General features: G+C 52.3%; 2 protein-coding genes and 1 long non-coding RNA gene across 3 annotated transcripts; all 3 read left to right on the forward strand.

Annotated features, from left to right (window-relative positions):
- The first annotated feature begins 719 nt into the window (after positions 1-719).
- LOC142271879 (uncharacterized) lies at positions 720-1,607 on the forward strand. The gene is made up of 2 exons (XR_012736855.1): positions 720-807; positions 997-1,607. It is a non-coding gene; the product is annotated as an uncharacterized LOC142271879 (long non-coding RNA).
- A 10,627-nt stretch (positions 1,608-12,234) lies between these two features.
- LOC142271880 (fatty acyl-CoA hydrolase precursor, medium chain-like) lies at positions 12,235-52,299 on the forward strand. Its single transcript, XM_075332486.1, has 13 exons — positions 12,235-12,341; positions 34,319-34,520; positions 38,478-38,616; positions 38,836-38,969; positions 39,063-39,216; positions 39,356-39,469; positions 39,869-39,964; positions 42,593-42,733; positions 42,832-42,909; positions 43,175-43,322; positions 43,448-43,597; positions 51,205-51,277; positions 51,737-52,299. Exons 1-13 carry the CDS (start codon positions 12,278-12,280, stop codon positions 51,900-51,902), a joined length of 1,659 nt encoding a protein of 552 aa, XP_075188601.1. The 5' UTR covers positions 12,235-12,277; the 3' UTR covers positions 51,903-52,299.
- Positions 52,300-59,866: 7,567 nt separating this feature from the next.
- Positions 59,867-66,703, forward strand: LOC142271878 (cocaine esterase-like; the record flags this gene model as incomplete). Its single annotated transcript, XM_075332485.1, is given in 8 exon segments — positions 59,867-59,951; positions 64,933-65,134; positions 65,215-65,353; positions 65,573-65,706; positions 65,804-65,957; positions 66,096-66,180; positions 66,183-66,208; positions 66,608-66,703. Coding segments are annotated over 8 exon segments (900 nt in total), but the record flags the coding sequence as incomplete, so codon positions are not given.
- Between the last annotated feature and the right edge of the window lie 3,355 nt (positions 66,704-70,058).

Below are 70,058 nucleotides of genomic sequence, written 5' to 3' on the forward strand. Positions count from 1 at the left end.
GGTCGGTGATTGATTCTGCTTTTCTTGTTTCCGCTTCTGTTCTCGGTCGGTGACTGATTCTGCTTTTCTTGTTTCCGCTTCTGTTCTCGGTCGGTGACTGATTCTGCTTTTCTTGTTTCCGCTTCTGTTCTCGGTCGGTGACTGATTCTGCTTTTCTTGTTTCCGCTTCTGTTCTCGGTCGGTGACTGATTCTGCTTTTCTTGTTTCCGCTTCTGTTCTCGGTCGGTGACTGATTCTGCTTTTCTTGTTTCCGCTTCTGTTCTCGGTCGGTGACTGATTCTGCTTTTCTTGTTTCCGCTTCTGTTCTCGGTCGGTGACTGATTCTGCTTTTCTTTTCCGCTTCTGTTCTCGGTCGGTGACTGATTCTGCTTTTCTTGTTTCCGCTTCTGTTCTCGGTCGGTGACTGATTCTGCTTTTCTTGTTTCCGCTTCTGTTCTCGGTCGGTGACTGATTCTGCTTTTCTTGTTTCCGCTTCTGTTCTCGGTCGGTGACTGATTCTGCTTTTCTTTTCCGCTTCTGTTCTCGGTCGGTGACTGATTCTGCTTTTCTTGTTTCCGCTTCTGTTCTCGGTCGGTGACTGATTCTGCTTTTCTTGTTTCCGCTTCTGTTCTCGGTCGGTGACTGATTCTGCTTTTCTTTTCCGCTTCTGTTCTCGGTCGGTGACTGATTCTGCTTTTCTTGTTTCCGCTTCTGTTCTCGGTCGGTGACTGATTCTGCTTTTCTATTCCTCTCAGGAGCGGCCACCGAAGAAGAGAAGGATCTGAGCAAAGTGGTGATGAAATATTGGGCCAACTTTGCCCGCAGCGGGTAAGACGTGAGCGGTGTATATTCCAGGAGAGGGGTGCGGAGGGGGGGCACTGTGCTGGTGGAAGGGTCCACTTCAGTCCTCACTCCCCCCCCCCCCCCTCCTCCCAGCCCATGTGACCCCATCGCTGCCCGTCCTCCAGTTCTGCGCTGAGGTTGATGTTTTCCCTCTTTCTCCCTCGCTGTCCCCAGTGACCCCAATGGGCCGGGCCTGGCGCACTGGCCGCAGTATGATGAGGAGGAAGATTACATGGAGATCAACCTGAGGCCGAGCGTCGCACAACAGCTGAAGGCGGGAAAGTATGACTTCTGGACCAGAGTGCTCCCCGCCAAGATGCAGGCGCACACCGAGCTGTAGCCACCGCCACGTCCGCTCCTGAAGAAGTTCTATAAGATGCACTGAACCCCCGGATCACCCCTGCTGACTGTTTCCACTGACCCTCCCTAGCGCTCCTGTCATGCAGGGGGGCAATTAATTATTGTACAGGTGACTGAACAAACCTGGTGTAACGATCTTACTAACTAAACTGCAGACCCCGAATAGCAGAGAACGGGGGGAGACTGCAGGTGAGCAGCAGAACAGTGAGTTCAGCTCTGGACTCTTCACATAGGATGTATAATGGGGGATAGTGACGCTCCGGCTCTAACACTCGTCCTGATCCTGTCCGTCTCGTGTGGCTCCCGGCTGAGGCCTGTATGGGTCAGGGTCTGCTGGGAGTTGTAGTTCCTGACGGTCACTGACCGGGGCCGTACTGTGAGAAGTAATTACCGCTGGACGTCCTTCATTAAATCACTCACCTGTTCTGTGTCTGCTCCACTCGCACCTTTCTTCTGACCTCCTGAGATCAGGCGTCCGGACCACCAGTCAGCCCCCCTCGCCGGATCCACAACGGTACACCAGAGCTGGGGGGGGGGCAGCACCATGGTATCAGACAGACCCCCCCCCCCCCCCCCCCCGTGAATGCAGCAGGGGTCCACACTCTCTCTTTTGTACTGTGATTAGTGGGGTCCAGGGGGTTGTGGGGGGGTGGGCTCCAGTGATCGCAGTTGTCATCCTGCTCCGCTTCCCAGTGCATGTAGCACCATTAATGCTTTATGGCCTTAGGATGCTGAGCAGAGATTACCGTCTAATGGTGGTGCGGTGAGAAACAAGCCCGCTGGCCCCGAACACTCCGCGCAGGGGCCCATCCCCACGAGCCCGCTGGCCCCGAACACTCCGCACAGGGGCCCATCCCCATGAGCCCGCTGGCTCCGAACACTCCGCACAGGGGCCCATCCCCACGAGCCCGCTGGCCCCAAACACTCCGCACAGGGGCCTATCCCCACGGGCCCGCTGGCCCCGAACACTCCGCACAGGGGCCCATCCCCACGAGCCCGCTGGCCCCGAACACTCCGCACAGGGGCCCATCCCCACGAGCCTGCTGGCCCCGAACACTCCGCACAGGGGCCCATCCCCACGAGCCCGCTGGCCCCGAACACTCCGCACAACGGCTCATCCCCACGAGCCCGCTGGCCCCGAACACTCTGCACAGGGGCCTATCCCCACGAGCCTGCTGCCCCCGAACACTCTGCACAGGGGCCCATCCCTGTGAGCTTGCTGGCCCCGAACACTCCGCACAGGGGCCGATCCCCACGAGCCCGCTGGCTCCGAACACTCCGCACAGGGGCCGATCCCCACGAGCCCGCTGGCTCCGAACACTCCGCACAGGGGCCGATCCCCACGAGCCCGCTGGCTCCGAACACTCCGCACAGGGGCCGATCCCCACGAGCCCGCTGCCTCCGAACACTCCGCACAGGGGCCGATCCCCACGAGCCTGCTGCCTCCGAACACTCCGCACAGGGGCCCATCCCCACGAGCCCGCTGCCCCTGAACACTGCACAGGGGCCCATCCCCGCAAGCCCGCAGCCCCCGAACACTCCGCACAGGGGCCCATCCCCACGAGCCCGCTGGCCCCGAACACTCCGCACAACGGCTCATCCCCACGAGCCCGCTGGCCCCGAACACTCTGCACAGGGGCCCATCCCCACGAGCCTGCTGCCCCCGAACACTCTGCACAGGGGCCCATCCCTGTGAGCTTGCTGGCCCCGAACACTCCGCACAGGGGCCGATCCCCACGAGCCCGCTGCCTCCGAACACTCCGCACAGGGGCCGATCCCCACGAGCCCGCTGCCTCCGAACACTCCGCACAGGGGCCCATCCCCACGAGCCCGCTGCCCCTGAACACTGCACAGGGGCCCATCCCCGCAAGCCCGCAGCCCCCGAACGCTCCGCACAGGGGCCCATCCCCGCGAGCCCGCAGCCCCCGAACACTCCGCACAGGTGCCCATCACCACGAGCCCGCTGCCCCCGAACACTCCGCACATCACTACCAGCCCGCTGCCCCTGAACACTCCGCACAGGGGCCCAAGCCCGCAGCCTCAGCACATCACCACGAGCCTGCTGTCCCCGAACACTCCGCACAGGGGCCCATCCCCACGAGCTTGCTACCCCCGAACACTCCGTACAGGGGCCCATCACCACCAGCCCGCTACCCCCGAACACGGGATCAGTAATGTAATGTATGTACACACAGTGACTGCACCAGCAGAATAGTGAGTGCAGCTCTGGAGTATAATACAGGGGGTAACTCAGGATCAGTAATGTATGTACACAGTGACTGCACCAGCAGAATAGTGAGTGCAGCTCTGGAGTATAATACAGGAGGTAACTCAGGATCAGTAATGTAATGTATGTACACAGTGACTGCCCCAGCAGAATAGTGAGTGCAGCTCTGGAGGATAATACAGGAGGTAACTCAGGATCAGTAATGTATGTACACAGTGACTGCACCAGCAGAATAGTGAGTGCAGCTCTGGAGTATAATACAGGAGGTGACTCAGGATCAGTAATGTAATGTATGTACACAGTGACTGCACCAGCAGAATAGTGAGTGCAGCTCTGGGGTATAATTCAGGAGGTAACTCGGGAGCAGTAATGTAATGTATGTACACAGTGACTGCACCAGCAGAATAGTGAGTGCAGCTCTGGAGTATAATACAGGAGGTAACTCAGGATCAGTAATGTAATGTACACAGTGACTGCACCAGCAGAATAGTGAGTGCAGCTCTGGAGGATAATACAGGAGGTAACTCAGGATCAGTAATGTATGTACACAGTGACTGCACCAGCAGAATAGTGAGTGCAGCTCTGGAGTATAATACAGGAGGTGACTCAGGATCAGTAATGTAATGTATGTACACAGTGACTGCACCAGCAGAATAGTGAGTGCAGCTCTGGAGTATAATACAGGAGGTAACTCAGGATCAGTAATGTATGTACACAGTGACTGCACCAGCAGAATAGTGAGTGGAGTGCAGCTCTGGAGTATAATACAGGAGGTAGCTCAGGATCAGTAATGTATGTACACAGTGACTGCACCAGCAGAATAGTGAGTGCAGCTCTGGAGTATAATACAGGAGGTGACTCAGGATCAGTAATGTAATGTATGTACACAGTGACTGCACCAGCAGAATAGTGAGTGCAGCTCTGGAGTATAATACAGGAGGTAACTCAGGATCAGTAATGTATGTACACAGTGACTGCACCAGCAGAATAGTGAGTGCAGCTCTGGAGTATAATACAGGAGGTAACTCAGGATCAGTAATGTATGTACACAGTGACTGCACCAGCAGAATAGTGAGTGCAGCTCTGGAGTATAATACAGGAGGTAACTCAGGATCAGTAATGTATGTACACAGTGACTGCACCAGCAGAATAGTGAGTGCAGCTCTGGAGGATAATACAGGAGGTAACTCAGGATCAGTAATGTATGTACACAGTGACTGCACCAGCAGAATAGTGAGTGCAGCTCTGGAGTATAATACAGGAGGTGACTCAGGATCAGTAATGTAATGTATGTACACAGTGACTGCACCAGCAGAATAGTGAGTGCAGCTCTGGAGTATAATACAGGAGGTAACTCAGGATCAGTAATGTATGTACACAGTGACTGCACCAGCAGAATAGTGAGTGCAGCTCTGGGGTATAATACAGGAGGTAATTGGATGCATTTTAGAATATATGCGTGTTGTGGGGTGAATGTTGGGGGTAGTGGTTGCTCTTGTCTCCAGCTCCTTGTGGTCTCTGACATACGGGGGGAGCTTTGTTGCTGCAGTCTGTGGGTAATGTAATGTGCGTCTGTCTGTAACCGGATTAGTGGAGGAGTATTTTGGGGGTACAGATGAACCCGCAGAGCTGAGATCCCGGCTCCTGGACTGTGTGATCTCTTGTCCTCCCACGAAGTTGTCACCGCACCCTGAAAAAAAAACACTCAATAAAGATCCTTCAGCTCCAAGTGATTTTAAAGAAAAGCTCCTACTGCAATGGTGTAACGCTGGGGTCCGGGCAGAGTCCGTGCCTCGGTGCCGCTGGGGTCCGGGCAGAGTCGGTGCCGCTGGGATCCGGGCAGAGTCGGCGCCTCGGTGCCGCTGGGGTCCGGGCAGAGTCGGTGCCGCTGGGGTCCGGGCAGAGTCGGTGCCGCTGGGGTCCGGGTAGAGTCGGTGCCTCGGCGCCGCTGGGGTCCGGGCAGAGTCGGCGCCGCTGGGGTCCGGGCAGAGTCGGCGCCGCTGGGGTCCGGGCAGAGTCGGCGCCGCTGGGGTCCGGGCAGAGTCGGCGCCGCTGGGGTGCGGGCAGAGTCGGCGCCGCTGGGGTCCGGGCAGAGTCGGCGCCGCTGGGGTCCGGGCAGAGTCGGCGCCGCTGGGGTCCGGGCAGAGTCGGCGCCGCTGGGGTCCGGGCAGAGTCGGCGCCGCTGGGGTGCGGGCAGAGTCGGTGCCGCTGGGGTCCGGGCAGAGTCGGTGCCGCTGGGGTCCGGGCAGAGTCGGAGCCGCTGGGGTCCGGGCAGAGTCGGAGCCGCTGGGGTCCGGGCAGAGTCGGCGCCTCGGTCTTGTTCGGTGCAGCCGCACATTTCGCTGTTGGAATAAGAGGTCATCCATTCGGGAGGCGCCGTCTTGTTCTGACTTTTCCTCGGCTGTGATGTTTTCTGTACACAAGAACCTGTTCTGTGATAAGGAGCGGCCGGTTACTCCTCGCCTCCAGGTTGTCGCCTCGAGCCTCGGCCCGGGGTGCGGCGTCCGACCTGGAGCATCCGGAGAGGTCACAGCTGATAGAGATTTATACAAAACTGCATACAACATTCACAGTGGAGGAAATAAGTATTGGATCCCTGCTGATCGTGTAAGTTTCCCACTGACACAGACATGAACATTCTGTAATTTTAGGTCACTTGTAACAGTGAGAGAATATCCAAAATAAAATCCAGAAAATCCCATTGTATAAATGTATTTGCATTTTGCAGAGAGTAATAAGTATTGGATCCCTCCGGCAGCAAGACTTAATACTTGGTGGTCGTCCCCTTGTTGGCCCCAGCAGTCAGGCGGTTTTTGTAGATGATGAGGTTTCATGTCGGGAGGATTTTGCTCCTCTCCTCTTTGCAGATCATCTGTCACTTAGTGACTCGGGGCTTCAGCTCCTCCATAGGTTTTCTATGGGATTCAGGTATGAAGACTGGCTAGGCCTTCTTCAGACGGGCCGGCTGCACGTGTGCCTTCAGACGGGCCGGCTGCACGTGGGCCTTCTTCAGACGGGCCGGCTGCACGTGTGCCTTCAGACGGGCCGGCTGCACGTGGGCCTTCTTCAGACGGGCCGGCTGCACGTGGGCCTTCTTCAGACGGGCCGGCTGCACGTGGGCCTTCTTCAGACGGGCCGGCTGCACGTGGGCCTTCTTCAGACGGGCCGGCTGCACGTGGGCCTTCTTCAGACGGGCCGGCTGCATGTGTGCCTTCAGACGGGCCGGCTGCACGTGGGCCTTCTTCAGACGGGCCGGCTGCACGTGGGCCTTCTTCAGACGGGCCGGCTGCACGTGGGCCTTCTTCAGACGGGCCGGCTGCACGTGGGCCTTCTTCAGACGGGCCGGCTGCACGTGGGCCTTCTTCAGATGGGCAGGCTGCACGTGGGCCTTCTTCAGACGGGCCGGCTGCACGTGGGCCTTCTTCAGACGGGCCGGCTGCACGTGGGCCTTCTTCAGACGGGCCGGCTGCACGTGGGCCTTCTTCAGACGGGCCGGCTGCACGTGGGCCTTCTTCAGACGGGCCGGCTGCACGTGGGCCTTCTTCAGACGGGCCGGCTGCACGTGAGCCTTCTTCAGACGGGCAGTCTGCACGTGGGCCTTCTTCAGACGGGCAGTCTGCACGTGGGCCTTCTTCAGACGGGCCGGCTGCACGTGGGCCTTCTTCAGACGGGCAGTCTGCACGTGGGCCTTCTTCAGACGGGCAGTCTGCACGTGGGCCTTCTTCAGACGGGCAGGCTGCACGTGGGCCTTCTTCAGACGGGCAGGCTGCACGTGGGCCTTCTTCAGACGGGCAGGCTGCACGTGGGCCTTCTTCAGACGGGCAGGCTGCACGTGGGCCTTCTTCAGACGGGCAGACTGCACGTGGGCCTTCTTCAGACGGGCAGACTGCACGTGGGCCTTCTTCAGATGGGCCGGCTGCATGTGGGCCTTCTTGAGCAGTGGGACTTGCAGGGACTGCAGCATTTTAAGCCATTACGGTGTAATGTGTTACCAGTGGTTTTCTTGGTGACAGTGGTCCCAGCTGCTTCCCGCTCAGTAACAAGTTCCCTCCTTGTAGTTTTCGGCTGATCTCTCACCTTCCTCATGATCCTGGAGACCACACGGGGTGAGATTTTGCCCCAGATCGATGGCGAGTGACACTCATTTTGTATTTATTATATTTTCTTACTATTGCACCAGCAGTTTCTCCTTCTCACCAGCGTCTTACATGTGGTTTTGTAGCTCATTCCAGCCTTGTGCAGGTCTATGGTCATCTCCATTCCAGGCTTGTGCAGGTCTATGGTCTTCTCCATTCCAGCCTTGTGCAGGTCTATGATCTTCTCCATTCCAGCCTTGTGCTGGTCTATGATCTTCTCCATTCCAGCCTTGTGCGGGTCTATGATCTTCTCCATTCCAGCCTTGTGCGGGTCTATGGTCATCTCCATTCCAGCCTTGTGCGGGTCTATGGTCTTCTCCATTCCAGCCTTGCGCGGGTCTATGGTCTTCTCCATTCCAGCCTTGCGCGGGTCTATGGTCTTCTCCATTCCAGCCTTGCGCGGGTCTATGGTCTTCTCCATTCCAGCCTTGCGCGGGTCTATGGTCTTCTCCATTCCAGCCTTGCGCGGGTCTATGGTCTTCTCCATTCCAGCCTTGCGCGGGTCTATGGTCTTCTCCATTCCAGCCTTGCGCGGGTCTATGGTCTTCTCCATTCCAGCCTTGCGCGGGTCTATGGTCTTCTCCATTCCAGCCTTGCGCGGGTCTATGGTCTTCTCCATTCCAGCCTTGTGCAGGTCTATGGTCTTGCCCCTGACACTCTGGCCGCCCATGTTGTAGAGGTTAGTCTGATTAATAGTGTGTGGACAGGAGGCTTTATACAGGGGACAATGGAAGAGCCGTCTGTAATGCAGGGAACGAGGGGATTAGGATCGGCTAATGTCTGTAGCCAGAACTCTTAATGGTTGGTCGGGATCCAATACTTATTTCTCTCTGCAAAATGCAAATTTATATAATTTATACAATATTTATACAATGTGATTTTCTGGATTTTATTTTGGATATTTATCTCTCACTGTTAAAATTAACCTAAAATTATAGACTGTTCATGTCTGTGTCAGTGGGAAAACTTAAATCAGCAGGGATCCAATACTTATTACTTCACTGTACTGCTTTAAAGAAAAGGGGTCAGACATAATATATAACAGCAGGCTGAGGGATACAATGTCAGTGTTACAGTACAGACTGACACGCGCTATACATTTATACATACAACAGGTCTGAGACTGGAAAAGTCTTGTTTTTTTTTTTACACATTTCGCTGCTTCGGTTTTAGCGCTGGAGAAATGTTGACTGTGTCCGGCCGCCGTGTCCTGGGAGGCTGTAGGAGGGGAAAAAGCGCAATAGGGTCTTACCCGGTATGAGGGTGGACAGACGAGACAAATACACTCACCTGGTGCGGGGGTGCCAGTCACAACCCCTATATTAGCTTGAGAGTGCCCGGAGGTTCAGCAGCAGCCCCGAAACAGATGTAACATATAAGCATAAAAAAGAAAACAAGTTTATGCCGCGCTAGAAACCACAGATGCTGCAGATGAAAAGATTCCGTTTATTTTACAGGTCTACACAATTCAGAGACATCTCCGTCTCCTTCCTCAGGAAAAAGAAATAATTTATTTTTATACTTATATGATTTTATACTTATATATTGTCCTGGGAAGGGCAGAGTCTGGAGGAATCGGGGGCAGAGTCTGGAGGAATCGGGGGCAGAGTCTGGGGGAATCGGGGGGCAGAAGTCTGGAGGAATCGGGGGCAGAGTCTGGAGGAATCGGGGGCAGAGTCTGGAGGAATCGGGGGCAGAGTCTGGAGGAATCGGGGGCAGAGTCTGGAGGAATCGGGGGCAGAGTCTGGAGGAATCGGGGGCAGAGTTTGGAGGAATCGGGGGCAGAAGTCTGGAGGAATCGGGGGCAGAAGTCTGGAGGAATTGAGGGAAGAAGTCTGGAGGAATCGGGGGCAGAGTCTGGAGGAATCGGGGGCAGAGTCTGGAGGAATCGGGGGCAGAGTCTGGAGGAATCGGGGGCAGAGTCTGGAGGAATCGGGGGCAGAGTTTGGAGGAATCGGGGGCAGAAGTCTGGAGGAATCGGGGGCAGAGTCTGGAGGAATCGGGGGCAGAAGTCTGGAGGAATCGGGGGCAGAGTCTGGAGGAATCGGGGGCAGAAGTGTGGAGGAATCGGGGGCAGAAGTGTGGAGGAATCGGGGGCAGAGTCTGGAGGAATCGGGGGCAGAAGTCTGGAGGAATCGGGGGCAGAAGTGTGGAGGAATCGGGGGCAGAGTCTGGAGGAATCGGGGGCAGAAGTGTGGCGGAATCGGGGGCAGAAGTGTGGAGGAATCGGGGGCAGAGTCTGGAGGAATCGGGGGCAAAAGTGTGGAGGAATCGGGGGCAGAAGTGTGGAGGAATCGGGGCAGAGGAGTGGAGGAATCGGGGGCAGAGGTGTGGAGGAATCGGGGGCAGAGTTTGGAGGAATCGGGGGGCAGAGTGTGGAGGAATCGGGGGGTAGAGTTTGGAGGAATTGGGGGGCAGAGTTTGGAGGAATCGGGGGGCAGAGTCTGGAGGAATCGGGGGCAGAGTCTGGAGGAATCGGGGGCAGAGTCTGGAGGAATCGGAAGCAGAGTCTGGAGGAATCGGGGGCAGAGTCTGGAGGAATCGGGGGTAGACTCTGGAGGAATCGGTGGCAGAGTCTGGAGGAATCGGGGGCAAAGTCTGGAGGAATCGGGGGCAGAAGTCTGGAGGAATCGGGGGCAGAAGTCTGGAGGAATCGGGGGCAGAGTCTGGAGGAATCGGGGGCAGAGTCTGGAGGAATCGGGGGCAGAGTCTGGAGGAATCGGGGGCAGAGTCTGGAGGAATCGGGGGCAGAAGTCTGGAGGAATCGGGGGCAGAGTCTGGAGGAATCGGGGGCAGAGTCTGGAGGAATCGGGGGCAGAGTCTGGAGGAATCGGGGGCAGAGTCTGGAGGAATCGAGGGCAGAGTCTTGAGGAATCGGGGGCAGAAGTCTGGAGGAATCGGGGGCAGAGTCTGGAGGAATCGGGGGCAGAGTCTGGAGGAATCGGGGGCAGAAGTGTGGAGGAATCGGGGGCAGAGTCTGGAGGAATCGGGGGCAGAAGTGTGGAGGAATCGGGGGCAGAAGTCTGGAGGAATCGGGGGCAGAAGTGTGGAGGAATCGGGGGCAGAAGTGTGGAGGAATCGGGAGCAGAAGTCTGGAGGAATCGGGGGCAGAAGTGTGGAGGAATCGGGGGCAGAGTCTGGAGGAATCGGGGGCAGAAGTGTGGCGGAATCGGGGGCAGAAGTGTGGCGGAATCGGGGGCAGAGTCTGGAGGAATCGGGGGCAGAGTCTGGAGGAATCGGGGGCAAAAGTGTGGAGGAATCGGGGGCAGAAGTGTGGAGGAATCGGGGCAGAGGAGTGGAGGAATCGGGGGCAGAGGTGTGGAGGAATCGGGGGCAGAGGTGTGGAGGAATCGGGGGGTAGAGTTTGGAGGAATCGGGGGTAGACTCTGGAGGAATCGGTGGCAGAGTCTGGAGGAATCGGGGGCAGAAGTCTGGAGGAATCGGGGGCAGAGTCTGGAGGAATCGGGGGCAGAAGTCTGGAGGAATCGGGGGCAGAAGTCTGGAGGAATCGGGGGCAGAGTCTGGAGGAATCGGGGGCAGAGTCTGGAGGAATCGGGGGCAGAGCTGGGAATATTTTGTCTTTACAGAAACTTCATGTATTTGTCAATAAATGTAACAACTTGTGGAATGTTTATATTATCAGTTTCCATAGAAACGCCAGTCTCAGCTGTATCCCATTAGCAGGTGCACGGGGTGTGCGGTGTGCGGTGTGTGGTGTGTGTGTGGTGTGTGTGTGTGTGTGTGTGTGTGTGTGTGTGGGGGGGGGGGGGGGTGTGTGTGTGGTGTGTGTGTGTGTGTGTGTGTGTGTGGGGGGGGGGTGTGTGTGGTGTGTGTGTGTGGTGTGTGTGGTGTGCGGTGTGTGGTGTGCGGTGTGTGGTGTGTGTGTGTGGTGTGTGTGGTGTGTGTGTGTGTGTGGGGGGGGGGGGGGGGTGTGTGTGTGTGGTGTGTGTGTGTGTGTGTGTGTGTGTGGGGGGGGGGGGGGTGTGTGTGTGGTGTGTGTGTGTGTGGTGTGTGTGGTGTGTGTGTGTGGTGTGTGTGGTGTGCGGTGTGTGGGTGTGCGGTGTGTGGTGTGTGTGTGTGTGGTGTGTGTGGTGTGTGTGGTGTGTGTGGTGTGTGTGGTGTGTGTGTGTGGTGTGTGTGGTGTGTGGTGTGTGGTGTGTGCGGTGTGCGTGTGGTGTGTGTGTGTGTGTGTGTGGTGTGTGTGGTGTGTGGTGTGTGTGGTGTGTGTGGTGTGTGGTGTGTGTGGTGTGTGTGGTGTGTGTGTGTGGTGTGTGCGGTGTGTGTGTGGTGTGTGGTGTGTGTGTGTGGTGTGTGTGGTGTGTGGTGTGTGTGGTGTGTGTGGTGTGTGTGTGTGTGTGTGTGGTGTGTGTGGTGTGTGGTGTGTGGTGTGTGGTGTGTGGTGTGTGTGGTGTGTGGTGTGTGGTGTGCGGTGTGCGGTGTGTGTGTGGTGTGTGTGGTGTGTGGTGTGTGTGGTGTGCTGTGTGTGGTGTGTGGTGTGTGTGGTGTGTGGTGTGTGTGCGGTGTGTGTGGGGGGGGGGATCCTTCCACAGCTGCAGCTCCGGCACATGTTCACCTGCACTCTGTCAGTAGTGAAGCCGCTGTCATGGTAACCACACACAATTGACACTGCCACCTGCCAATCAGAAGGCCAGCTGTAGCTCCGCCTCCATAGAAAGTCTCTGCTCAGAGCGGCCGCTCCTCAGTCCGGAGATCAGCAGAGACCACAACCACCATGAGCGGCGCTGTGCTGAGGGTCGTGGCGCTGTGCAGCCTGGGGCTGGGGGTCCTGGGGTCAGGTGAGCACAGCACAATCAGGGGGCACCAAACAGAAAAGGGCAGTCTACGGGTAGACCAAATATGCTCTGCGGGGTCCTCTCTCTCCCCTGTAGAGTGTAAGCTCTTATGGTCAGTGGGGTCCTCTCTCTCTCCTGTAGAGTGTAAGCTCTTATGGTCAGTGGGGTCCTCTCTCCTGTAGAGTGTAAGCTCTTATGGTCAGCGGGGTCCTCTCTCTCTCCTGTAGAGTGTAAGCTCTTATGGTCAGTGGGGTCCTCTCTCTCTCCTGTAGAGTGTAAGCTCTTATGGTCAGTGGGGTCCTCTCTCTCTCCTGTAGAGTGTAAGCTCTTATGGTCAGTGGGGTCCTCTCTCTCTCCTGTAGAGTGTCAGCTCTTATGGTCAGTGGGGTCTTCTCTCTCCTGTAGAGTGTAAGCTCTTATGGTCAGTGGGGTCCTCTCTCCTGTAGAGTGTAAGCTCTTATGGTCAGTGGGGTCCTCTTTCTCTCCTGTAGAGTGTAAGCTCTTCTGGTCAGTGGGGTCCTCTCTCTCTCCTGTAGAGTGTAAGCTCTTATGGTCAGTGGGGTCCTCTCTCTCTCCTGTAGAGTGTAAGCTCTTATGGTCAGTGGGGTCCTCTCTCTCTCCTGTAGAGTGTAAGCTCTTATGGTCAGTGGGGTCCTCTCTCTCCTGTAGAATGTAAGCTCTTATGGTCAGTGGGGTCCTCTCTCTCCTGTAGAATGTAAGCTCTTATGGTCAGTGGGGTCCTCTCTTTCCTGTAGAGTGTAAGCTCTTATGATCAGTGGGGTCCTCTCTCTCTCCTGTAGAGTGTGAGCTCTTATGGTCAGTGGGGTCCTCTCTCTCCTGTAGAATGTAAGCTCTTATGGTCAGTGGGGTCCTCTCTTTCCTGTAGAGTGTAAGCTCTTATGATCAGTGGGGTCCTCTCTCTCCTGTAGAGTGTGAGCTCTTATGGTCAGTGGGGTCCTCTCTCTCCTGTAGAGTGTGAGCTCTTATGGTCAGTGAGGTCCTCTCTCTCCTGTAGAGTGTAAGCTTTTATGGTCAGTGAGGTCCTCTCTCTCCTGTAGAGTGTAAGCTCTTATGGTCAGTGAGGTCCTCTCTCTCCTGTAGAATGTAAGCTCTTATGGTCAGCGGGGTCCTCTCTCTCCTGTAGAGTGTAAGCTCTTATGGTCAGCGGGGTCCTCTCTCTCCTGCAGAATGTAAGCTCTTATGGTCAGTGGGGTCCTCTCTTTCCTGTAGAGTGTAAGCTCTTATGGTCAGCGGGGTCCTCTCTCTCCTGTAGAGTGTAAGCTCTTATGGTCAGCGGGGTCCTCTCTCTCCTGTAGAGTGTAAGGTCTTATGGTCAGCGGGGTCCTCTCTCTCCTGTAGAGTGTAAGCTCTTATGGTCAGCGGGGTCCTCTCTCTCCTGTAGAGTGTAAGCTCTTATGGTCAGTGGGGTCCTCTCTCTCATGTAGAGTGTAAGCTCTTATGGTCAGTGGGGTCCTCTCTCTCCTGTAGAGTGTAAGGTCTTATGGTCAGCGGGGTCCTCTCTCTCCTGTAGAGTGTAAGCTCTTATGGTCAGTGGGGTCCTCTCTCTCATGTAGAGTGTAAGCTCTTATGGTCAGTGGGGTCTTCTCTCCCCTGTAGAGTGTAAGCTCTTGGGGTCAGCAAGGTGTTCAGTATGGTCATGGATTGGTGGTTTCTCTGGATGTACAGCTCTTGGGTATAGGTTGGTGCTATAGACATAAAGGTGCAGCAATGTCCCCGGGGCACAGATAACAGGCTGCTGACGTTGCGGTATCTCACAGGTATGTTACAAAGGTTGTTGATGTTCTCGGCAATCAGTGGATGATTATCGGCGCTCGCCCGTTAGGTCACATGATCTGTTTTTTTCCACTTTTTCTTCCATTCGCCACGTGCTCTGCAATCTTCAGTGTCTGCACTATTTGTCGGATACATTGTGTGCAGTGTTCTCTCCTCTATCACTATGTGCTGCAGAGTATCGGGCGTTCTCTGATACATTGTGTGCAGTGTTCTCTCCTCTATCACTATGTGCTGCAGAGTATCGGGCGTTCTCTCCTCTATCACTAAGTGCTGCAGAGTATCGGGTGTTCTCTGATACATTGTGTGCAGTGTTCTCTCCTCTATCACTATGTGCTGCAGAGTATCGGGTGTTCTCTGATACATTGTGTGCAGTGTTCCCTCCTCTATCACTATGTGCTGCAGAGTATCGGGTGTTCTCTGATACATTGTGTGCAGTGTTCTCTCCTCTATCACTATGTGCTGCAGAGTATCGGGTGTTCTCTGATACATTGTGTGCAGTGTCCTCTCCTCTATCACTATGTGCTGCAGAGTATCGGGTGTTCTCTGATACATTGTGTGCAGTGTTCCCTCCTCTATCACTATGTGCTGCAGAGTATCGGGCGTTCTCTGATATATTGTGTGCAGTGTTCTCTCCTCTATCACTATGTGCTGCAGAGTATCGGGCGTTCTCTGATACATTGTGTGCAGTGTTCTCTCCTCTATCACTATGTGCTGCAGAGTATCGGGCGTTCTCTGATATATTGTGTGCAGTGTTCTCTCCTCTATCACTATGTGCTGCAGAGTATCGGGCGTTCTCTGATACATTGTGTGCAGTGTTCTCTCCTCTATCACTATGTGCTGCAGAGTATCGGGCGTTCTCTGATACATTGTGTGCAGTGTTCTCTCCTCTATCACTATGTGCTGCAGAGTATCGGGCGTTCTCTGATACATTGTGTGCAGTGTTCTCTCCTCTATCACTATGTGCTGCAGAGTATCGGGCGTTCTCTGATACATTGTGTCCTGTGTTCTCTCCTCTATCACTATGTGCTGCAGAGTATCGGGCGTTCTCTGATACATTGTGTCCTGTGTTCTCTCCTCTATCACTATGTGCTGCAGAGTATCGGGTGTTCTCTGATACATTGTGTCCTGTGTTCTCTCCTCTATCACTATGTGCTGCAGAGTATCGGGCGTTCTCTGATACATTGTGTGCAGTGTTCTCTCCTCTATCACTATGTGCTGCAGAGTATCGGGTGTTGTCTGATACATTGTGTGCAGTGTTCTCTCCTCTATCACTATGTGCTGCAGAGTATCGGGTGTTCTCTGATACATTGTGTGCAGTGTTCTCTCCTCTATCACTATGTGCTGCAGAGTATCGGGTGTTCTCTGATACATTGTGTGCAGTGTTCTCTCCTCTATCACTATGTGCTGCAGAGTATCGGGTGTTCTCTGATACATTGTGTCCTGTGTTCTCTCCTCTATCACTATGTGCTGCAGAGTATCGGGTGTCCTCTGATACATTGTGTGCTGTGTTCTCTCCTCTATCACTATGTGCTGCAGAGTATCGGGCGTTCTCTGATACATTGTGTGCAGTGTTCCCTCCTCTATCACTATGTGCTGCAGAGTATCGGCTGTTCTCTGATACATTGTGTGCTGTGTTCTCTCCTCTATCACTATGTGCTGCAGAGTATCGGGTGTTCTCTGATACATTGTGTGCAGTGTCCTCTCCTCTATCACTATGTGCTGCAGAGTATCGGGCGTTCTCTGATACATTGTGTGCAGTGTTCTCTCCTCTGTCACTATGTGCTGCAGAGTATCGGCTGTTCTCTGATACATTGTGTGCTGTGTTCTCTCCTCTATCACTATGTGCTGCAGAGTATCGGGTGTTCTCTGATACATTGTGTGCAGTGTCCTCTCCTCTATCACTATGTGCTGCAGAGTATCGGGCGTTCTCTGATACATTGTGTGCAGTGTCCTCTCCTCTATCACTATGTGCTGCAGAGTATCGGGTGTTCTCTGATACATTGTGTGCAGTGTTCTCTCCTCTATCACTATGTGCTGCAGAGTATCGGGTGTTCTCTGATACATTGTGTGCAGTGTTCTCTCCTCTATCACTATGTGCTGCAGAGTATCGGGTGTTCTCTGATACATTGTGTGCAGTGTTCTCTTCTCTATCACTATGTGCTGCAGAGTATCGGGTGTTCTCTGATACATTGTGTGCAGTGTTCTCTCCTCTATCACTATGTGCTGCAGAGTATCGGGTGTTCTCTGATACATTGTGTGCAGTGTTCTCTCCTCTATCACTATGTTCTGCAGAGTATCGGGTGTTCTCTGATACATTGTGTGCAGTGTTCTCTCCTCTATCACTATGTGCTGCAGAGTATCGGGCGTTCTCTGATACATTGTGTGCTGTGTTCTCTCCTGTATCACTATGTGCTGCAGAGTATCGGGCGTTCTCTGATACATTGTGTGCTGTGTTCTCTCCTCTATCACTATGTGCTGCAGAGTATCGGGCGTTCTCTGATACATTGTGTGCAGTGTTCTCTCCTCTATCACTATGTGCTGCAGAGTATCGGGTGTTCTCTGATACATTGTGTGCAGTGTTCTCTCCTCTATCACTATGTGCTGCAGAGTATCGGGCGTTCTCTGATACATTGTGTGCAGTGTTCTCTCCTCTATCACTATGTGCTGCAGAGTATCGGCTGTTCTCTGATACATTGTGTGCAGTGTTCTCTCCTCTATCACTATGTGCTGCAGAGTATCGGGTGTTCTCTGATACATTGTGTGCAGTGTCCTCTCCTCTATCACTATGTGCTGCAGAGTATCGGGTGTTGTCTGATACATTGTGTGCAGTGTTCTCTCCTCTATCACTATGTGCTGCAGAGTATCGGGTGTTGTCTGATACATTGTGTGCAGTGTCCTCTCCTCTATCACTATGTGCTGCAGAGTATCGGGCGTTCTCTGATACATTGTGTGCAGTGTTCTCTCCTCTATCACTATGTGCTGCAGAGTATCGGGCGTTCTCTGATACATTGTGTGCAGTGTTCTCTCCTCTATCACAATGTGCTGCAGAGTATCGGGTGTTCTCTGATACATTGTGTGCAGTGTTCTCTCCTCTATCACTATGTGCTGCAGAGTATCGGGTGTTCTCTGATACATTGTGTGCAGTGTTCTCTCCTCTATCACTATGTGCTGCAGAGTATCGGGTGTTCTCTGATACATTGTGTGCAGTGTTCTCTCCTCTATCACTATGTGCTGCAGAGTATCGGGCGTTCTCTGATACATTGTGTGCAGTGTTCTCTCCTCTATCACTATGTGCTGCAGAGTATCGGGCGTTCTCTGATACATTGTGTGCAGTGTTCTCTCCTCTATCACTATGTGCTGCAGAGTATCGGGTGTTCTCTGATACATTGTGTGCAGTGTTCTCTCCTCTATCACTATGTGCTGCAGAGTATCGGGTGTTCTCTGATACATTGTGTGCAGTGTTCTCTCCTCTATCACTATGTGCTGCAGAGTATCGGGTGTTCTCTGATACATTGTGTGCAGTGTTCTCTCCTCTATCACTATGTGCTGCAGAGTATCGGGCGTTCTCTGATACATTGTGTGCAGTGTTCTCTCCTCTATCACTATGTGCTGCAGAGTATCGGGTGTTCTCTCCTCTATCACTATGTGCTGCAGAGTATCGGGTATTCTCTGATACATTGTGTGCAGTGTTCTCTCCTCTATCACTATGTGCTGCAGAGTATCGGGTGTTCTCTGATACATTGTGTGCAGTGTTCTCTCCTCTATCACTATGTGCTGCAGAGTATCGGGTGTTCTCTGATACATTGTGTGCAGTGTTCTCTCCTCTATCACTATGTGCTGCAGAGTATCGGGTGTTGTCTGATACATTGTGTGCAGTGTTCTCTCCTCTATCACTATGTGCTGCAGAGTATCGGGTGTTCTCTGATACATTGTGTGCAGTGTTCTCTCCTCTATCACTATGTGCTGCAGAGTATCGGGTGTTCTCTGATACATTGTGTGCAGTGTTCTCTCCTCTATCACTATGTGCTGCAGAGTATCGGGCGTCCTCTGATACATTGTGTCCAGTGTTCTCTCCTCTATCACTATGTGCTGCAGAGTATCGGGCGTTCTCTGATACATTGTGTGCAGTGTTCTCTCCTCTATCACTATGTGCTGCAGAGTATCGGGTGTTCTCTGATACATTGTGTGCAGTGTTCCCTCCTCTATCACTATGTGCTGCAGAGTATCGGGTGTTCTCTGATACATTGTGTGCAGTGTTCCCTCCTCTATCACTATGTGCTGCAGAGTATCGGGCGTTCTCTGATACATTGTGTGCTGTGTTCTCTCCTCTATCACTATGTGCTGCAGAGTATCGGGTGTTGTCTGATACATTGTGTGCAGTGTTCTCTCCTCTATCACTATGTGCTGCAGAGTATCGGGTGTTCTCTGATACATTGTGTGCAGTGTTCTCTCCTCTATCACTATGTGCTGCAGAGTATCGGGCGTTCTCTCCTTTATCACTATGTGCTGCAGAGTATCGGGTGTTCTCTGATACATTGTGTGCAGTGTTCTCTCCTCTATCACTATGTGCTGCAGAGTATCGGGCGTTCTCTGATACATTGTGTGCAGTGTTCCCTCCTCTATCACTATGTGCTGCAGAGTATCGGGCGTTCTCTGATACATTGTGTGCAGTGTTCTCTCCTCTATCACTATGTGCTGCAGAGTATCGGGCGTTCTCTGATACATTGTGTCCTGTGTTCCCTCCTCTATCACTTTGTGCTGCAGAGTATCGGGTGTTCTCTGATACATTGTGTGCAGTGTTCTCTCCTCTATCACTATGTGCTGCAGAGTATCGGGTGTTCTCTGATACATTGTGTGCTGTGTTCTCTCCTCTATCACTATGTGCTGCAGAGTATCGGGCGTTCTCTGATACATTGTGTGCAGTGTTCCCTCCTCTATCACTATGTGCTGCAGAGTATCGGCTGTTCTCTGATACATTGTGTGCTGTGTTCTCTCCTCTATCACTATGTGCTGCAGAGTATCGGGTGTTCTCTGATACATTGTGTGCAGTGTCCTCTCCTCTATCACTATGTGCTGCAGAGTATCGGGCGTTCTCTGATACATTGTGTGCAGTGTCCTCTCCTCTATCACTATGTGCTGCAGAGTATCGGGTGTTCTCTGATACATTGTGTGCAGTGTTCTCTCCTCTATCACTATGTGCTGCAGAGTATCGGGTGTTCTCTGATACATTGTGTGCAGTGTTCTCTCCTCTATCACTATGTTCTGCAGAGTATCGGGTGTTCTCTGATACATTGTGTGCAGTGTTCTCTCCTCTATCACTATGTGCTGCAGAGTATCGGCTGTTCTCTGATACATTGTGTGCAGTGTTCTCTCCTCTATCACTATGTGCTGCAGAGTATCGGGTGTTCTCTGATACATTGTGTGCAGTGTCCTCTCCTCTATCACTATGTGCTGCAGAGTATCGGGTGTTGTCTGATACATTGTGTGCAGTGTTCTCTCCTCTATCACTATGTGCTGCAGAGTATCGGGTGTTGTCTGATACATTGTGTGCAGTGTCCTCTCCTCTATCACTATGTGCTGCAGAGTATCGGGCGTTCTCTGATACATTGTGTGCAGTGTTCTCTCCTCTATCACTATGTGCTGCAGAGTATCGGGCGTTCTCTGATACATTGTGTGCAGTGTTCTCTCCTCTATCACTATGTGCTGCAGAGTATCGGGTGTTCTCTGATACATTGTGTGCAGTGTTCTCTCCTCTATCACTATGTGCTGCAGAGTATCGGGTGTTGTCTGATACATTGTGTGCAGTGTTCTCTCCTCTATCACTATGTGCTGCAGAGTATCGGGTGTTCTCTGATACATTGTGTGCAGTGTTCTCTCCTCTATCACTATGTGCTGCAGAGTATCGGGTGTTCTCTGATACATTGTGTGCAGTGTTCTCTCCTCTATCACTATGTGCTGCAGAGTATCGGGCGTTCTCTGATACATTGTGTGCAGTGTTCTCTCCTCTATCACTATGTGCTGCAGAGTATCGGGCGTTCTCTGATACATTGTGTGCAGTGTTCTCTCCTCTATCACTATGTGCTGCAGAGTATCGGGCGTTCTCTGATACATTGTGTGCAGTGTTCTCTCCTCTATCACTATGTGCTGCAGAGTATCGGGTGTTCTCTCCTCTATCACTATGTGCTGCAGAGTATCGGGTATTCTCTGATACATTGTGTGCAGTGTTCTCTCCTCTATCACTATGTGCTGCAGAGTATCGGGTGTTCTCTGATACATTGTGTGCAGTGTTCTCTCCTCTATCACTATGTGCTGCAGAGTATCGGGCGTTCTCTGATACATTGTGTGCAGTGTTCTCTTCTCTATCACTATGTGCTGCAGAGTATCGGGTGTTCTCTCCTCTATCACTATGTGCTGCAGAGTATCGGGTGTTGTCTGATACATTGTGTGCAGTGTTCTCTCCTCTATCACTATGTGCTGCAGAGTATCGGGTGTTCTCTGATACATTGTGTGCTGTGTTCTCTCCTCTATCACTATGTGCTGCAGAGTATCGGGCGTCCTCTGATACATTGTGTCCAGTGTTCTCTCCTCTATCACTATGTGCTGCAGAGTATCGGGCGTTCTCTGATACATTGTGTGCAGTGTTCTCTCCTCTATCACTATGTGCTGCAGAGTATCGGGTGTTCTCTGATACATTGTGTGCAGTGTTCCCTCCTCTATCACTATGTGCTGCAGAGTATCGGGCGTTCTCTGATACATTGTGTGCTGTGTTCTCTCCTCTATCACTATGTGCTGCAGAGTATCGGGTGTTGTCTGATACATTGTGTGCAGTGTTCTCTCCTCTATCACTATGTGCTGCAGAGTATCGGGTGTTCTCTGATACATTGTGTGCAGTGTTCTCTCCTCTATCACTATGTGCTGCAGAGTATCGGGCGTTCTCTCCTTTATCACTATGTGCTGCAGAGTATCGGGTGTTCTCTGATACATTGTGTGCAGTGTTCTCTCCTCTATCACTATGTGCTGCAGAGTATCGGGCGTTCTCTGATACATTGTGTGCAGTGTTCCCTCCTCTATCACTATGTGCTGCAGAGTATCGGGCGTTCTCTGATACATTGTGTGCAGTGTTCTCTCCTCTATCACTATGTGCTGCAGAGTATCGGGTGTTCTCTGATACATTGTGTGCAGTGTTCCCTCCTCTATCACTTTGTGCTGCAGAGTATCGGGTGTTCTCTGATACATTGTGTGCAGTGTTCTCTCCTCTATCACTATGTGCTGCAGAGTATCGGGCGTTCTCTGATACATTGTGTGCAGTGTTCCCTCCTCTATCACTATGTGCTGCAGAGTATCGGGCGTTCTCTGATACATTGTGTGCAGTGTTCTCTCCTCTATCACTATGTGCTGCAGAGTATCGGGCGTTCTCTGATACATTGTGTGCAGTGTTCCCTCCTCTATCACTATGTGCTGCAGAGTATCGGGTGTTCTCTGATACATTGTGTGCAGTGTTCTCTCCTCTATCACTATGTGCTGCAGAGTATCGGGCGTTCTCTGATACATTGTGTGCAGTGTTCCCTCCTCTATCACTTTGTGCTGCAGAGTATCGGGTGTTCTCTGATACATTGTGTGCAGTGTTCTCTCCTCTATCACTATGTGCTGCAGAGTATCGGGCGTTCTCTGATACATTGTGTGCAGTGTTCTCTCCTCTATCACTATGTGCTGCAGAGTATCGGGTGTTCTCTGATACATTGTGTGCAGTGTTCTCTCCTCTATCACTATGTGCTGCAGAGTATCGGGTGTTCTCTGATACATTGTGTGCAGTGTTCTCTCCTCTATCACTATGTGCTGCAGAGTATCGGGTGTTCTCTGATACATTGTGTGCAGTGTTCTCTCCTCTATCACTATGTGCTGCAGAGTATCGGGCGTTCTCTGATACATTGTGTGCAGTGTTCTCTCCTCTATCACTATGTGCTGCAGAGTATCGGGTGTTCTCTGATACATTGTGTGCAGTGTTCCCTCCTCTATCACTATGTGCTGCAGAGTATCGGGTGTTCTCTGATACATTGTGTGCAGTGTTCTCTCCTCTATCACTATGTGCTGCAGAGTATCGGGCGTTCTCTGATACATTGTGTGCAGTGTTCCCTCCTCTATCACTATGTGCTGCAGAGTATCGGGTGTTGTCTGATACATTGTGTGCAGTGTTCTCTCCTCTATCACTATGTGCTGCAGAGTATCGGGTGTTCTCTGATACATTGTGTGCAGTGTTCCCTCCTCTATCACTATGTGCTGCAGAGTATCGGGTGTTCTCTGATACATTGTGTGCAGTGTTCCCTCCTCTATCACTATGTGCTGCAGAGTATCGGGTATTCTCTGATACATTGTGTGCAGTGTTCTCTCCTCTATCACTATGTGCTGCAGAGTATCGGGTGTTCTCTGATACATTGTGTGCAGTGTTCTCTCCTCTATCACTATGTGCTGCAGAGTATCGGGCGTTCTCTGATACATTGTGTGCAGTGTTCTCTCCTCTATCACTATGTGCTGCAGAGTATCGGGTGTTGTCTGATACATTGTGTGCAGTGTTCTCTCCTCTATCACTATGTGCTGCAGAGTATCGGGCGTCCTCTGATACATTGTGTGCAGTGTTCTCTCCTCTATCACTATGTGCTGCAGAGTATCGGGTGTTCTCTGATACATTGTGTGCTGTGTTCTCTCCTCTATCACTATGTGCTGCAGAGTATCGGGCGTTCTCTGATACATTGTGTGCTGTGTTCTCTCCTCTATCACTATGTGCTGCAGAGTATCGGGCGTTCTCTCCTCTATCACTATGTGCTGCAGAGTATCGGGTGTTCTCTGATACATTGTGTGCTGTGTTCTCTCCTCTATCACTATGTGCTGCAGAGTATCGGGCGTTCTCTGATACATTGTGTGCAGTGTTCTCTCCTCTATCACTATGTGCTGCAGAGTATCGGGCGTTCTCTCCTCTATCACTATGTGCTGCAGAGTATCGGGTGTTCTCTGATACATTGTGTGCTGTGTTCTCTCCTCTATCACTATGTGCTGCAGAGTATCGGGTGTTCTCTGATACATTGTGTGCAGTGTTCTCTCCTCTATCACTATGTGCTGCAGAGTATCGGGTGTTCTCTGATACATTGTGTGCAGTGTTCTCTCCTCTATCACTATGTGCTGCAGAGTATCGGGCGTTCTCTGATACATTGTGTGCAGTGTTCTCTCCTCTATCACTATGTGCTGCAGAGTATCGGGTGTTCTCTGATACATTGTGTGCAGTGTTCTCTCCTCTATCACTATGTGCTGCAGAGTATCGGGCGTTCTCTGATACATTGTGTGCAGTGTTCTCTCCTCTATCACTATGTGCTGCAGAGTATCGGGCGTTCTCTGATACATTGTGTGCAGTGTTCTCTCCTCTATCACTTTGTGCTGCAGAGTATCGGGCGTTCTCTGATACATTGTGTGCAGTGTTCTCTCCTCTATCACTATGTGCTGCAGAGTATCGGGTGTCCTCTGATACATTGTGTGCAGTGTTCTCTCCTCTATCACTATGTGCTGCAGAGTATCGGGCGTTCTCTGATACATTGTGTGCAGTGTTCTCTCCTCTATCACTATGTGCTGCAGAGTATCGGGTGTCCTCTGATACATTGTGTGCAGTGTTCTCTCCTCTATCACTATGTGCTGCAGCGTATCGGGCGTTCTCTGATACATTGTGTGCAGTGTTCTCTCCTCTATCACTATGTGCTGCAGAGTATCGGGTGTTCTCTGATACATTGTGTGCAGTGTTCTCTCCTCTATCACTATGTGCTGCAGAGTATCGGGTGTTCTCTGATACATTGTGTGCAGTGTTCTCTCCTCTATCACTATGTGCTGCAGAGTATCGGGTGTTCTCTGATACATTGTGTGCAGTGTTCTCTCCTCTATCACTATGTGCTGCAGAGTATCGGGCGTTCTCTGATACATTGTGTGCAGTGTTCCCTCCTCTATCACTATGTGCTGCAGAGTATCGGGTGTTCTCTGATACATTGTGTGCAGTGTTCTCTCCTCTATCACTATGTGCTGCAGAGTATCGGGCGTTCTCTGATACATTGTGTGCAGTGTTCTCTCCTCTATCACTATGTGCTGCAGAGTATCGGGCGTTCTCTGATACATTGTGTGCAGTGTTCTCTCCTCTATCACTATGTGCTGCAGAGTATCGGGTGTTGTCGGATACATTGTGTGCAGTGTTCTCTCCTCTATCACTATGTGCTGCAGAGTATCGGGCGTCCTCTGATACATTGTGTGCAGTGTTCTCTCCTCTATCACTATGTGCTGCAGAGTATCGGGTGTTGTCGGATACATTGTGTGCAGTGTTCTCTCCTCTATCACTATGTGCTGCAGAGTATCGGGCGTCCTCTGATACATTGTGTGCAGTGTTCTCTCCTCTATCACTATGTGCTGCAGAGTATCGGGTGTTCTCTGATACATTGTGTGCAGTGTTCTCTCCTCTATCACTATGTGCTGCAGAGTATCGGGCGTTCTCTGATACATTGTGTGCTGTGTTCTCTCCTCTATCACTATGTGCTGCAGAGTATCGGGCGTTCTCTGATACATTGTGTGCTGTGTTCTCTCCTCTATCACTATGTGCTGCAGAGTATCGGGTATTCTCTGATACATTGTGTGCAGTGTCCTCTCCTCTATCACTATGTGCTGCAGAGTATCGGGCGTTCTCTGATACATTGTGTGCTGTGTTCTCTCCTCTATCACTATGTGCTGCAGAGTATCAGGTGTTCTCTGATACATTGTGTGCAGTGTTCTCTCCTCTATCACTATGTGCTGCAGAGTATCGGGTATTCTCTGATACATTGTGTGCAGTGTTCTCTCCTCTATCACTATGTGCTGCAGAGTATCAGGTGTTCTCTGATACATTGTGTGCAGTGTTCTCTCCTCTATCACTATGTGCTGCAGAGTATCGGGTGTTCTCTGATACATTGTGTGCAGTGTTCCCTCCTCTATCACTATGTGCTGCAGAGTATCGGGTGTTCTCTGATACATTGTGTGCAGTGTTCTCTCCTCTATCACTATGTGCTGCAGAGTATCGGGCGTTCTCTGATACATTGTGTGCAGTGTTCTCTCCTCTATCACTATGTGCTGCAGAGTATCGGGCGTTCTCTGATACATTGTGTGCAGTGTTCTCTCCTCTATCACTATGTGCTGCAGAGTATCGGGCGTCCTCTGATACATTGTGTGCAGTGTTCTCTCCTCTATCACTATGTGCTGCAGAGTATCGGGTGTTCTCTGATACATTGTGTGCAGTGTTCTCTCCTCTATCACTATGTTCTGCAGAGTATCGGGCGTTCTCTGATACATTGTGTCCTGTGTTCTCTCCTCTATCACTATGTGCTGCAGAGTATCGGGTGTTCTCTGATACATTGTGTGCTGTGTTCTCTCCTCTATCACTATGTGCTGCAGAGTATCGGGTGTTCTCTGATACATTGTGTGCAGTGTTCTCTCCTCTATCACTATGTGCTGCAGAGTATCGGGTGTTCTCTGATACATTGTGTGCAGTATCCTCTCCTCTATCACTATGTGCTGCAGAGTATCGGGTGTTCTCTGATACATTGTGTGCAGTGTTCTCTCCTCTATCACTATGTGCTGCAGAGTATCGGGTGTTCTCTGATACATTGTGTGCAGTGTTCTCTCCTCTATCACTATGTGCTGCAGAGTATCGGGCGTCCTCTGATACATTGTGTGCAGTGTTCTCTCCTCTATCACTATGTGCTGCAGAGTATCGGGTGTTCTCTGATACATTGTGTGCAGTGTTCTCTCCTCTATCACTATGTGCTGCAGAGTATCTGGCGTTCTCTGATACATTGTGTGCAGTGTTCTCTCCTCTATCACTATGTGCTGCAGAGTATCGGGCGTTCTCTGATACATTGTGTCCTGTGTTCTCTCCTCTATCACTATGTGCTGCAGAGTATCGGGTGTTCTCTGATACATTGTGTGCTGTGTTCTCTCCTCTATCACTATGTGCTGCAGAGTATCGGGTGTTCTCTGATACATTGTGTGCAGTGTTCTCTCCTCTATCACTATGTGCTGCAGAGTATCGGGTGTTCTCTGATACATTGTGTGCAGTATCCTCTCCTCTATCACTATGTGCTGCAGAGTATCGGGTGTTCTCTGATACATTGTGTGCAGTGTTCTCTCCTCTATCACTATGTGCTGCAGAGTATCGGGTGTTCTCTGATACATTGTGTGCAGTGTTCTCTCCTCTATCACTATGTGCTGCAGAGTATCGGGCGTCCTCTGATACATTGTGTGCAGTGTTCTCTCCTCTATCACTATGTGCTGCAGAGTATCGGGCGTTCTCTGATACATTGTGTGCAGTGTTCTCTCCTCTATCACTATCTGCTGCAGAGTATCGGGTGTTCTCTGATACATTGTGTGCAGTGTTCTCTCCTCTATCACTATGTGCTGCAGAGTATCGGGCGTTCTCTGATACATTGTGTGCAGTGTCCTCTCCTCTATCACTATGTGCTGCAGAGTATCGGGTGTTCTCTGATACATTGTGTGCTGTGTTCTCTCCTCTATCACTATGTGCTGCAGAGTATCGGGTGTTCTCTGATACATTGTGTCCTGTGTTCTCTCCTCTATCACTATGTGCTGCAGAGTATCGGGTGTTCTCTGATACATTGTGTGCAGTGTTCTCTCCTCTATCACTATGTACTGCAGAGTATCGGGTGTTCTCTGATACATTGTGTGCAGTGTTCTCTCCTCTATCACTATGTGCTGCAGAGTATCGGGTGTTCTCTGATACATTGTGTGCAGTATCCTCTCCTCTATCACTATGTGCTGCAGAGTATCGGGTGTTCTCTGATACATTGTGTGCTGTGTTCTCTCCTCTATCACTATCTGCTGCAGAGTATCGGGTGTTCTCTGATACATTGTGTGCAGTGTTCTCTCCTCTATCACTATGTGCTGCAGAGTATCGGGTGTTCTCTGATACATTGTGTGCTGTGTTCTCTCCTCTATCACTATGTGCTGCAGAGTATCGGGTGTTCTCTGATACATTGTGTGCAGTGTTCTCTCCTCTATCACTATGTGCTGCAGAGTATCGGGTGTTCTCTGATACATTGTGTGCAGTGTTCCCTCCTCTATCACTATGTGCTGCAGAGTATCGGGTGTTCTCTGATACATTGTGTGCAGTGTTCTCTCCTCTATCACTATGTGCTGCAGAGTATCGGGCGTCCTCTGATACATTGTGTGCAGTGTTCTCTCCTCTATCACTATGTGCTGCAGAGTATCGGGCGTTCTCTGATACATTGTGTGCTGTGTTCTCTCCTCTATCACTATGTGCTGCAGAGTATCGGGTGTTCTCTGATACATTGTGTGCAGTGTCCTCTCCTCTATCACTATGTGCTGCAGAGTATCGGGTGTTCTCTGATACATTGTGTGCTGTGTTCTCTCCTCTATCACTATGTGCTGCAGAGTATCGGGTGTTCTCTGATACATTGTGTGCAGTGTCCTCTCCTCTATCACTATGTGCTGCAGAGTATCGGGTGTTCTCTGATACATTGTGTGCAGTGTTCTCTCCTCTATCACTATGTGCTGCAGAGTATCGGGTGTTCTCTGATACATTGTGTGCAGTGTTCTCTCCTCTATCACTATGTGCTGCAGAGTATCGGGCGTTCTCTGATACATTGTGTGCAGTGTTCTCTCCTCTATCACTATGTGCTGCAGAGTATCGGGTGTTCTCTGATACATTGTGTGCAGTGTTCTCTCCTCTATCACTATGTGCTGCAGAGTATCGGGCGTCCTCTGATACATTGTGTGCAGTGTTCTCTCCTCTATCACTATGTGCTGCAGAGTATCGGGCGTTCTGTGATACATTGTGTGCAGTGTTCTCTCCTCTATCACTATGTGCTGCAGAGTATCGGGTGTTCTCTGATACATTGTGTGCAGTGTTCTCTCCTCTATCACTATGTTCTGCAGAGTATCGGGCGTTCTCTGATACATTGTGTGCAGTGTCCTCTCCTCTATCACTATGTGCTGCAGAGTATCGGGCGTTCTCTGATACATTGTGTGCAGTGTTCTCTCCTCTATCACTATGTGCTGCAGAGTATCGGGTGTTCTCTGATACATTGTGTGCAGTGTTCTCTCCTCTATCACTATGTGCTGCAGAGTATCGGGCGTTCTCTGATACATTGTGTCCTGTGTTCTCTCCTCTATCACTATGTGCTGCAGAGTATCGGGCGTTCTCTGATACATTGTGTGCAGTGTTCTCTCCTCTATCACTAAGTGCTGCAGAGTATCGGGTGTTCTCTGATACATTGTGTGCAGTGTTCTCTCCTCTATCACTATGTGCTGCAGAGTATCGGGCGTTCTCTGATACATTGTGTCCTGTGTTCTCTCCTCTATCACTATGTTCTGCAGAGTATCGGGTGTTCTCTGATACATTGTGTGCAGTGTTCTCTCCTCTATCAATATGTGCTGCAGAGTATCGGGCGTTCTCTGATACATTGTGTGCAGTGTTCTCTCCTCTATCACTATGTGCTGCAGAGTATCGGGTGTTCTCTGATACATTGTGTGCAGTGTTCTCTCCTCTATCACTATGTGCTGCAGAGTATCGGGCGTTCTCTGATACATTGTGTGCAGTGTTCTCTCCTCTATCACTATGTGCTGCAGAGTATCGGGCGTTCTCTGATACATTGTGTGCAGTGTTCTCTCCTCTATCACTATGTGCTGCAGAGTATCGGGCGTTCTCTGATACATTGTGTGCAGTGTTCTCTCCTCTATCACTATGTGCTGCAGAGTATCGGGTGTTCTCTGATACATTGTGTGCTGTGTTCTCTCCTCTATCACTATGTGCTGCAGAGTATCGGGCGTTCTCTGATACATTGTGTGCAGTGTTCTCTCCTCTATCACTATGTGCTGCAGAGTATCGGGCGTTCTCTGATACATTGTGTGCTGTGTTCTCTCCTCTATCACTATGTGCTGCAGAGTATCGGGCGTTCTCTGATACATTGTGTGCAGTGTTCTTTCCTTTATCACTATGTGCTGCAGAGTATCGGGTGTTGTCTGATACATTGTGTGCAGTGTTCTCTCCTCTATCACTATGTTCTGCAGAGTATCGGGCGTTCTCTGATACATTGTGTCCAGTGTTCTCTCCTCTATCACTATGTGCTGCAGAGTATCGGGTGTTCTCTGATACATTGTGTGCAGTGTTCTCTCCTCTATCACTATGTGCTGCAGAGTATCGGGTGTTGTCTGATACATTGTGTCCAGTGTTCTCTCCTCTATCACTATGTGCTGCAGAGTATCGGCTGTTCTCTGATACATTGTGTGCAGTGTTCTCTCCTCTATCACTATGTGCTGCAGAGTATCGGGTGTTCTCTGATACATTGTGTGCAGTGTTCTCTCCTCTATCACTATGTGCTGCAGAGTATCGGGTGTTGTCTGATACATTGTGTGCAGTGTTCCCTCCTCTATCACTATGTGCTGCAGAGTATCGGGCGTTCTCTGATACATTGTGTGCAGTGTTCTCTCCTCTATCACTATGTGCTGCAGAGTATCGGGTGTTCTCTGATACATTGTGTGCTGTGTTCTCTCCTCTATCACTATGTGCTGCAGAGTATCGGGCGTTCTCTGATACATTGTGTGCAGTGTTCTCTCCTCTATCACTATGTGCTGCAGAGTATCGGGTGTTCTCTGATACATTGTGTCCAGTGTTCTTTCCTTTATCACTATGTTCTGCAGAGTATCGGGTGTTCTCTGATACATTGTGTCCAGTGTTCTTTCCTTTATCACTATGTGCTGCAGAGTATCGGGTGTTCTCTGATACATTGTGTCCTGTGTTCTCTCCTCTATCACTATGTGCTGCAGAGTATCGGGCGTTCTCTGATACATTGTGTGCAGTGTTCTCTCCTCTATCACTATGTGCTGCAGAGTATCGGGTGTTCTCTGATACATTGTGTCCTGTGTTCTCTCCTCTATCACTATGTGCTGCAGAGTATCGGGTGTTCTCTGATACATTGTGTGCAGTGTTCTCTCCTCTATCACTATGTGCTGCAGAGTATCGGGCGTTCTCTGATACATTGTGTGCAGTGTCCTCTCCTCTATCACTATGTGCTGCAGAGTATCGGGTGTTCTCTGATACATTGTGTCCTGTGTTCTCTCCTCTATCACTATGTGCTGCAGAGTATCGGGTGTTCTCTGATACATTGTGTCCTGTGTTCTCTCCTCTATCACTATGTGCTGCAGAGTATCGGGTGTTCTCTGATACATTGTGTGCAGTGTCCTCTCCTCTATCACTATGTGCTGCAGAGTATCGGGTGTTCTCTGATACATTGTGTGCAGTGTTCTCTCCTCTATCACTATGTGCTGCAGAGTATCGGGCGTTCTCTGATACATTGTGTGCAGTGTCCTCTCCTCTATCACTATGTGCTGCAGAGTATCGGGTGTTCTCTGATACATTGTGTGCAGTGTTCTCTCCTCTATCACTATGTGCTGCAGAGTATCGGGTGTTCTCTGATACATTGTGTGCTGTGTTCTCTCCTCTATCACTATGTGCTGCAGAGTATCGGGTGTTCTCTGATACATTGTGTGCAGTGTCCTCTCCTCTATCACTATGTGCTGCAGAGTATCGGGTGTTCTCTGATACATTGTGTGCAGTGTTCTCTCCTCTATCACTATGTGCTGCAGAGTATCGGGTGTTCTCTGATACATTGTGTGCAGTGTTCTCTCCTCTATCACTATGTGCTGCAGAGTATCGGGCGTTCTCTGATACATTGTGTGCAGTGTCCTCTCCTCTATCACTATGTGCTGCAGAGTATCGGGTGTTCTCTGATACATTGTGTGCTGTGTTCTCTCCTCTATCACTATGTGCTGCAGAGTATCGGGCGTTCTCTCCTTTATCACTATGTGCTGCAGAGTATCGGGCGTTCTCTGATACATTGTGTGCAGTGTTCTCTCCTCTATCACTATGTGCTGCAGAGTATCTGGTGTTCTCTGATACATTGTGTGCTGTGTTCTCTCCTCTATCACTATGTGCTGCAGAGTATCGGGCGTTCTCTGATACATTGTGTGCTGTGTTCTCTCCTCTATCACTATGTGCTGCAGAGTATCGGGCGTTCTCTGATACATTGTGTGCAGTGTCCTCTCCTCTATCACTATGTGCTGCAGAGTATCGGGTGTTCTCTGATACATTGTGTCCTGTGTTCTCTCCTCTATCACTATGTGCTGCAGAGTATCGGGCGTTCTCTGATACATTGTGTGCAGTGTCCTCTCCTCTATCACTATGTGCTGCAGAGTATCGGGCGTTCTCTGATACATTGTGTGCTGTGTTCTCTCCTCTATCACTATGTGCTGCAGAGTATCGGGTGTTCTCTGATACATTGTGTCCTGTGTTCTCTCCTCTATCACTATGTGCTGCAGAGTATCGGGTGTTCTCTGATACATTGTGTGCAGTGTCCTCTCCTCTATCACTATGTGCTGCAGAGTATCGGGTATTCTCTGATACATTGTGTGCTGTGTTCTCTCCTCTATCACTATGTGCTGCAGAGTATCGGGTGTTCTCTGATACATTGTGTCCTGTGTTCTCTCCTCTATCACTATGTGCTGCAGAGTATCGGGTGTTCTCTGATACATTGTGTGCAGTGTCCTCTCCTCTATCACTATGTGCTGCAGAGTATCGGGTATTCTCTGATACATTGTGTGCTGTGTTCTCTCCTCTATCACTATGTGCTGCAGAGTATCGGGCGTTCTCTCCTCTATCACTATGTGCTGCAGAGTATCGGGTATTCTCTGATACATTGTGTCCAGTGTCCTCTCCTCTATCACTATGTGCTGCAGAGTATCGGGTATTCTCTGATACATTGTGTGCAGTGTTCTCTCCTCTATCACTATGTGCTGCAGAGTATCGGGTGTTCTCTGATACATTGTGTGCAGTGTTCTTTCCTTTATCACTATGTGCTGCAGAGTATCGGGCGTTCTCTCCTCTATCACTATGTGCTGCAGAGTATCGGGTATTCTCTGATACATTGTGTCCAGTGTTCTCTCCTCTATCACTATGTGCTGCAGAGTATCGGGCGTTCTCTGATACATTGTGTCCAGTGTTCTCTCCTCTATCACTATGTGCTGCAGAGTATCGGGTGTTCTCTGATACATTGTGTGCAGTGTTCTCTCCTCTATCACTATGTGCTGCAGAGTATCGGGTGTTCTCTGATACATTGTGTGTAGTGTTCTCTCCTCTATCACTATGTGCTGCAGAGTATCGGGTGTTCTCTGATACATTGTGTGCAGTGTTCTCTCCTCTATCACTATGTGCTGCAGAGTATCGGGCGTTCTCTGATACATTGTGTGCAGTGTTCTCTCCTCTATCACTATGTGCTGCAGAGTATCGGGTGTTCTCTGATACATTGTGTGCAGTGTTCTCTCCTCTATCACTATGTGCTGCAGAGTATCGGGCGTTCTCTGATACATTGTGTGCAGTGTTCTCTCCTCTATCACTATGTGCTGCAGAGTATCGGGTGTTCTCTGATACATTGTGTGCAGTGTTCTCTCCTCTATCACTATGTGCTGCAGAGTATCGGGCGTTCTCTGATACATTGTGTGCAGTGTTCTCTCCTCTATCACTATGTGCTGCAGAGTATCGGGCGTTCTCTGATACATTGTGTGCAGTGTTCTCTCCTCTATCACTATGTGCTGCAGAGTATCGGGCGTTCTCTGATACATTGTGTGCAGTGTTCTCTCCTCTATCACTATGTGCTGCAGAGTATCGGGCGTTCTCTGATACATTGTGTGCTGTGTTCTCTCCTCTATCACTATGTGCTGCAGAGTATCGGGCGTTCTCTGATACATTGTGTGCAGTGTTCTCTCCTCTATCACTATGTGCTGCAGAGTATCGGGCGTTCTCTCCTCTATCACTATGTGCTGCAGAGTATCGGGCGTTCTCTGATACATTGTGTGCTGTGTTCTCTCCTCTATCACTATGTGCTGCAGAGTATCGGGCGTTCTCTGATACATTGTGTGCAGTGTTCTCTCCTCTATCACTATGTGCTGCAGAGTATCGGGTGTTCTCTGATACATTGTGTCCTGTGTTCTCTCCTCTATCACTATGTGCTGCAGAGTATCGGGCGTTCTCTGATACATTGTGTGCAGTGTTCTCTCCTCTATCACTATGTGCTGCAGAGTATCGGGCGTTCTCTGATACATTGTGTGCAGTGTTCTCTCCTCTATCACTATGTGCTGCAGAGTATCGGGCGTTCTCTCCTCTATCACTATGTGCTGCAGAGTATCGGGCGTTCTCTGATACATTGTGTGCTGTGTTCTCTCCTCTATCACTATGTGCTGCAGAGTATCGGGCGTTCTCTGATACATTGTGTGCAGTGTTCTCTCCTCTATCACTATGTGCTGCAGAGTATCGGGTGTTCTCTGATACATTGTGTGCAGTGTTCTCTCCTCTATCACTATGTGCTGCAGAGTATCGGGCGTTCTCTGATACATTGTGTGCTGTGTTCTCTCCTCTATCACTATGTGCTGCAGAGTATCGGGCGTTCTCTGATACATTGTGTGCTGTGTTCTCTCCTCTATCACTATGTGCTGCAGAGTATCGGGTGTTCTCTGATACATTGTGTCCTGTGTTCTCTCCTCTATCACTATGTGCTGCAGAGTATCGGGCGTTCTCTCCTCTATCACTATGTGCTGCAGAGTATCGGGTGTTGTTTTGTCGGATACATTGTATCCAGTGTAGAGGACACCGCAGTTCTCCGCTCTTCTAATGTCCGGGTGCGGTTCTGTAGCCTGAGGTCACTGATTGTCAGCGGGATCTCTGTAGTGTTAGGCGTGGCGGTAACAGGATCGTCTGTATTGTCCCGCACGCGGTCATGTGACTGCAGTGGGTGAAGGAGCGGTGACCCTGTGGATAATAACCTGCTGTACATGAATGTCTTCTGGGGCGTGTTCACACCTTGCAGCCTGAGGTCTTGCAATGTGCGGAGACGCTTGTTCCTCCATCAGATGACGGCACAGATCCTGGTGTAAATGTGACCATTCCCAGATCACAGATCGCTGGCGATGGCTCCAGCAAGCAGGGAATGCTTACAAGATCCGGGCTGGACCGATGAAGGGTGTGAGCGCAGCTCTGAGGGACCGGAGCACATGACGTTCCTGCATTGTTGCATCCAGTAATCTGCTGTTCTTTGTGATTTTAGTAGAGGACGATCACCCTCAGGTGAAGACACAGTATGGGGAGCTGCGGGGGAAGACGCTGTCTGCAGAGGGAACAGACAGAACCGTCCATGCCTTCTATGGAGTCCCCTTCGCCAAACCTCCGGTGGGTCCATTGAGGTTTGCAGCCCCAGAACCTCCCACAGCATGGACCTCCGTGCGGGAGGCCTCCGACTACGCCCCGATGTAAGTGCACTTAGGAGTGGGTGCAGCAGAACTCCAAACCCAGTCATGCTGTATCCTATATTATGAAAAGAGGGGCGCTCCTGTGTAAACTCCTAAGAGACCAGTGGAGAAGTTTGGGGGTGCGCCGCAGTCCCCTGTGTGTTGCGCCGCAGTCCCTTGTGTGTGGCGCCGCAGTCCCCTGTGTGTGGCGCCGCAGTCCCCTGTGTGTTGCGCCGCAGTCCCCTGTGTGTTGCGCCGCAGTCCCCTGTGTGTGGCGCCGCAGTCCCCTGTGTGTGGCGCCGCAGTCCCCTGTGTGTGGCGCCGCAGTCCCCTGTGTGTGGCGCCGCAGTCCCCTGTGTGTGGCGCCGCAGTCCCCTGTGTGTGGCGCCGCAGTCCCCTGTGTGTTGCGCCGCAGTCCCCTGTGTGTTGCGCCGCAGTCCCCTGTGTGTTGCGCCGCAGTCCCCTGTGTGTGGCGCCGCAGTCCCCTGTGTGTGGCGCCGCAGTCCCCTGTGTGTGGCGCCGCAGTCCCCTGTGTGTGGCGCCGCAGTCCCCTGTGTGTGGCGCCGCAGTCCCCTGTGTGTGGCGCCGCAGTCCCCTGTGTGTTGCGCCGCAGTCCCCTGTGTGTTGCGCCGCAGTCCCCTGTGTGTTGCGCCGCAGTCCCCTGTGTGTTGCGCCGCAGTCCCCTGTGTGTTGCGCCGCAGTCCCCTGTGTGTGGCGCCGCAGTCCCCTGTGTGTGGCGCCGCAGTCCCCTGTGTGTGGCGCCGCAGTCCCCTGTGTGTGGCGCCGCAGTCCCCTGTGTGTTGCGCCGCAGTCCCCTGTGTGTTGCGCCGCAGTCCCCTGTGTGTTGCGCCGCAGTCCCCTGTGTGTGGCGCCGCAGGCACAGCACTGGAGCATGGTTGTACGGGTGACGGATCCTCTCCGTAGGTTGAGGTGGCTGCTGTCACCCGAGAGATCCGGAGTGCTGCTTACGGATCCTCCGGTGCTGAGGGCAGGGGGAGCGTCCTGCCGTCTGTAGCGCAGGCACAATTCATCTAAACGATTGTATCACTAGAATGAAGCATAATCTCAATAATCCGGCTAAATCTGATACAGATCCTATCACAGATTTCAGATCCAGTCTGATCACCACTTTTAATAACTCGTATACAACCATAAACAAAACTAGTCCAAAAGCATTGGCACATATCGGTAGATGACCCACCACTTACCGGCGCTGTGCACAGGCAACATAAAAATCTATTCGCCCCCAGGGACAAGTAACAATACACTAATCCCAGGCCTCACGGGGGTGTCCAGTGCGGTCACCCGAAAGGCATGTGGTGCTCTACACGGTGTGCAGAATTATTAGGCAAGTTGTATTTTAGAGGATTTTTTTATTATTGATCAACAACTATGTTCTCAATCACCCAAAAGACTCAGAAATATCAAAGCTTAATATTTTTGGCAGTTGGAGGGGTTAATATTTTTGGCAGTTGGAGAGGTCTTTAGATTCGGCTTCTTAGGAGGATCTGTTTGTGCAGGTGACTATTACTGTGCAGAATTATTAGGCAACTTAATAAAAACCAGATCTATTCCCATCTCACTTGTTTATTGTCACCAGGAAACCAATATAACTGCACAACATATAGAAATAAACATTCCTGACTGCAAAAACAAACCCAAAAAATGAGTGCCCAATATAGCCCCCTTTCTTTCTGATGACCCTCAGCAGCCACCATCCATAGATCCTGTCATTGCTTCATCTGTTTACCATCCACATTGCGTGCAGCAGCCACCGCAGCCCCCAGCCACCGCAGCCCCCAGCCACCGCAGCCCCCAGCCACCGCAGCCCCCAGCCACCGCAGCCCCCAGCCACCGCAGCCCCCAGCCACCGCAGCCTCCACAGCCTCTAGACTCCACAGCCTCTAGACTCCACAGCCTCTAGACTCCACAGCCTCTAGACTCCACAGCCTCTAGACTCCACAGCCTCTAGACTCCACAGCCTCTAGACTCCACAGCCTCTAGACGTGCACTGTTTTCCCTCCCTGTAGATCTCACATTTTATGAGGGACCACAGGTTCTCTATGGGGTTCAGATCAGGTGAACAAGGAGGCCACGTCATTATTTTTCATCTTTTAGACCTTTACTGGCCAGCCGCGCTGTGGAGTAGTTGGATGCATGTGATGGAGCATTGTCCTGCATGAAAATCATGGTTTTCTTGAACGATACCGACTTCTTCCTGTACCACTGCTTGAAGAAGTTGTCTTCCAGAAGCTGGCAGTAGGTCTGGGAGTTGAGCTTCCTCCATCCTCAACCCGGAAAGGTCCCACAAGTTGATCTTTGCTGATCCCAGCCCATACCAGTGCCCACCTCCACCTCGCTGGCGTCTGAGTCGAAGTGGAGCTCTCTGCCCTTTACTGATCCAGCCTCGGGCCCATCCATCTGCCCATCAAGAGTCACTCTCATTTCATTATCCATAAAACCTGTGAAGAATCAGTCTTCAGATATTTCTTGGCCCAGTCTTGAGGTTTTATCTCATGTTTCTTGGTCAGAGGTGGTGGTTTTCAGCCTTCCTTACCTTGGCCTGTCCCTGAGTATGGCACATCTTGTGCTTTTTGATGCTCCAGTAACGTTGCAGCTCTGAAATATGGACAAACCGGTGGCAAATGGCCTCTTGGCAGCTTCACGCTTGATTTTCCTCAATTTATGGGCAGTTATTTTGCGGCTTTTTTGCCCAGCACGCTTCTTGCCACCCTGTTGGCTATTTGCCATGAAACGCTTGATTGTTCGGTGATCACGCTTCAAAAGTTTGGCAATTTCAAGACTGCTGCGTCCCTCTGCAAGACATCGCACAATATGGACTTTTCAGAGCCCGTCACATCTCTCTTCTGACTCATTCTGCCAAAGGAAAGGAAGTTGCCTAATAATTGCGCACCCCTTATATAGGGTGTTGTGTCATTACACCGCACCCTCCTCATTACAGAGAGGCACAGCACCGGAGTTACTTCATTGGTAGTTGGCTCTCAGCCTATACAGCTTGGAGTAGGACGACATGTATAACAAGCATCATGTGATCACAATACTCATCTGCCTAATAATTCTGCACACAGGGTAGTATAGAACATGGGACAAAATTACACAAGAAACCTTCCCAATCAAGCAGCTTCTTAATTGTAACAGCTTGTATATCGTATATCTGCTGGAATGTAGCTGTGGCCTTCAATACGTGGACCGCACAGTGGACGCTATGAGGAATCTTCTGAAGAAACACAGGTCTAACATCAGGCAAGGGCTTTGTAACTGCAGCGTCTGCAAACACTTCGTCATGGAGCGTGGTGGGAGCCGCCGACCTTCCAGCTACTATTTTGGAGCAGCTCCTGAGCGCACCACGGGGAAGATCATTCACAAAAGCTACTGGACTTGTAAACTGACCATCCTTATTCCCGAAGGTCTCAATATCCGTATAGAAGCCAATTTATAAATATTTTAAGTAAAATAAAGATAAAATATCCAACAAATAAACTGTTATCACTTATTAGTCATATCGCTGTGTAGAGCCGCTCATTCGCAGTGCAGCAGTATTTACAATGTAAGAGTCTCACTAATTTAATTCCCCCTCTTACAATATATATAATATATATGGGTGTGCGCATGTTTTTTTTTTAAATATTATGTTCTTAATCTAAGCGATCATTTTAACATGTCATTTAGTGCATCTATTAATTTGTTAATTGTTCAATCTATAATATTGTAATGACCCTATCCCCCTCCCACACCCATTTGTTTATCTATATGGATGGAGTATCCATCCATTTATTGTATAGACACCTGAGGAGGGGGTCAGTCCATCCCAATAACACGTAGTATCCGACAATCCCCACTTTTTATTACTAATCAATTTCATCTTTAGCCACATTGCCACGGCCTTTCATGCTGATCAGCAGCGCACCCCATCCCACAATTTTTATTTTTTATTCTCAATATATCTATTTGTTACAGGTGTCTACAGGATTATCACGCGATGGAGCAGTTACTGGAGGCAGTGAAGGCCAAGTGTGATATACCCCCAGCATCGGAGGACTGTCTGTACCTAAACATATTCACACCTGCGGATCGAGTGAAGGGGGAGAAGCTGCCGGTATGTGTCACGTGTATGTGTCACGTGTGTATTGTGCGACTGACAATGCCATATAACCACGGCCATGTGTAAATGCAGAGTTCACAGCTTCCACTTATGTGGGCATGGAGGCCGTGCCCATGGCGGTCCCTTATCATTCTGATTTGGGATGAAGTCTGGAAATCTCATTCACACTGACCTTTGTTCCCAAGTAATGAACAGTTTCTGCTCCTTGCTCAGGTCATGGTGTTTATACATGGAGGTGCCCTGGTGATGGGGGGAGCCATGATGTTTGAGGGTTCTGCACTAGGTGCCCATGAAAACCTTGTAGTGGTCTCCATCCAGTACCGGCTGGGGCTCCTCGGCTTCTTGAGGTAATGTCTAGCGTGTCAGTGACTTGCATGCTCAGAGTTAGGCCATGGATGATAATGCCCCCCTCTGTTGCCCCCGATGTTTCCCTGTCGCAGCTCTGGAGATGACCGAGCTCCTGGGAACTATGGCTTCTTGGATCAGGTTGCAGCCCTCCAGTGGGTTCAGGAGAACATTGTGGATTTCGGAGGGGACCCCGACTCTGTGACGATATTTGGGGAGTCTGCGGGGGGGATCAGCATCTCAGCACTGGTGAGCGGTTGTGATCCTCTTACATGTGTTGGTCCTGTAAAATGGTGTGCTCTGATTGGGCGGTTGTCTTGTAGGTGAAGGTGAGGACCTGACATTTAACCCCTAACCTTCCTGCCTCCTGTGCGGTTCTTACTTTCAGGTGGCGTCTCCATTGGCCAAAGGCTTATTCCACAGAGCTATTGCGGAGAGTGGCGTAGCCTTAATGCCGGGTTTGGTGGCCAAGTCTAAAGAAGAAAGTGTGTTTTACAGCAATGTAAGTGTTAATTCCACCATAACATGATGTATTGTGCGGCTGATGCCCAGCGCCGTGTGGAGACGCGCAGAATGCTTGTGTGACGGGGTGGTCTGTGCAGCGTCCGGTGCAATCGGGGATTCACTGTCCAGCCGCGATCCATGTGCCACAACCATCGAGTGAAGGATGGTAAGAACCATGACTCTGCCGCCGGTCGGGCGCTCGTGGTGAGGGATCGGCGCTTACTCTGCTGCCATCTCCGGATCATCGCCACAACTCTGCTGGATTTTGTGAAGAGGGAAGGGGGTCTGCAGGGTCAAGGCCACTGATGGCTGGTGTGTGACGCCAGAGAGAACTAGCACGCGCAGCAATGGGAAAGCGATGCGGCCTTACTGCCATCAGACTGATCTCTCCCTGCAGATTGTGGCCAATATTTCGGGCTGCGCTGTGGACGCGCTGGTGGACTGTCTGAAGGCGAAATCTGGAGAAGAGATCCTGTCTCTGGTTCTGTCTATGGTACGGTCAGTGCAGTCACAGGGTCCAACCCCCGGCCCCCACCACACCCCGACACCCAGGACGGCAGGGAGCAATCACCACCTATGCCTACTTCACACTGATTTCCTATTGTCAGAAAGCGGTGCAGAATTATGAATACAGCTCCGCAGCTAAATAAAATGTATGACGTTATATACAGTACAGACCAAAGGTTTGGACAACACCCTCTGAGGACAGGAGGTGCAGTTGTGGGGCACCCTGGAGTGGAGGACAGGAGGTTCTGAACACTAACATTCTTTCCTTCTACAGTACAGACCAAAAGTTTGGACACACCTCCTCATTCAAAGAGTTTTCTTTATTTTCATGACTCTGAAAATTGTAGATTCACATTGAAGGCATCAAACTATGAATTATCACATGTGGAATGAAAGACTTAACAAACAAGTGTGACACAACTGACAATATGTCTTATATTCTAGGTTCTTCACAGTCGCCGCCTTTTGCTTTGATTCCTGCTTTGCACACTCTTGGCATTCTCTTGATGAGCTTCAGTCACCGGAAATGGTCTTCCACAGTCTTGAAGGAGTTCCCAGAGATGCTTAGCACTTGTTGGCCCTTTTGCCTTCACTCTGCGGTCCAGCTCACCCCAAACCATCTCGATTGGGTTCAGGTCTGGTGACTGTGGAGGCCAGGTCATCTGGTGTAGCCCCCATCAGTCTCCTTCTTAGTCACATAGCCCTTACACAGCCTGGAGGTGTGTTTGGGGTCATTGTCCTGTTGAAAAATAAATGATGGTCCAACTAAACGCAAACCGGATGGAATAGCAGGCCGCTGCAAGATGCTGTGGAGCCATGCTGGTTCTGTATGCCTTCCCCCAACGGTGTCACCAGCAAAGCCCCCCCTCCCCCATCACACCTCCTCCTCCATGCTTCACGGTGGGAACCAGGCATGTAGAGTCCATCCGTTCACCTTTTCTACAAAGACACGGTGGTTGGATCCAAAGATCTCAAATTTGGACTCATCAGAGCAAAGCACAGATTTCCACTGGTCTAATGTCCATTCCTTGTGGTCTCTTTTGCTTGTTGCCGGTCCTTAGCAATGGTTTCCTAGCAGCTATTTTACCATGAAGGCTGCTGCACAAAGCCTCCTCTTAACAGTTGTTCTAGAGATGTGTCTGCTGCTAGATCTGTGCGGCATTGACCTGGTCTCTAATCTGAGCTGCTGTTAACCTGCGATTTCTGAGGCTGGTGACTTGGATAAACTTATCCTCCGCAGCAGAGGCGTTTCTTGGTCTTCCTTTCCTGGGGTGGTCCTCATGTGAGCCAGTTTCTTTATAGCATTTGATGGTTTTTGCCACTGAACTTGGGGACACTTTCAAAGTTTTCCCAATTTTTCGGACTGCCTGACCTTCATTTCTTAATGTAATGATGGCCGCTCATTTTTCTTTACTTAGAATTTGTATTATGGCAAGAAAAAAGCAGCTAACAGTGTATTCAGTAGGACAATCGGCTGTATCCACCAGACTCTGCACAACACAACTGATGGGCCCAACCCCATTTATAAGGCAAGAAATCCCAATTATTAAACCTGACAGGGCACCTGACAGGGTGAAGTGAAGACCATTTCCGGTGACTACCTCCTGAAGCTCGCCAAGAGTGTGCAAAGCAGTAATCAAAGCAAAAGGGGGCGACTGTGAAGAACCTAGAATATAAGACAGATTGTCACTTGTGTCACACTTGTTTGTTAAGTATTTCACTCCACATGTGGCAATTCATAGTTCTGATGCCTTTAATGTGAATCTACAATTTTCAGACTCATGAAAATAAAGAAAACTCTTTGAATGAGGTGGTGTGTCCAAACTTTTGGTCTGTACTGTAGAAGGAAAGAATGTTATTATTCAGAACCTCCTGTCCTCCACTCCAGGGTGCCCCACGACTGCACCTCCTGTCCTCCGACCCAGTGAAATCCCACAACTTCACCACCTGTCCCTGTCTCCAGGACGCCCCACTACTTCACCTCCTGTCCTCCGATCCACTGCCTCCCACCCCACCACCCCATGACTGCACCTTATGTCCTCCCATCCAGTGCCTCCTAACACAACTGCATCTCCTGTACTCTGCTTCTTTCCCCCACTCTAGTAACACCTGCCCCCTACACCACCTGTTCTCCTCTCCAGTGAACCATCCCCCTCTGACTAAATCTCCTGTCCTCCGCTCCAGGACCTCTAACCCCCCACCACTACCCGACCTCCTTTCCCCCACTCTAATGACACCTAGGCCCCCTACCTCCTGTCCTCCGCTCCATTGGCCCCCTCAGGACCTCCCCTCCTGCTCTACGTTCCAGTGACAGTTGCACCTCCTGTACTCTTCTCCAGTGCCCCCCCCCCCCCCCCAGGACTGCACCTGATGTCCTTTGGTTCCTTGACCTTCCCCTCTCCAGCACTGCACCTCCTGTCCTCCCTCCACTGGCCCCCCACCTTTACACATCGGTCACTTTTACACACCTTGCAATTTTCCCCCCAAAGAGCTTGAGAATAAACCTATAGATGTCGTCTACGTACTGATGACGGCTTTGATGGAGCATCTTATTTCTCCTAAATGTCTTGGGGGTCCGCGGTGGGCTTCAGCTGCCACTTTTCTCCATCTGTAGAAACGAATGCCTCTGCCTGCGAGTGTTGATGGGACGTTCTTCCCTAAAGCCGCGGAACAGATAATGGCTGATAAAGAGGTGAACAGCGTTCCTTTCATGACGGGAGTCAACAACCAGGAATTTGGATGGATTCTCCCATTGGTAAGACTGGTCTGGGAGGAAGGGCCGGGGAGGAAAGGCCGAGCTGACCCCGATGAGCTTTGTGCTGGAAATCAGTCTTTCCCTCATTTTACCCTCAGGGGATGAACATCTCCGGATTACGAGAAGGAATGGAGAGAGGGGCGATGGAAGAAATACTGAAGAACTTCCCCATTCTGGTATGAGCGCTGCTAACAATCACTAAGGGTGGATTATGTGGCCCTTGTGCATGGGTGTAAGCTACAGGGTGGTGGCCACAACCATGATGTGCCCACCCCGTGATGGCTAAACCTCCTCCAGCTGCAACACCATCCTGATCCGGCCCATGGTGCCCACCACGTCCTGAAACCGCGTCCACCACAGCTCCACGTGTCTGTGACCTCCAGCAGCAGCAGAGGATGGCAGCCGTGGACAGTGATATTCTGGGGTTCTTGTGTATTTCAGGGGCCATTCAGCAGCGCCACCAGCCTCCTGATAGACGAGTACATTGGAGATGTGAGTGATCCTGCTGAGATCCGGGACCGTTTCATAGATCTGGTTGGTGATCTGATCTTTGTCATCCCAGCACTAAGAACGGCCAAGTACCACAGAGGTAGGATGCGCGAGATGCAGAATCTGCTCCGCATATGTGGTGTCTTGACGTTACAGGCATTGCTGCCCCCTCCCGGTGCTGGCGGGGGTCCGCACAACCTTCTGATCTCCAGTCTTATATTCCAGATTCCGGCCATCCCACCTACTTCTACGAGTTCCAGCACCGGCCGTCCTTCTTTGATGATTCCAAGCCAGACTATGTGAAGGCCGATCACGGGGATGAGGTGTTCTTCGTGATAGGGGGTCCTTTCTTGAAGGGCGATGTTCTGTTTACAGGTGACCCTGTTGTGAATACATTTTCCAGTTTGGGGCTCCCTCTTGTGGTCAGTGCTGGAGGTGCAGTTGATGTGTGGAATGAAAGCCACACACCTGTAGAGGACTGGCAATCTGGGTCAGATTGGGCTATTTAACTGAGTAGTTTTCTCTGGTTACTTGCCGGTGGTCAACTGCTCCTGTGTGTTAAGGACATTCTGAAACCAGCCCTGCTCACGGCCAGAACTCCTCTCAGATAAGTTGGTCTTTGTGTCTCTGCTGTTTGTTTTCCACTTTCTTGTTGCTTTCTCTGCTTCAATACTACTGCTTGATTCCTATTTTGTCTGTGTGGAGTTCTTGGTGGAATTGGATCATTCCCTGCTGGGACTGTCTGTATACTTAGCTCCATGATTCTGCTATGTGTTGTTTTTGACATGCTTGGTATTATTCAGTCCCTCATCTATATTAGTGTTTTTGGATCCCAGTAACATTTGAGTGCTGATACAGTGGGGGAGAGGTTGTGTGACCTCAGGATTTTTCCATATCAGAAGTGCTGGTATATATTAGGGTTTTTACGGCTGCAGACAGTTGCTCCTTCCTATCCTTTCCTATAAAGATAGTTTGGGCCTCACCTTTGCTGAAACTGTCTTTTCTAGCTTTGTATTGTGTTTTTCTATATCACTGTAGTCTTTACATGTGGGGGGCTATCTATATCTTTGGGGATTGCTCCGAGGCAGATTAGCTTTCTTATATTTCTATCTGTGAGATTTATTTAGTTCTCCTGCTTTGTCGAGGCGTCCAGGTCATCGTAGGCTCGTCCCTCTGCTAATTCTAGTTGTGTGTCAGGGTTAGGTCTGCAGTCCGTTAAGTTTCCAGCCACTCTGTTACTTTTTTGATGCTCCTCGGTCCCTGAATCATAACATGACCCCTTTATCTGCAGTGATACACGCGGGGTGCTGTTTATATACAGAGGCATATATAAATCAACCACTTTTCCATTGTGAAACACTGGGGTCTTTCTTACTTTGTGGTGCGGGGGAACACAGCGATACAGAATACAAAATATTAATACAAACCCCATTCCAAAAAAGTTGGGACACTGGCTAAAATGTACAGAAAATAAGAATGTGGTGATTTCTGAACTTCTCATCACCATATGGTCACACACAGAATATAGAACAAAATTCAGTTTAGATATTGATGAAAGCAACAAATCTGAGGAGAGTTAGGACTGAACGCTCAGTATTATGAAAAGCTGAAGTGAGAGAGGCAGAGTCTCCCAGGAGAAAGATGGTCAGAGGTCACCGATCTGTGAACAACTAAACATGGTGGGAGAAATGTAGAAAAAAATTAATATCCTCCATCTACAGCACATACAGTGAAGGAAATAAGTATTGGATCCCTGCTGATTGTGTAAGATTCCCACAGACACAGTCATGAACCGTCTATTATTTTATGTCACTTGTAACAGTGAGAGAATATCCAAAATGAAATCCAGAAAATCACATTGTATAAATTATATAAATGTATTTGCATTTTGCAGACAGAAATAAGTATTGGATCCCTCTGGCAAGGAAGACTTAATACTTGGTGGCCATCCCCTTGTTGGCCGCCCTACAGTCTGGCGGTTTTGTAGTTGGAGGTTTGATGTCAGGAGGATTTTGTTCCTCTCCTCTTTGCAGATCATCTCTTTCTGGCTGTCGCTCGGCGACTCCAGGGATTCAGCTCCTTCATACGTTTTCTATGGGATTCAGGTCTGGAGACCGGCTAGGCCACTCCATGACCCTAATGTGCTTCTTTTTGAGCCACTCCTTTGTTGCCTTGGGTGTATGTTTTGGGTCATTGTGGTGCTGGAAGACCCAGCCACGACCCATTTTTAATGTCCTGGCGGAGAGAAGGAGGTTGTAACTCAGGATTTTACGGTACATGGGTTCATCCATTGTCCCATTGAGGCGGTGAAGTACTCCTGTGCCCTTCGCAGAGAAACAACCCCAAAACATAATGTTTCCACCTCAATACTTGACAGTGGGGATGGTGTTGTTTGTCATAGGCAGCATTTCTCTTCCTCCAAACATGGCGAGTTAAGTTGATTACAAAGAGTTGAATTTTTGTCTCATCTGCCCCCAGCACCTTTTTCCCAATCCCTCTCAGAATCATCCAGGTGTCATTGGCAAACTTCAGACGGTCCGGCTGCACGTGGGCCTTCTTCAGACGGTCCGGCTGCACGTGGGCCTTCTTCAGACGGTCCGGCTGCACGTGGGCCTTCTTCAGACGGTCCGGCTGCACGTGGGCCTTCTTCAGACGGTCCGGCTGCACGTGGGCCTTCTTCAGACGGTCCGGCTGCACGTGGGCCTTCTTCAGACGGTCCGGCTGCACGTGGGCCTTCTTCAGACGGTCCGGCTGCACGTGGGCCTTCTTCAGACGGTCCGGCTGCACGTGGGCCTTCTTCAGACGGTCCGGCTGCACGTGGGCCTTCTTCAGACGGGCCGGCTGCACGTGGGCCTTCTTCAGACGGGCCGGCTGCACGTGGGCCTTCTTCAGACGGGCCGGCTGCACGTGGGCCTTCTTCAGACGGGCCGGCTGCACGTGGGCCTTCTTCAGACGGGCCGGCTGCACGTGGGTCGCCTTCTTACTATTGCACTAACAGTTGTCTCCTTCTCACCCAGCGTCTTACTTATGCTCTTGTAGCCTATTCTAGCCTTGCGTAGGTGTCACTGACGTCTCCCTGCTGTTTTGAGACCAGTGACAGCCTTAGGACTGGAGCCTTCCATCTCCATCTTGACTCCTCGTTTAAACGAGGTTTCCTTTCCTTTGGTGTCTCATGAGTTAATTTCAGGTTTTGTGTCCAGCAGCTCTGAGCAGGGCAGCTCAGCTGTAGCTGCTTTGGGTCTACGCCCGTTTAGGTTAAATGCTGGAGCCTTCCCAGCAGTCCTTGCTGCTGTTAGAGTCAGTTCTACTCTGGCCAGCCTGGTGGAAGGAGCTGCTGAGGTTTTGTCCTGTGCCCATCCACCTGCTGCTAAAGAATCCGTCTGCTATGATGTAGTTTGGTGTTTTGTATCCTTCTGTTTATTCCCTCGTCTATCTTTCCTTTCCCTCCATGTTTATTCGTGTAGGGGCGAGTCTAGTGTACTCGTTGGTCTACTCACTATATAGGGTGAGTTTAGGGCCAGCTGAGGGTCCAAGGTATCCTGCTCACTGACAGGTTGAAAGAACCTCTATAGGGACACTAGGGAGCTCAGGAGTCAGTCTGAGGTGAGTTCAGGAGGTATGCCTCACTGCTCTGCCTGGTGTCTGGGAGCTCTGTTTTATCATGGCCCTGGTGTTTCCCCCTTTTTGTGGAGTTTTTGGTAGTGCATCAGACGCCCGTTGGTCTGATCGTATGTGTCACGCGTTATATACGGACATCTCCTACTCCGTGTGTGACAGTAGGTCTATGATCTTCTCCATTCCAGCCTTGTGCAGGTCTATGATCTTCTGCATTCCAGCCTTGTGCAGGTCTATGGTCTTCTCCATTCCAGGCTTGTGCAGGTCTATGGTCTTCTCCATTCCAGGCTTGTGCAGGTCTATGGTCTTCTCCATTCCAGCCTTGTGCAGGTCTATGGTCTTCTCCATTCCAGCCTTGTGCAGGTCTATGATCTTCTGCATTCCAGCCTTGTGCAGGTCTATGATCTTCTCCATTCCAGCCTTGTGCAGGTCTATGATCTTCTCCATTCCAGCCTTGTGCAGGTCTATGGTCTTCTCCATTCCAGCCTTGTGCAGGTGTATGGTCTTCTCCATTCCAGCCTTGTGCAGGTCTATGGTCTTCTCCATTCCAGCCTTGTGCAGGTCTATGATCTTCTCCATTCCAGCCTTGTGCAGGTCTATGATCTTCTCCATTCCAGCCTTGTGCAGGTCTATGATCTTCTCCATTCCAGCCTTGTGCAGGTCTATGGTCTTCTACATTCCAGGCTTGTGCAGGTCTATGGTCTTCTCCATTCCAGCCTTGTGCAGGTCTATGGTCTTCTCCATTCCAGGCTTGTGCAGGTCTATGGTCTTCTCCATTCTAGCCTTGTGCAGGTCTATGGTCTTCTCCATTCCAGCCTTGTGCAGGTCTATGGTCTTCTCCATTCCAGCCTTGTGCAGGTCTATGATCTTCTGCATTCCAGCCTTGTGCAGGTCTATGATCTTCTGCATTCCAGCCTTGTGCAGGTCTATGATCTTCTGCATTCCAGCCTTGTGCAGGTCTATGGTCTTCTCCCTTCCAGCCTTGTGCAGGTGTATGGTCTTCTCCATTCCAGCCTTGTGCAGGTCTATGGTCTTCTCCATTCCAGCCTTGTGCAGGTCTATGGTCTTCTCCATTCCAGCCTTGTGCAGGTCTATGGTCTTCTCCATTCCAGCCTTGTGCAGGTCTATGGTCCTGCCCCTGACTCTCTGGTCGCCCATGTTGTAGAGGTTAGAGTCTGACAGATTAATGGAGTCTGTGGACTGGAGGCTTTTATACAGGGGACAATGGAAGAGCCGTCTGTAATGCAGGGAACGAGGGGATTAGGATCGGCTAATGTCTGTAGCCAGAACTCTTAATGGTTGGTCGGGATCCAATACTTATTTCTCTCTACAAAATGCAAATACATTGTATAAATTATTGCAATTTTTTGCCAAAAATCTCAAAATTTTTATAATAAGTACAGTTTGGAATGTTCAGTGCTGAAGTGCACATTTAGTGCTGGCTTTTTGTTTTTTCTTCATTGAATTGGTCGGTGGCTGACCCCCACCTTGCTATGCACCCCAATTTGGGATGTATTCCATCTGTCTAGATTTTGGCGGTTGGTGACTGTTCACATTAAGTCATCAGGCTTTGTCCACAGGCTATTTACTTCATGCAGCATTTGCTTGGACCTGTCCCGCCCACAGCCGTGACTCAGTCATGGGTACGGGATTGAAATAGACCAGGTGAGTGCTGCTGAGAGCAGTTCTACTATTCATATGTGAGGCCGTATGGCACATTTTATACAAATATTTTAGTGTAGGACTGCCTCTAATGAGATTTGCCGTGACGTGGCGAAGCAGCTCAAGAAATTGCAATTTTTTGCCAAAAATCTCAAAATTTTTATAATAAGTACAGTTTGGAATTTTTAGTGCTGAAGTGCACATTTAGTGCTGGCTTTTTGTTTTTTCTTCATTGTATAAATTATATATGTGATTTTCTGGATTTTATTTTGGATATTCTCTCACTGTTACAATTAACCTAAAATTACAGACTGTTCATGTCTGTGTCAGTGGGAAACTTACACGATCAGCAGGATCCAATACTTATTTGACTCAGTAGAACATCAAAAGCTTCAGAGACTGTGGAGAAGTCGATCTGCAGAGGCCGACGCTCAGTATTAGATGCTTGCGCTGCGCAATCCACACATACAAGAGAAGGCTCCATCATGTAAAGGGGAAGCCAAATATCAGCACAATCCAGAAACTGCCGCGTTCTCTGGACGGAACCAGAATGGGAACTGTTCTGTGGTCGGAAGAATCACAACATAGAATTCTTTATGGGAAGTCCGGAGGCCGAGTCCCACAGACTGAGGACCAGAGGGATCCTCCGGTGTGCGCTCTGTCGGGAGAGGGGACCCTCCGGTGTGCGCTCTGTCGGGAGAGGGGATCCTCCGGTGTGCGCTCTGTCGGGAGAGGGGACCCTCCGGTGTGCGCTCTGTCGGGAGAGGGGACCCTCCGGTGTGCGCTCTGTCGGGAGAGGGGACCCTCCGGTGTGCGCTCTGTCGGGAGAGGGGACCCTCCGGTGTGCGCTCTGTCGGGAGAGGGGACCCTCCGGTGTGCGCTCTGTCGGGAGAGGGGACCCTCCGGTGTGCGCTCTGTCGGGAGAGGGGACCCTCCGGTGTGCGCTCTGTCGGGAGAGGGGACCCTCCGGTGTGCGCTCTGTCGGGAGAGGGGACCCTCCGGTGTGCGCTCTGTCGGGAGAGGGGACCCTCCGGTGTGCGCTCTGTCGGGAGAGGGGACCCTCCGGTGTGCGCTCTGTCGGGAGAGGGGACCCTCCGGTGTGCGCTCTGTCGGGAGAGGGGACCCTCCGGTGTGCGCTCTGTCGGGAGAGGGGACCCTCCGGTGTGCGCTCTGTCGGGAGAGGGGACCCTCCGGTGTGCGCTCTGTCGGGAGAGGGGATCCTCCGGTGTGCGCTCTGTCGGGAGAGGGGATCCTCCGGTGCGCGCTCTGTCGGGAGAGGGGACCCTTCGGTGTGCGCTCTGTCGGGAGAGGGGACCCTCCGGTGTGCGCTCTGCGGGACCCTCCGGTGTGCGCTCTGCGGGACCCTCCGGTGTGCGCTCTGCGGGACCCTCCGGTGTGCGCTCTGCGGGATCCTCCGGTGTGCGCTCTGCGGGATCCTCCGGTGTGCGCTCTGCGGGATCCTCCGGTGTGCGCTCTGCGGGATCCTCCGGTGTGCGCTCTGCGGGATCCTCCGGTGTGCGCTCTGCGGGATCCTCCGGTGTGCGCTCTGCGGGATCCTCCGGTGTGCGCTCTGCGGGGAGGAGTGCTCCTCCGGCGTGTTGGCGCACAGTTCTGCCTCATATGTAGGGGGTCTTCAAAGCCTATGTCAGGGGCAGCTACACATGACGGGCGCCATCATGGCTGTGTGTTACATAGAGGAGATGGAACATTCGTTCCATCCAGACACTGTTTATTCCAGGGAGGTCCTTGTATATTTCAGTAAGAGAGTGGTAAATCACACTGCAGCCGTCATTCTACTTTCTGGCACAGAATATATATATATGTGTATATTCAGAGTTTTCCTACATGTTGGATTCTCTCTATCATTTCTTGTTTCCGCTTCTGTTCTCGGTCGGTGACTGATTCTGCTTTTCTTTTCCGCTTCTGTTCTCGGTCGGTGACTGATTCTGCTTTTCTTTTCCGCTTCTGTTCTCGGTCGGTGACTGATTCTGCTTTTCTTGTTTTCGCTTCTGTTCTCGGTCGGTGACTGATTCTGCTTTTCTTGTTTCCGCTTCTGTTCTCGGTCGGTGACTGATTCTGCTTTTCTTTTCCGCTTCTGTTCTCGGTCGGTGACTGATTCTGCTTTTCTTGTTTCCGCTTCTGTTCTCGGTCGGTGACTGATTCTGCTTTTCTTTTCCGCTTCTGTTCTCGGTCGGTGACTGATTCTGCTTTTCTTGTTTCCGCTTCTGTTCTCGGTCGGTGACTGATTCTGCTTTTCTTGTTTCCGCTTCTGTTCTCGGTCGGTGACTGATTCTGCTTTTCTTTTCCGCTTCTGTTCTCGGTCGGTGACTGATTCTGCTTTTCTTGTTTCCGCTTCTGTTCTCGGTCGGTGACTGATTCTGCTTTTCTTTTCCGCTTCTGTTCTCGGTCGGTGACTGATTCTGCTTTTCTTGTTTCCGCTTCTGTTCTCGGTCGGTGACTGATTCTGCTTTTCTTGTTTCCGCTTCTGTTCTCGGTCGGTGACTGATTCTGCTTTTCTTGTTTCCGCTTCTGTTCTCGGTCGGTGACTGATTCTGCTTTTCTTGTTTCCGCTTCTGTTCTCGGTCGGTGACTGATTCTGCTTTTCTTGTTTCCGCTTCTGTTCTCGGTCGGTGACTGATTCTGCTTTTCTTGTTTCCGCTTCTGTTCTCGGTCGGTGACTGATTCTGCTTTTCTATTCCTCTCAGGAGCGGCCACCGAAGAAGAGAAGGATCTGAGCAAAGTGGTGATGAAATATTGGGCCAACTTTGCCCGCAGCGGGTAAGACATGAGCGGTGTATATTCCAGGAGGGGGGTGCGGAGCTGGTGGTGGTGGGGGCGGAGTATGGGGTGCGGTGGTGGTGGTGAGGAGGGGTTATGGGGTGCGGTGGTGGTGGTGGGGGGGAGTATGGGGTGCGGTGTTGTGGGGGGGGGGAGTATGGGGTGCGGTGGTGGTGGTGGGGGGAGTATGGGGTGCGGTGTGGGGGGGGTTATGGGGTGTGGTGGTGGTGGTGGGGGGGGAGTAGGGGGTGCGGTGGGGGGGAAGAGTATGGGGTGCAGTTGAGGGAGGGTGGTGGGGGGGGTTGGGATGTGACCTCCACTTCAGTCTTCCCATTCCCCGACCCCTCACCAGCCATTCCCCCCCCCCCCTTCCTCCCAGCCCATGTGACCCCATCGCTGCCCGTCCTCCAGTTCTGCGCTGAGGTTGATGTTTTCCTCTTTCTCCCTCGCTGTCCCCAGTGACCCCAATGGGCCGGGCCTGGCGCACTGGCCGCAGTATGATGTGGAGGAAGATTACATGGAGATCAACCTGAGGCCGAGCGCCGCACAACAGCTGAAGGCGGGAAAGTATGACTTCTGGACCAGAGTGCTCCCCGCCAAGATGCAGGCGCACACCGAGCTGTAGCCACCGCCACGTCCGCTCCTGAAGAAGTTCTATAAGATGCACTGAGCCCCCGGATCCTCCCTGCTGACTGTTTCCACTGACCGCTTCTGTCATGCAGGGGGGCAATTACTTATTGTACCAGTGACTGAACAAACCTGGTGTAACGATCTTACTAACTAAACTGCAGACCCCCGAATAGCAGAGAACGGGGGGAGACTGCAGGTGAGCAGCAGAACAGTGAGTTCAGCTCTGAAGCCTATAGATGGATCTAGTGCTTGTATAATGGGGGATAATGACGCTCCTGCTCTAATACTCGTCCTCTAATCCTCGTGTGGCTCCCGGCTGAGGCCTGTATGGGTCGGGGTCTGCTGGGAGTTGTAGTTGCTGCTGGACGTCCTTCATTAAATCAGTGACCTGTTCTATGTCTGCTCCGTGTCCTGCAGTCACCGCTCGCACCCTCCTTCTGATCTGCTGACAGCCGGCGTCCGCACCACCAGTCACCCCCGGTGCCGCATACACAAGGTTACACCAGAGCCGACGGCAGCCCCTCGCACGAGGCCCAGAGCCCCAGTGACTGCAGCAGGGGTCCACACTCGCTTTCTTCTGTACTGGGATTAGTGGGTTCCGGGGAAGGGGGGGGGCTCCAGTGATCGCAGTGTCCTCCTGCCCCTCATCCCAGTGCGCCCCACAATTACTGCATTATGGCCTGAGGATGCGGAGCAGAGATTACCGTCTAATGGTGGTGCAGTGAGAGACGAGACGTGGCCCCCCAAACCCTCCGCACAGGGGCCCATCGCCACGAGCCCGCTGCCCCGAACCCTCCGCACAGGGGCCCATCGCCACGAGCCCGCTGCCCCCGAACACTCCGCACAGGGGCCCATCACCACAAGCCCGCTGCCCCCGAACACTCCGCACAGGGGCCCATCACCACGAGCCCGCTGCCCCCGAACACTCCGCACAGGGGCCCATCGCCACGAGCCCGCTGCCCCCGAACACTCCGCACAGGGGCCTATCACCACGAGCCCGCTGCCCCCGAACACTCCGCACAGGGGCCCATCACCACGAGCCCGCTGCCCCGAACCCTCCGCACAGGGGCCCATCGCCACGAGCCCGCTGCCCCCGAACCCTCCGCGCATCCCCACGAGCCCGCTGCCCCCGAACACGCTGCCCCCGAACACTCCGCACATCCCCACGAGCCCGCTGCCCCCGAACACTCCGCACATCCCCACGAGCCCGCTGCCCCCGAACACTCCGCACATCCCCACGAGCCCGCTGCCCCCGAACACTCCGCACATCCCTTAGAGCCCGCTGCCCCCGAACACTCTGCACAGGGGCCCATCCCCACGAGCCCGCTGCCCCCGAACACTCCGCACATCCCCACGAGCCCGCTGCCCCCGAACACTCCGCACATCCCCACGAGCCCGCTGCCCCCGAACACTCCGCACATCCCCAAGAGCCCTCTGCCCCCGAACACTCCGCACATCCCCACGAGCCCGCTGCCCCCGAACACTCCGCACATCCCCAAGAGCCCGCTGCCCCCGAACACTCCGCACATCCCCACGAGCCCGCTGCCCCTGAACACTCCGCACATCCACACGAGCCCGCTGCCCCCGAACACTCCGCACGAGCCCGCTGCCCCCGAACACTCCGCACATCCCCACGAGCCCGCTGCCCCCGAACACTCCGCACATCCCCACGAGCCCGCTGCCCCCGAACACTCCGCACATCCCCAAGAGCCCTCTGCCCCCGAACACTCCGCACATCCCCACGAGCCCGCTGCCCCCGAACACTCCGCACATCCCCAAGAGCCCGCTGCCCCCGAACACTCCGCACATCCCCACGAGCCCGCTGCCCCTGAACACTCCGCACATCCACACGAGCCCGCTGCCCCCGAACACTCCGCACGAGCCCGCTGCCCCCGAACACTCCGCACATCCCCACGAGCCCGCTGCCCCCGAACACTCCGCACATCCCCACGAGCCCGCTGCCCCCGAACACTCCGCACATCACCACCAGCCCGCTGCCCCCGAACACTCCGCCCATCCCCACGAGCCCGCTGCCCCCGAACACTCCGCCCATCCCCACGAGCCCGCTGCCCCCGAACACTCCGCACATCACCACCAGCCCGCTGCCCCCGAACACTCCGCACATCCCCACGAGCCCGCTGCCCCCGAACACTCCGCCCATCACCACCAGCCCGCTGCCTCCGAACACTCCGCACATCACCACCAGCCCGCTGCCCCCGAACACTCCGCACATCACCACCAGCCCGCTGCCCCCGAACACTCCGCACAGGTGCCTGATTCCCTCCGAACACTCTGCTCAGGGGCCTATCAGCAAGAGTCAGCAAGGGGGATCAGTAATGTAATGTATGTACACAGTGACTGCACCAGCAGAATAGTGAGTGCAGCTCTGGAGTATAATACAGGAGGTAACTCAGGATCAGTAATGTAATGTATGTACACAGTGACTGCACCAGCAGAATAGTGAGTGCAGCTCTGGAGTATAATACAGGAGGTAACTCAGGATCAGTAATGTATGTACACAGTGACTGCACCAGCAGAATAGTGAGTGCAGCTCTGGAGTATAATACAGGAGGTAACTCAGGATCAGTAATGTAATGTATGTACACTGTGACTGCACCAGCAGAATAGTGAGTGCAGCTCTGCAGTATAATACAGGAGGTAGCTGTGGATCAGTAATGTATGTACACAGTGACTGCACCAGCAGAATAGTGAGTGCAGCTCTGGAGTATAATACAGGAGGTAACTCAGGATCAGTAATGTAATGTATGTACACTGTGACTGCACCAGCAGAATAGTGAGTGCAGCTCTAGAGTATAATACAGAAGGTAACTCAGGATCAGTAATGTAATGTACACAGTGACTACACCAGCAGAATAGTGAGTGCAGCTCTGGAGTATAATACAGGAGGTAACTCAGGATCAGTAATGTATGTACACAGTGACTGCACCAGCAGAATAGTGAGTGCAGATCTGGAGTATAATGCAGGAGGTAACCAGATGCATTTTAGAATCCATCAACTAACCTATCAATCAATGTCAATGGCTGCTCCAAAAGTTTGGACACACCTTCTCTAGAACAACTGTTAAGAGGAGACTTTGTGCAGCAGCCTTCATGGTAAAATAGCTGCTAGGAAACCTCTGCTAAGGACCGGCAACAAGCAGAAGAGAACACAAGGAATGGACATTAGACCGGTGGAAATCTGTGCTTTGCTCTGATGAGTCCAAATTTGAGATCTTTGGATGCAACCACCGTGTCTTTGTAGAAAAGGTGAACGGATGGACTCTACATGGCTGGTTCCCACCGTGAAGCATGGAGGAGGAGGTGTGATGGGGGAGGGGGGGCTTTGCTGGTTCCCACCGTGAAGCATGGAGGAGGAGGTGTGATGGGGTGGGGGGGGCTTTGCTAGTGACACTGTTGGGGATTTATTCAGAATTGAAGGCATACAGAACCAGCATGGCTACCACAGCATCTTGCAGGGGCATGATATTCCATTGACGCCTGAGTACGGGCCGAGTCCGCAGCTCAGTGACGCCGGAGTACGGGCCGGGTCGGCAGCTCAGTGACGCCGGAGTACGGGCCGAGTCCGCAGCTCAGTGACGCCGGAGTACGGGCCGAGTCCGCAGCTCAGTGACGCCGGAGTACGGGCCGAGTCCGCAGCTCAGTGACGCCGGAGTACGGGCCGGGTCGGCAGCTCAGTGACGCCGGAGTACGGGCCGGGTCGGCAGCTCAGTGACGCTGGAGTGCGGGCCGAGTCCGCAGCTCAGTGACGCTGGAGTGCGGGCCGAGTCCGCAGCTCAGTGACGCTGGAGTGCGGGCCGAGTCCGCAGCTCAGTGACGCCGGAGTACGGGCCGAGTCGGCAGCTCAGTGACGCCGGAGTACGGGCCGAGTCGGCAGCTCAGTGACGCCGGAGTACGGGCCGAGTCGGCAGCTCAGTGACGCCGGAGTACGGGCCGAGTCGGCAGCTCAGTGACGCCGGAGTACGGGCCGAGTCGGCAGCTCAGTGACGCCGGAGTACGGGCCGAGTCGGCAGCTCAGTGACGCCGGAGTACGGGCCGAGTCGGCAGCTCAGTGACGCCGGAGTACGGGCCGAGTCGGCAGCTCAGTGACGCCGGAGTACGGGCCGAGTCGGCAGCTCAGTGACGCCGGAGTACGGGCCGAGTCGGCAGCTCAGTGACGCCGGAGTACGGGCCGAGTCGGCAGCTCAGTGACGCCGGAGTACGGGCCGAGTCGGCAGCTCAGTGACGCCGGAGTACGGGCCGAGTCGGCAGCTCAGTGACGCCGGAGTACGGGCCGAGTCGGCAGCTCAGTGACGCCGGAGTACGGGCCGAGTCGGCAGCTCAGTGACGCCGGAGTACGGGCCGGGTCGGCAGCTCAGTGACGCCGGAGTACGGGCCGGGTCGGCAGCTCAGTGACGCCGGAGTACGGGCCGGGTCGACAGCTCAGTGACGCCGGAGTACGGGCCGGGTCGGCAGCTCAGTGACGCCGGAGTACGGGCCGGGTCGGCAGCTCAGTGACGCCGGAGTACGGGCCGAGTCCGCAGCTCAGTGACGCCGGAGTACGGGCCGAGTCGGCAGCTCAGTGACGCCGGAGTACGGGCCGAGTCGGCAGCTTAGTGACGCCGGAGTACGGGCCGAGTCGGCAGCTCAGTGACGCCGGAGTACGGGCGAGTCCGAGCCTCGGTCTTGTTCGGTGCAGCCGCACCTTTCAGCCGTGCGTGGGATCTGTGGGGTCAGAGGTCATCCATTCGGGAGGCGCCGTCTTCTTCTGACTTTTCCTCGGCTGTGATGTTTTCTGTACACAAGAACCTGTTCTGTGATAAGGAGCGGTCGGTTACTCCTCGCCTCCAGGTTGTCGCCTCGAGCCTCGGCCCGGGGTGCGGCGTCCAACCTGAAGCATCCGGAGAGGTCACAGCTGATAGAGATTTATACAAAACTGCAGAAAAGGGTCGGAAATAACAATCTATAAGCACAGGCTGTGTGTGACACTGAGGAATACAATGTCACTGTTACTACAAACTGACACAACTGTCCTGAAAAAATGTTGTTTTTTACACATTTCGCTGCTTCGATTTTAGTGCTGGAAAAAGTGTTGACCAGGACAAGTGTCTGATGTCTGTGTCCTGCCGCCTTCTCCTGGGAAGGGCAGAGTCTGGAGGAATCGGGGGCAGAGTCTGGAGGAATCGGGGGCAGAGTCTGGAGGAATCGGGGGCAGAAGTGTGGAGGAATCGGGGGCAGAAGTGTGGAGGAATCGGGGGCAGAGTCTGGAGGAATCGGGGGCAGAAGTGTGGAGGAATCGGAGGCAGAGTCTGGAGGAATCGGGGGCAGAAGTCTGGAGGAATCTGGGGCAGAAGTGTGGAGGAATCTGGGGCAGAAGTGTGGAGGAATCTGGGGCAGAAGTGTGGAGGAATCGGGGGGTAGAGTCTGGAGGAATCGGGGGCAGAGTCTGGAGGAATCGGGGGCAGAGTCTGGAGGAATCGGGGGCAGAAGTCTGGAGGAATCTGGGGCAGAAGTGTGGAGGAATCTGGGGCAGAAGTGTGGAGGAATCGGGGGGCAGAGTCTGGAGGAATCGGGGGCAGAGTCTGGAGGAATCTGGGGCAGAAGTGTGGAGGAATCTGGGGCAGAAGTGTGGAGGAATCTGGGGCAGAAGTGTGGAGGAATCGGGGGGCAGAGTCTGGAGGAATCGGGGGGCAGAGTCTGGAGAAATCGGGGGGCAGAGTCTGGAGGAATCGGGGGGCAGAGTCTGGAGGAATCGGGGGGCAGAGTCTGGAGGAATCGGGGGGCAGAGTCTGGAGGAATCGGGGGGCAGAGTCTGGAGGAATCGGGGGGCAGAGTCTGGAATAATTGGGGTAGAAGTCTGGAGGAATCGGGGGCAGAGTCTGGAGGAATCGGGGGCAGAGTCTGGAGGAATTGGGGGGTAGAGTCTGGAGGAATCGGGGGCAGAAGTCTGGAGGAATCGGGGGCAGAAGTGTGGAGGAATCGGGGGCAGAGTCTGGAGGAATCGGGGGCAGAAGTGTGGAGGAATCGGAGGCAGAGTCTGGAGGAATCGGGGGCAGAGTCTGGAGGAATCGGGGGCAGAAGTGTGGAGGAATCGGGGGCAGAGTCTGGAGGAATCGGGGGCAGAAGTGTGGAGGAATCGGAGGCAGAGTCTGGAGGAATCGGGGGCAGAGTCTGGAGGAATCTGGGGCAGAAGTGTGGAGGAATCTGGGGCAGAAGTGTGGAGGAATCTGGGGCAGAAGTGTGGAGGAATCGGGGGGCAGAGTCTGGAGGAATCGGGGGGGCAGAGTCTGGAGGAATCGGGGGGCAGAGTCTGGAGGAATCGGGGGGCAGAGTCTGGAATAATTGGGGTAGAAGTCTGGAGGAATCGGGGGCAGAGTCTGGAGGAATCGGGGGCAGAGTCTGGAGGAATTGGGGGGTAGAGTCTGGAGGAATCGGGGGCAGAAGTGTGGAGGAATCGGGGGCAGAAGTGTGGAGGAATCGGGGGCAGAAGTGTGAGGAATCGGGGCAGAAGTGTGGAGGAATCGGGGGCAGAGTCTGGAGGAATCGGGAGAGTCTGGAGGAATCGGGTAGAGTCTGGAGGAATCGGGGGGTAGAGTCTGGAGAATCGGGGGCAGAAGTGTGGAGGAATCGGGGGCAGAAGTGTGGAGGAATCGGGGCAGAAGTGTGGAGGAATCGGGGGGCAGAGTCTGGAGGAATCGGGGGCAGAGTCTGGAGGAATCGGGGGCAGAAGTCTGGAGGAATCGGGGGCAGAAGTCTGGAGGAATCGGGGGCAGAGTCTGGAGGAATCGGGGCAGAAGTGTGTAGGAATCGGGGGCAGAGTCTGGAGGAATCAGGGGCAGAGTCTGGAGGAATCGGGGGCAGAAGTGTGGAGGAATCGGGGGGGCAGAGTCTGGAGGAATCGGGGGCAGAAGTGTGAGGAATCGGGGCAGAGTCTGGAGGAATCGGGGGCAGAAGTGTGGAGGAATCGGGGGGTAGAGTCTGGAGGAATCGGGGGGGTAGAGTCTAGAGGAATCGGGGGGGTAGAGTCTGGAGGAATCGGGGGGGTAGAGTCTGGAGGAATCGAGGGGGCAGAGTCTGGAGGAATCGAGGGGCAGAGTCTGGAGGAATCGGGGGGGGGGGGGGCAGAGTCTGGAGGAATCGGGGGGGTAGAGTCTGGAGAATCGGGGGGTAGAGTCTGGAGGAATGGGGGGGGTAGAGTCTGGAGGAATCAGGGGGGCAGAGTCTGGAGGAATCGGGGGGGGTAGAGTCTGGAGGAATCGGGGGGGGGGGGGTAGAGTCTGGAGGAATCGAGGGGGTAGAGTCTGGAGGAATCGAGGGGGTAGAGTCTGGAGGAATCGGGGGGGGTAGAGTCTGGAGGAATCGGGGTCAGAGTCTGGAGGAATCGGGGGCAGAGTCTGGAGGAATCGGGGGGCAGAGTCTGGAGGAATCGGGGGGCAGAGTCTGGAGGAATCGGGGGCAGAGTCTGGAGGAATCGGGGGGGCAGAGTCTGGAGGAATCGGGGCAGAGTCTGGAGGAATCGGGGCAGAAGTCTGGAGGAATCGGGGGCAGAAGTCTGGAGGAATCGGGGGCAGAGTCTGGAGAATCGGGGGCAGAGCTGGGAATATTTTGTCTTTACAGAAACTTCATGTATTTGTCAATGAATGTAACAACTTGTGGAATGTTTATATTATCAGTTTCCATAGAAACGTCAGTCTCAGCTGTACCCCATTAGCAGGTGCACGGGGTGTGTGTGTGTGGTGTGTGGTGTGTGTGGGTGTGTGGGTGTGTGTGTGGGGGTGGGGGGGGGGGGATCCTTCCACAGCTGCAGCTCCGGCACATGTTCACCTGCACTCTGTCAGTAGTGGAGCCGCTGTCATGGTAACCACACACAACTGACACTGCCACCAGCCAATCAGAAGGCCAGCTGTAGCTCCGCCTCCATAGAAAGTCTCTGCTCAGAGCGGCCGCTCCTCAGTCCGGAGATCAGCAGAGACCACATCCACCATGAGCGGCGCTGTGCTGAGGGTCGTGGCGCTGTGCAGCCTGGGGCTGGGGGTCCTGGGGTCAGGTGAGCACAGCACAATCAGGGGGCACCAAACAGAAGAGGGCAGTGTACAGGTATAGAGCAAAGATACTCTGCGGGGTCCTCTCTCTCCTGTAGAGTGTAAGCTCTTATGGTCAGTGGGTCCTCTCTCTCCTGTAGAGTGTAAGCTCTTATGGTCAGTGGGTCCTCTCTCTCCTGTAGAGTGTAAGCTCTTATGGTCAGCGGGGTCCTCTCTCTCCTGTAGAATGTAAAGCTCTTATGGTCAGTGGGGTCCTCTCTCTCCTGTAGAATGTAAGCTCTTATGGTCAGTGGGGTCCTCTCTCTCCTGTAGAGTGTAAGCTCTTATGGTCAGTGGGGTCCTCTCTCTCCTGTAGAGTGTAAGCTCTTATGGTCAGTGGGGTCCTCTCTCTCCTGTAGAGTGTAAGCTCTTATGGTCAGTGGGGTCCTCTCTCTCCTGTAGAGTGTAAGCTCTTATGGTCAGTGGGGTCCTCTCTCTCCTGTAGAGTGTAAGCTCTTATGGTCAGTGGGGTCCTCTCTCTCCTGTAGAGTGTAAGCTCTTATGGTCAGCGGGGTCCTCTCTCTCCTGTAGAATGTAAGCTCTTATGGTCAGCGGGGTCCTCTCTTTCCTGTAGCGTGTAAGCTCTTATGGTCAGTGGGGTCCTCTCTCTCCTGTAGAGTGTAAGCTCTTATGGTCAGCGGGGTCTTCTCTCCCCTGTAGAGTGTAAGCTCTTGGGGTCAGCAAGGTGTTCAGTATGGTCATGGATTGGTGGTTTCTCTGGATGTACAGCTCTTGGGTATAGGTTGGTGCTATAGACATAAAGGTGCAGCAATGTCCCCGGGGCACAGATAACAGGCTGCTGACGTTGCGGTATCTCACAGGTATGTTACAAAGGTTGTTGATGTTCTCGGCAATCAGTGGATGATTATCGGCGCTCGCCCGTTAGGTCACATGATCTGTTTTTTTCCACTTTTTCTTCCATTCGCCACGTGCTCTGCAATCTTCAGTGTCTGCACTATTTGTCGGATACATTGTGTGCAGTGTTCTCTCCTCTATCACTATGTGCTGCAGAGTATCGGGCGTTCTCTGATACATTGTGTGCAGTGTTCTCTCCTCTATCACTATGTGCTGCAGAGTATCGGGCGTTCTCTCCTCTATCACTAAGTGCTGCAGAGTATCGGGTGTTCTCTGATACATTGTGTGCAGTGTTCTCTCCTCTATCACTATGTGCTGCAGAGTATCGGGCGTTCTCTGATACATTGTGTGCAGTGTTCCCTCCTCTATCACTATGTGCTGCAGAGTATCGGGTGTTCTCTGATACATTGTGTGCAGTGTTCTCTCCTCTATCACTATGTGCTGCAGAGTATCGGGCGTTCTCTGATACATTGTGTGCAGTGTTCTCTCCTCTATCACTATGTGCTGCAGAGTATCGGGTGTTCTCTGATACATTGTGTGCAGTGTTCTCTCCTCTATCACTATGTGCTGCAGAGTATCGGGCGTTCTCTGATACATTGTGTGCAGTGTTCTCTCCTCTATCACTATGTGCTGCAGAGTATCGGGTGTTCTCTGATACATTGTCTTTAGTGTTCTCTCCTCTATCACTATGTGCTGCAGAGTATCGGGCGTTCTCTGATACATTGTGTGCAGTGTTCTCTCCTCTATCACTATGTGCTGCAGAGTATCGGGTGTTCTCTGATACATTGTGTGCAGTGTTCTCTCCTCTATCACTATGTGCTGCAGAGTATCGGGTGTTCTCTGATACATTGTCTTTAGTGTTCTCTCCTCGATCACTATGTGCTGCAGAGTATCGGGTGTTCTCTGATACATTGTGTGCAGTGTTCTCTCCTCTATCACTATGTGCTGCAGAGTATCGGGTGTTCTCTGATACATTGTGTGCAGTGTTCTCTCCTCTATCACTATGTGCTGCAGAGTATCGGGTGTTCTCTGATACATTGTGTGCAGTGTTCTCTCCTCTATCACTATGTGCTGCAGAGTATCGGGTGTTCTCTGATACATTGTGTGCTGTGTTCTCTCCTCTATCACTATGTGCTGCAGAGTATCGGGTGTTCTCTGATACATTGTGTGCAGTGTTCTCTCCTCTATCACTATGTGCTGCAGAGTATCGGGTGTTGTCTGATACATTGTGTGCTGTGTTCTCTCCTCTATCACTATGTGCTGCAGAGTATCGGGCGTTCTCTGATACATTGTGTGCAGTGTTCTCTCCTCTATCACTATGTGCTGCAGAGTATCGGGTGTTCTCTGATACATTGTGTCCTGTGTTCTCTCCTCTATCACTATGTGCTGCAGAGTATCGGGTGTTGTCTGATACATTGTGTGCTGTGTTCTCTCCTCTATCACTATGTGCTGCAGAGTATCGGGCGTTCTCTGATACATTGTGTGCAGTGTTCTCTCCTCTATCACTATGTGCTGCAGAGTATCGGGCGTTCTCTGATACATTGTGTCCTGTGTTCTCCTCCTCTATCACTATGTGCTGCAGAGTATCGGGTGTTCTCTGATACATTGTGTGCAGTGTTCTCTCCTCTATCACTATGTGCTGCAGAGTATCGGGTGTTCTCTGATACATTGTGTGCAGTGTTCTCTCCTCTATCACTATGTGCTGCAGAGTATCGGGTGTTCTCTGATACATTGTGTGCAGTGTTCTCTTCTCTATCACTAGTGCTGCAGAGTATCGGGCGTTCTCTGATACATTGTGTCCTGTGTTCTCTCCTCTATCACTATGTGCTGCAGAGTATCGGGCGTTCTCTGATACATTGTGTGCAGTGTTCTCTCCTCTATCACTATGTGCTGCAGAGTATCGGGCGTTCTCTGATACATTGTGTGCAGTGTTCTCTCCTCTATCACTATGTGCTGCAGAGTATCGGGCGTTCTCTCCTCTATCACTATGTGCTGCAGAGTATCGGGCGTTCTCTCCTCTATCACTATGTGCTGCAGAGTATCGGGCGTTCTCTCCTCTATCACTATGTGCTGCAGAGTATCGGGTGTTCTCTGATACATTGTGTGCAGTGTTCTCTCCTCTATCACTATGTGCTGCAGAGTATCGGGCGTTCTCTGATACATTGTGTGCAGTGTTCTCTCCTCTATCACTATGTGCTGCAGAGTATCGGGTGTTCTCTGATACATTGTGTGCAGTGTTCTCTCCTCTATCACTATGTGCTGCAGAGTATCGGGTGTTCTCTGATACATTGTGTGCAGTGTTCTTTCCTTTATCACTATGTGCTGCAGAGTATCGGGTGTTCTCTGATACATTGTGTCCTGTGTCCTCTCCTCTATCACTATGTGCTGCAGAGTATCGGGTGTTCTCTGATACATTGTGTCCTGTGTTCTCTCCTCTATCACTATGTGCTGCAGAGTATCGGGTGTTCTCTGATACATTGTGTGCAGTGTTCTCTCCTCTATCACTATGTGCTGCAGAGTATCGGGCGTTCTCTGATACATTGTGTGCAGTGTTCTCTCCTCTATCACTATGTGCTGCAGAGTATCGGGTGTTCTCTGATACATTGTGTCCTGTGTTCTCTCCTCTATCACTATGTGCTGCAGAGTATCGGGCTTTCTCTGATACATTGTGTGCAGTGTTCTCTCCTCTATCACTATGTGCTGCAGAGTATCGGGCGTTCTCTGATACATTGTGTGCAGTGTTCTCTCCTCTATCACTATGTGCTGCAGAGTATCGGGTGTTCTCTGATACATTGTGTGCAGTGTTCTCTCCTCTATCACTATGTGCTGCAGAGTATCGGGTGTTCTCTGATACATTGTGTCCTGTGTTCTCTCCTCTATCACTATGTGCTGCAGAGTATCAGGTGTTCTCTGATACATTGTGTCCTGTGTTCTCTCCTCTATCACTATGTGCTGCAGAGTATCGGGTGTTCTCTGATACATTGTGTGCAGTGTTCTCTCCTCTATCACTATGTGCTGCAGAGTATCGGGTGTTCTCTGATACATTGTGTGCAGTGTCCTCTCCTCTATCACTATGTGCTGCAGAGTATCGGGTGTTCTCTGATACATTGTGTGCAGTGTTCTCTCCTCTATCACTATGTGCTGCAGAGTATCGGGTGTTCTCTGATACATTGTGTGCAGTGTTCTCTCCTCTATCACTATGTGCTGCAGAGTATCGGGTGTTCTCTGATACATTGTGTGCAGTGTTCTCTCCTTCTATCACTTTGTGCTGCAGAGTATCGGGCGTTCTCTGATACATTGTGTGCAGTGTTCTCTCCTCTATCACTATGTGCTGCAGAGTATCGGGCGTTCTCTGATACATTGTGTGCAGTGTTCTCTCCTCTATCACTATGTGCTGCAGAGTATCGGGTGTTCTCTGATACATTGTGTGCAGTGTTCTCTCCTCTATCACTATGTGCTGCAGAGTATCGGGTGTTCTCTGATACATTGTGTGCAGTGTTCTCTCCTCTATCACTATGTGCTGCAGAGTATCGGGTGTTCTCTGATACCTTGTGTCCAGTGTTCTCTCCTCTATCACTATGTGCTGCAGAGTATCGGGTGTTGTTTTGTCGGATACATTGTATCCAGTGTAGAGGACACCGCAGTTCTCCGCTCTTCTAATGTCCGGGTGCGGTTCTGTAGCCTGAGGTCACTGATTGTCAGCGGGATCTCTGTAGTGTTAGGCGTGGCGGTAACAGGATCGTCTGTATTGTCCCGCACGCGGTCATGTGACTGCAGTGGGTGAAGGAGCGGTGACCCTGTGGATAATAACCTGCTGTACATGAATGTCTTCTGGGGCGTGTTCACACCTTGCAGCCTGAGGTCTTGCAATGTGCGGAGACGCTTGTTCCTCCATCAGATGACGGCACAGATCCTGGTGTAAATGTGACCATTCCCAGACCACAGATCGCTGGCGATGGCTCCAGCAAGCAGTGAATGCTCACAAGATCCGGGCTGGACCGATGAAGGGTGTGAGCGCAGCTCTGAGGGACCGGAGCACATGACGTTCCTGCATTGTTGCATCCAGTAATCTGCTGTTCTTTGTGATTTTAGTAGAGGACGATCACCGTCAGGTGAAGACACAGTATGGGGAGCTGCGGGGGAAGACGCTGTCTGCAGAGGGAACAGACAGAACCGTCCATGCCTTCTATGGAGTCCCCTTCGCCAAACCTCCGGTGGGTCCATTGAGGTTTGCAGCCCCAGAACCTCCCACAGCATGGACCTCCGTGCGGGAGGCCTCCGACTACGCCCCGATGTAAGTGCACTTAGGAGTGGGTGCAGCAGAACTCCAAACACATTCATGCTGTATCTCCTATATATATACATTTGTTATAGATGTTTACAGGATTATCACGCGATGGAGCAGTTACTGGAGGCAGTGAAGGCCAAATTTGATTTACCCCCAGTATCGGAGGACTGTCTGTACCTAAACATATTCACACCTGCGGATCGAGTGAAGGGGGAGAAGCTGCCGGTATGTGTCACGTGTATGTGTCACGTGTGTATTGTGCGACTGACAATGCCATATAACCACGGCCATGTGTAAATGCAGAGTTCACAGCTTCCACTTATGTGGGCATGGAGGCCGTGCCCATGGCGGTCCCTTATCATTCTGATTTGGGATGAAGTCTGGAAATCTCATTCACACTGACCTTTGTTCCCAAGTAATGAACAGTTTCTGCTCCTTGCCCAGGTCATGGTGTTCATACATGGAGGCGGCCTGTCGATGGGGGGAGCCATGATGTTTGAGGGTTCTGCACTAGGTGCTCATGAAAACCTTGTAGTGGTCTCCATCCAGTACCGGCTGGGGCTCCTCGGCTTCTTGAGGTAATGTCTAGCTTGTCAGTGACTTGCATGCTCAGAGTTAGGCCATGGATGATAATGCCCCCCCCCCCCTGTTGCCCCCGATGTTTCCCTGTCGCAGCTCTGGAGATGACCGAGCTCCTGGGAACTATGGCTTCTTGGATCAGGTTGCAGCCCTCCAGTGGGTTCAGGAGAACATTGCGGATTTCGGAGGGGACCCCGACTCTGTGACGATATTTGGGGAGTCTGCGGGGGGAATCAGCGTCTCAGCACTGGTGAGCGGTTGTGATCCTCTTACATGTTAGTCCCTGTATAATGGTGTGCACTGATTGGGCGGTTGTCCTATAGGTGAAGGTGAGGACCTGACGTTTAACCCCTAACCTTCCTGCCTCCTGTGCGGTTCTTACTTTCAGGTGGCGTCTCCATTGGCCAAAGGCTTATTCCACAGAGCTATTGCGGAGAGTGGCGTAGCCTTAATGCCGGGTTTGGTGGCCAAGTCTAAGAAGAAAGTGTGTTTTACAGCAATGTAAGTGTTAATTCCACCATAACATGATGTATTGTGCGGCTGATGCCCAGCGCCGTGTGGAGACGCGCAGAATGCTTGTGTGACGGGGTGGTCTGTGCAGCGTCCGGTGCAATCGGGGATTCACTGTCCAGCCGCGATCCATGTGCCACAACCATCGAGTGAAGGATGGTAAGAACCATGAATCTGCCGCCGGTCGGGCGCTCGTGGTGAGGGATCGGCGCTTACTCTGCCGCCATCTCCGGATCATCGCCACAACTCTGCTGGATTTTGTGAAGAGGGAAGGGGGTCTGCAGGGTCAAGGCCACTGATGGCTGGTGTGTGACGCCAGAGAGAACTAGCACGCGCAGCAATGGGAAAGCGATGCGGCCTTACTGCCATCAGACTTATCTCTCCCTGCAGATTGTGGCCAATATTTCGGGCTGCGCTGTGGACGCGCTGGTGGACTGTCTGAAGGCGAAATCTGGAGAAGAGATCCTGTCTGTGGTTCTGTCTATGGTACGGTCAGTGCAGTCACAGGGTGCAACCCCCGGCCCCCCGCCCCACCCCGACACCTAGGACGGCAGGGACCAATCACCACCTATGCCTACTTCACACTGATCTCCTATTGTCAGAAAGAAGTGCAGAATTGTGATTACAGCTCCGCAGCTAAATTATTATTATTAGAATATTTTTATATATCATATATATATATATATATATATATATATATATATATATATATATATATATATATATATATATAATAAATATAAATAAAATGTATGAAGTTCTACAGAAGGAAACAATGTTACAAAGTCTTCTGCACCTCCTGTCCCCCTCTCCACTGCCCCCCCCACGCCTCCTGTCCCCCTCTCCACTTCCCCCCCCCACGCCTCCTGTCCTTATCCCCTGGCCCCCCCAGGCCTCCTCCTCCTCCCCTGGCCCCCCCGCGCCTCCGGTCATCTTCCTCCTCCTCCTCCCCTGGCCCCCCCGCTCCTCCCCTGGCCCCCCCCGCGCCTCCTGTCGTCGTCCTCCTCCTCTGGTTCCCCCCGCGCCTCCTGTCATCCTCCTAGTCCTCCTCCGCCCCTGGCTCCCCCCCCCCCGCGCCTCCTGTCCTCCTCCGCCCCTGGCCCCCCCCTGCGCCTCCTGTCCTCCTCCGCCCATGGCCCCCCCCTGCGCCTCCTGTCCTCCTCCGCCCATGGCCCCCCCTGCGCCCCTGGCCCCCCGCGTCTCCTGTCCCTTTCCTCCCCTGGCCCCCCCCAACCTTCCCAGGATCGCACCTCCTGTCCCCCTCTCTACTGGCCCCCCGCACCTCCTGTCCTCCTCCACCCCCCGCACCTCCTGTCCTCCTCCACCCCCCACACCTCCTGTCCTCCTCCTCCCCTACCCCCCCGCGCCTCCTGTCCTCCTCCCCCCCGCGCCTCCTGTCCTCCTCCCCCCCCCCCCCGCGCCTCCTGTCCTCCTCCCCCCCCCCGCACCTCCTGTCCTCCTCCTCCCCCCCCCCCCGCACCTCCTGTCCTCCTCCTCCCCTGGGCCCACCCATCCTTCTTCCCAGGATCGCACCTCCTGTGCCCCTCTCTACTGGCCCCCCGCGCCTCCTGCAGCATTGGAGGGGTTCTGAGGCGCTGTAGCCAGATTGTGAGCCGCACTTACAAGAAGGATTTGTCACGAACCACCGGGGGGGGGTCACTCAGAAATCCCCCGCGCTGGCTACCAGTACGTCACAATCGGGGGGTAACAAGTGGGGGTCACCCCTCCTTTATACCTCCCGACCGACAGACAGAGCACGTGACGCGCTCTCTAGCGCCCCTCTTATAGTCAGGCCAATTATGGAATTGCCCGACAATAAGCAAGGAGGCCGCTATACTACTTATGCCGATTATTGAAGGGTCCCCGGTGAGAGTAGGGTATATATTCCCCCGACCTCCGCGGGCGGAATATATAAAACCTCCCCGAATCTCACTGGCCTCCCCACAATAATCCTTGGCACAACTCGCTGCCACCAACCGCTTCACGGTAACTATTAGCCGAACACACAGACGTGGGATTCAAGATCGAGATAACAGAACAGCCCAAGATTAATTATATAATTTAATCAGCCTAAAGCACACTAGAAACTACAATATATACAATAGGAGATCTACAGAATATACATAGGTCAGAGTACAGTTACAGATAAAGCATGGTTTACAAACAGGCATACACAGTTCCAGCAGTTACCTTGTGCGTCTGGCCACAGGGGGGCGCTGTAGACCAGGTTTCCAGGAACTCCCACAGATGTTTCCTACACGTGACCCCCAGCGAAAGAACACTGGAAAATGGCCGAAGTAGGGTTATCAACCTGGGCAAATCCAGGTCCCCTCCTACCTTAGTGACCTCAGAGGAAGCACTGCTCCACCCCTGGCTGGAGTAATGGACAAATCCACAACATGGAATATGGCCATAACTTGGCCTGGAGCGTCGTAGGCGGACGCCAACGCTCTCATTGTGACAGCTATGAATTTAGCTACAGAATGAGAGGACTCGTGACTTGTCTACTAGTTCCACATTGGCTGATATCACGCCTGGGGTATTTCCCAAGCTCCCTCTCCCATAAAAAGGGTGTGCCAGCATCGTCCGCATGCGGAGACACCATTTTTATGGTTGCCATATTTATCGGAAATATGGCTTGCGAGATATGAACCATTTTTTACTGGAGTCGTTCTGTCTGGATACTTCCAAGCTTGCTAATTAGATAGCAGCTCCTACCACAGGGTCACGGCAGGGAGTCATCCTGTGTCCATTGTTCCCACATCATCTAATCTCCATATCACAGGAGATGGCCATGGAGGTGTAAAGGCCCCGTCACACTAAGCAACATCGCTAGCAACATCGCTGGTAACGAACAACTTTTGTGACGTTGCTAGCGATGTTGCTGTGTGTGACATCCAGAAACAACCTGGCCCCTGCTGTGAGGTCGTTGGTTGTTGCTGAATGTCCTGGGCCATTTTTTAGTTGTTGCTGTCCTGCTGTGAAGCACAGATCGCTGTGTGTGACAGCGAGACAGCAACAACTAATGTGCAGTGAGCAGGAGCCGGCTTCTGCTGAGGCTGGTAACTAATGTAAACATCGGGTAACCAAGAAGCCCTGTCCTTGGTTACCCGATATTTACCTTTGATACCAGCCTCCTCCGCTCTCACTGCCTGTGCTGCCGGCTCCTGCTCTGTGCACAGATAGCTGCAGCACACATCAGGCAATTAACCCGATGTGTGCTGTAACTAGGAGAGCAAGGATCCAGCGCTCAGTGTGCGCTGCTCCCTGCTCTGTGCACATTTAGCTGCAGCACACATCGGGTTAATTAACCTGATGTGTGCTGTAACTAGGAGACTGGGGGCTGGTCACTGGTTGCTGGTGAGCTCACCAGCAACTCGTGTAGCCACGCTCCAGCGATCCCTGCCAGGTCAGGTTGCTGGTGGGATCGCTGGAGCGTCGCAGTGTGACATCTCACCAGCAACCTCCTAGCAACTTACCAGCGATCCCTATCGTTGTTGGGATCGCTGGTAAGTTGCTTAGTGTGACTGGACCTTAAGTGGAACACAGACCAGTTCCTTTGACACCTATCTGCTAAACAAACCGTTTATCCCTGTGGTAAATTTTCTGATTGAAGGAGTTGTGTGAAGGAAAGGGGGGGTGACACCAGGAGAGGGCTTCCTGACATAACTTGAATATCATGATTTATCGTCATATCTCCGGATTTACCTCACACCTCCCCCCTTTTGAGGGCGCTAGGGGGCAGCACACTCCGGTGTTCCCCCGTGCGCCCGTCCGCGACCTCTCCTTGTCGGGACAGCCCGTCTGCGTTACCGTGGTCACGGCCCCTTTTGTGTCGAAT

The sequence above is a fragment of the Anomaloglossus baeobatrachus genome, unplaced genomic scaffold, assembly GCF_048569485.1.
Source record: "Anomaloglossus baeobatrachus isolate aAnoBae1 unplaced genomic scaffold, aAnoBae1.hap1 Scaffold_3399, whole genome shotgun sequence".
In the NCBI taxonomy this organism is placed as follows: Eukaryota; Metazoa; Chordata; class Amphibia; order Anura; family Aromobatidae; genus Anomaloglossus; species Anomaloglossus baeobatrachus.

What these genes read in the sequence shown, in the direction of transcription:
- LOC142271880 (XM_075332486.1), top strand. Translation starts at nt 12,278, where the DNA reads ATGAGCGGCGCTGTGCTGAGGGTCGTGGCGCTGTGCAGCCTGGGGCTG. An exon ending in TTGGATGGATTCTCCCATTG is followed by an intron (nt 42,734 to 42,831) that starts GTAAGACTGGTC and finishes TTTTACCCTCAG; the next exon opens with GGGATGAACATCTCCGGATT. An exon ending in AACGGCCAAGTACCACAGAG is followed by an intron (nt 43,323 to 43,447) that starts GTAGGATGCGCG and finishes CTTATATTCCAG; the next exon opens with ATTCCGGCCATCCCACCTAC.